At 33.2% G+C, this 72,089-nt stretch overlaps 3 protein-coding genes and 2 pseudogenes across 3 annotated transcripts; all 5 read right to left on the bottom strand.

Moving 5' to 3' along the window:
- Positions 1 to 934: 934 nt before the first annotated feature.
- LOC124938887 (auxin response factor 16-like) lies at positions 935 to 2,521 on the bottom strand. Its single transcript, XM_047479409.1, has one exon. It carries the CDS (start codon positions 2,519 to 2,521, stop codon positions 935 to 937), a length of 1,587 nt encoding a protein of 528 aa, XP_047335365.1.
- Positions 2,522 to 15,323: 12,802 nt separating this feature from the next.
- Positions 15,324 to 18,012, bottom strand: LOC124938121 (annotated as a pseudogene).
- Positions 18,013 to 21,171: 3,159 nt separating this feature from the next.
- LOC124938886 (auxin response factor 16-like) lies at positions 21,172 to 22,749 on the bottom strand. The gene has a single exon (XM_047479408.1). The coding sequence runs from the start codon at positions 22,747 to 22,749 to the stop codon at positions 21,172 to 21,174; it is 1,578 nt and encodes a 525-aa protein (XP_047335364.1).
- Positions 22,750 to 32,728: 9,979 nt separating this feature from the next.
- LOC124938163 lies at positions 32,729 to 35,416 on the bottom strand (annotated as a pseudogene).
- Positions 35,417 to 39,119: 3,703 nt separating this feature from the next.
- LOC124938885 (auxin response factor 16-like) lies at positions 39,120 to 43,684 on the bottom strand. Its single transcript, XM_047479407.1, has 2 exons — positions 43,631 to 43,684; positions 39,120 to 40,202 (listed from the first exon to the last, which is right to left on the bottom strand). The coding sequence occupies exons 1-2, from the start codon at positions 43,682 to 43,684 to the stop codon at positions 39,120 to 39,122; spliced, it is 1,137 nt and encodes a 378-aa protein (XP_047335363.1).
- Between the last annotated feature and the right edge of the window lie 28,405 nt (positions 43,685 to 72,089).

Genomic DNA, 72,089 nt, shown 5'->3' with positions numbered 1-72,089 from the left:
ACAATATATATATATATAATTATAAAATTATTTCAACAATCATAAGTGGTCTAACAGTTAAAGTGTTAACATTTCATAAGCAGAAGCGAGAATGTTGATTTGAGTAGTCAAACATTGATGAGAAAACATAAAGGTTCGTCAATGGAGAAAATGTCGGTTTGAGTAACACAAACCTTGGTGATTCTTAAGAGCTTATGCCTAAAAGTGTAATCGAATGTTTAAAAATGTACCCTCGAATTTGATTATTAAATAAATAAAATTATTATAGATATAAAAAATATAAAAACTTAAATGAATTAGTATGTTTTTTAATATTCTTATTTCTTTTAAATAAATACATAATAATAATAATAATAATAAGTAATATTAGACCCATTAGAATTTTATATTTGATTGGTAATTTGATCCAAAATTAAATGTTTAAAGATGTTTTATCGAAATTACTTTTATTTCCATATAATGAATGTTTATTTCCATATAATGAATGTTTTCAATTTATATGATTTTGGATAGGTTTAAAAAAACAACAAAACAATTTTAAATAAAAGTAAGTTTTATGATATTTTTTTTCATAATTACATAAAAAATATTAAATTAAATTATAAAATCACATTTTTACATAATTTTTTTTTTAAATTTTTATATCATTACTCAGTCTAGATAATTTTGTAACCATAATAAATAACATTTCACCGATCAATTTAGTAACACTTCTTACATTATACTAATTCAAGATATTTTATTCACTAGAATCATCTAACCATATTAAATAACATTTTGTTCAAACAACACCTTAACAACTGCAAATTCAATAAAACAAAAAGATTCCACTTAATTATAGATCCCCAAAAGTTATGAATCTCAAAAACAAAATTTAAATAAATAAAAACATTAATCTAAAAAACAAGTGTTTCTCCAAATAAAAATCAGATTTTTATTCCTCACTGCTTTCATTACCATTTCCATCTCCTTGACCATCATCATCCATGCCTTCTTCAGATGGGCTCTCATCATCTAACTTCACCTTCTCTATTCGTGTTCCGAAAATATAAATATGGCTTGAATCATTCTCATCTTTTTCCTTCCCGTCGGCAACCACCTCGCCGGCGGCGGCGATGGTCACACTACCAGGATGATTAGGTTTCAAAATCTCGTAAGAATCTGAAGTTTGAAACTGATTGTAATAATTAACCATTGATGATGATGATAATAATGACCCATTTGGATCTTGCCTGGCTCCCTGCATGCCCATAAGAGTAACATTACAATAATAATTATTAAATGGAACAACACCCTTTCGGAGGTCGCCGGAAAACATTGATGACAGGGGAGTCAACAATGAAGGCTGATGATCATATCTTGACTTCTTCTTTGGTTGTGATAATGATAGATTTATAAGTTTAGGAATGATTGGTACAACTGATTCAATCATCCACGGACTTACAATTTCTACTTTATCAAGATCATTTTCCAATTTAACCTTAATACTCTTCCATGGTGATAATTTCCAATGATCTGGATCGAATGGTTCAACTGATGTTATAGTTCCATTAAACCAACTTGTCCTTGACGAATCTTCATTTTCTAATTCTATTTTACAACTAGAACCAGCATCCCAAGGAATCTTAAGCGATTTAGTTACCTTCAACGAATCAACGCAAAACGCTGGAGCGTTTACTCGAGGATAGTAAACCACTTCAAACGCCTCACCTTTACTCGCAAGGTTTAAACTTTCAATGACTGATTCCGGGCTTATTTTTGTTTCATTCCAACGGGAACGCGGCTGCTGCGGCTGCGGCGGCTGTGGCGCCGATGATGATGATGATGATGATTCAGTCTGGTCTCCACTTGCTTCTTTGTTTATTCTACGACGGAGACCGACCCGGATTTCACCATTGTTATCCTTGACAAAAACAATTGAATCCCCGCTGACGAGTTTCTTATTATTGACAAAACCACTCCATCCCGTTGTTAAAAGGTGGCGTCTTGGCGATCCTCTGTAAATATGACGAAACGTCCAGATTCTTCCATGAACATCTTTAATTCGAAGGTTTTGAACAGGTGGGTCATCGTCAAAGTTGAGTATAGGAAACATTGTATCTGCACAATACTTAGGAACTGAAAATCCACCACCGTTATTTGCATCCGACGTCGTTAATGTTTTCGCAAATGCAACAAGTTTATGAATATCACCGTTGTCATCGTCATCGTCATCCTCGTCAAGAGAACAACTTCCGTTTACAGGAACAGGAAGCAAGTTAATCTTGAGATAAACCTCGTCAGTTTCATGATTAGCCAAATACTTAATACCCAAAACCTTACACTTTATAGAAGATTCAATTGACGAAGGAATGTTTTCAAAATCAACAATTCCATCGGCTTGTTCTTGATACCCTTGAGGGAAAAAGTGTACCTTTTTATCTTTCCTTATAGTTTTCGCCAGATTTCCAGCTAAAGCAGTCCATAGTTGAGGATCTAACTCTTCTTCAAAATTCCCGTTATTCTCTACCATATTATCCATCTCCTAAAAACAAAACATACATTAATGTAAGAATGAAACAGAGACGACGAATAAACAAATTAACACAGAAGAGAGATTAAATTAAATTACCTTTTTCTGGGTCTCTGGTCTGTAAGATGTTTGATTCTGAAATTGAAGATGAATGAATGAATGAAACAAAAATAATATATATTATGCCTATGCCTTAAATATCGTTCACGGTTCTCGGTCACAATTTGTAAAGAAATCCTTAAACCCTGTCTAATATAAATAGACTTAAACCCTGTCTAATATAAATAGAGAGAAAATAATTTGAACAAAACCTATTTTTTAGGAGTATTTGAATTTGTCACTATTTGTTTGTTTTAATATTAATTAAACAATAATAATTTATGTCTTTTATACGTGGATTAGTTAAATTAAATTTATTTTAAATAATACCAACAATTTAAGAGATTAAAATGGCAAAATTATAGGCACACCATTACCATACATGTTTTCGGATCTTTATGTACAACTAAAATTATAAATTATTAAAATTTTATAAGTGGGTTGAAAAAATAAAATAATATGAAACCAACCACATAAAATTGTTCTCATAATACATCAAATAATATAAATATTATTTTTTACACTTTTAAAATAAAATATATCAATGCTATTTATATAAAACAAAATATATATAGATAATAGGTTTATATATATATATATATATATATATATATATATATATATATATTAAATAAATAATTTTAAAAGACTTAATTTTAAAAAAATTAAAAAAACTAACAAAATTAACAAAATTAACAAAATTAAAATAATATAATTATATTAAGAAACATTTAAAGTAATATATAAATAATAATAAAAAATTCCACTTGTCATCTTATATTCTCTTAGTTAATTGAGCTATGTCTTGATCTTTTTTTAATCTTTAAAGCCTTAAATTAAATATTATTATTATTATATAAATTATCTTTATTTTAACCATCAAAACAATATTTAGTACAGATTAATTTTTTCTTTTTATAAAATTTAAATACAAAAGACATTATACATATTAATTTAACGGGAAAGATATATAAGATTATCTCCAACCAAAAATTCATTTTCAAACTCATTTTGGTGTAAATGTCATATCAAACAATAATTCTTTTTAAACAGAAAAACTCATTCTCAAACTCAAAAAAATATTCTTATAATTTTCTTCCTTAAATCAACTTTTATAACTTTTTAATATCACCCCATATATTTTACATTTTTATAAATTAAACCATAATATTTTAATATTAACCCATTATTTTAAATTTAATTATAAATTAATTATAAAAATTCAAAAATTAGAATACACATACTAAAAAATATACACCTAAAATTTAAATAAAAATTATTCATACATATAAATTTTCAAAATAAAAATTATACTTATTTTGTTTATTATTGTAATGTATTTTGTAATTTTTATAATTATATTTTGTATTTTATAACTTATAATTTTTATAATTATATTTAAATATAAAATAAAATACAATAATACACAAAATAAACATTATAAAAAAATATTGTACAAAATAATAATAAAACAAACATTATTAAAAAAAATAAACATCATTAAATATTGTTCATTATTATACTTTTTTTAAATTATTAATTTTTTTTTATATTATTATAAATTTTTAAAATTATTATAAATTTTTTTAACACTATTATAATTTTTTTAATATTATTATAATTATTTTTAAATATTATTATAAATTTATGTTATATAAAAAATATTATATAAATAAATTTATTTTATATAAGTAAATTGTATAAATAAATTAAAATAGTAAATTATATAATAAGTTTAATTATAAAATGTACCTAAATTAAGTTTAGGATTAAATTAAAAAACAAAAAAAATTTGAGATTAGCTAACGTACAAACGAACATATGAGTTTTTTGAGAGAGAAAATAGGAAAAAATTCATTTTGGGTTTGGGTATCGGGAGAAAGGAAATTTGAGTATGAGTTTGGGGTTTCGTAAACTTAAAACAATCATGTAAAAAATCACCCAAAATTTAATTCCAAAATCCAATGATCAACAAAGTAAAAATCTAAATAACCTATAATTTTTTTTTATTTATTTTTTTGAGAAATTTGATAAAATGATCATATTAATAGCCTTAATTTTAAAAAGGCCCGCCCCCGATAATGTTAAAATGTCATTCACTCATTTTCATCTAAAACGCTTGAGTTGATTAACGATGAAAATGCGTGAATGACATTTCTCTACTTTCCATTTACGGAAAATGCCATTCAGCGTTTCATCCATCTAAGACGTGTTAATCAACTCAAGCCTTTTAGAAATCCTTAAACCCTATCTAATATAAATTGAGAGAAAATAATTTGAACAAAACCTATTTTTTTTAGGAGTATTTGAATTTGTCACTATTTGTTTGCTTTAATATTAATTAAAACAATAATAAATTATGTCGTGTATTAGTTAAATTATATTCATTTTAAATAATACCAACCATTTAAGAATTTAAGAGACAAAGATGGCAAAAAAAAATTTTCAGATCTAAGTTATGTACAACTCAAATTATAAATTATTAAAATTAAATAAGTGGGTTGAAAAAATAAAATATATTAATAATATGAAACCAACCACATAAAAGATAATCGGTTTTAATATATATATATATATATATATATATATATATATATATATATATATATATATATATTAAATAAATAAATAATTTTAAAAGACTTAATTTAAAAAAAATAAAATTAACAAAATAAAATGAATATAATTATATTAAGAAATTTTTAAAATAATATATAAATAATTAAAAAAAATCCACTTATTATCTTAAATTCTTCTTCGTTAATTGAGTTATGTATGAGCTTCTTTATATCTTTTAAAGCCTTAAATTAAATATTATTATTATTATTATTATTATTATAAATTCTCTTTATTTTTATTTTAACCATCAAAACAACATTTTAATACATATTTATTTTTTCTTTTAATAAAATTTAAATACAAAAGACACTATACATATTAATTTAACTGGGAATATATATAGCAGGGATCACCTAAATTGACAATCCCTTAAAAAAATCACCTTTAATTACCGAATTCAATGATGAATTCAACCAAGTAAAAATCTAAATACCTACTTTTTCATAAAATAATTTTTTTTTCTTTTTTTTTTTACTAAAACCTCAAAATAACCCTAAAATAACCTAACATCAAATAAGCTCTTATGAAACATTTCCTATTTATTGAAATGGTCGTCTATTTTATATATTTATTGTATTTTTTTGTACCAAATATATTTCATGTTATATTTAGATGTTGTAACAATAGATAAAGTATTTATATAGATATTATAAAGCCAAATTAAGTGATGAGGTCAACATTAAATAATTGTTGGTGTAGTGCCATGGCCTATAAGTCTCATGAATGATATGCTTAAGACAACAATTACACGACCACCACCACCGTGTGCATTTGTTTTGTTTGGTTTGGCCCCATCCATTCCATCCAGCCTATGGCCAGCTGCTAAACATGATATATATACCTTACCACCTTCTTCAAGCAACTCAAAATTGAAATGTCGCGTCCATCTACACCTATGAGTACATACAATTATTGCCAACAATTGTCTTTCATTCACGAATTATAAAAAAAAAATCGATTGCTTGCTATTGTTCAAAGGTTATAGAAGTTAGGGTTCAAGAATTCCATGCCAATTCCTAAATTTTAAATACTACTTGTTGTGCATAATAAAACTCATTTCATTATGTATTTAGTATGGTAGATCGAATCATACGGTGAAATTAGGGTCAGTTTGGTTGAGATTTTTAAACAAAAACATGTATCTAACAAAATAATTTTGTTATACTAAATCCATTATTCACAATTGATCCTACATCTAATCGGATATGTTGATTTATATTTATATTCGGTAAATTGATTAATTCGGATACTTGTATAAGTTGTATATATTTTTTTCTACATAAATAATAATAATAAGTTTTGTATATTATCTTTAATGAAAATACTTGCTCACCCCTATAATACTCATCTTAAATATGCACTTGTTAAATATTAATTTATTCATTTTAAATAAATTAAGGCCGGTACAGTTTTTTTAAATAATTCTTTTAATTGGTAGTAATTTAAAAAAAATTAAGTTTTATTGGTAAAATATTTGAAATTAAAAATATTAATATATAATAATAAAATAATCTCAAATATGCTTAATTAATTACCATGCTACAAAATCATCTTTTTTTTTTTTTAGTAATAACATATATAATATTATTTTTATGTTTCATACCACTTAACTAACTTATAAAGTACTAGTCTCCATTAACAAAAACTCTATTTAAAGTTTTATTTATAAATTTAAAATAAATTAATTTCAAAATATATACTTAAATAATGTAATTTTTATATTTTTACTTTTTAGATTTTACTAGATTTTTGTTATTTTTGCTTTGATTTAAATAATATAATGATACTAAGCCGTATATAAAATGGTATGGGCCACCATAAAAGATAAAATTTATGATAAAACTGAACTCTAAGACAACAAGATGCCTCATGAGTGACGACAAACATTGGACCCATGGTTATGATCTAGTATTGTTCAAATTCAAATGGGTTCAAGCCATGGGGGACCCTAGACAGCTCATTGTTTCCCATGGGCGTGTGGATATAATTATAAATGATGGGGCATATCAGAAACCCAAAACCACATAACCTTCCAATATAAGTTTTGACAACCAAGAAAACATGATATGACGCTTGATTTGACCTCCTTACTTACAACCAACCAAATAAACATCGATTTTCCCGTGTCCATGATTGAGAGGAATTTCATGGTTTGTCACGCATTCATCTCGGTGTCATACGAGAGAATATAGTAAGAATAGAATTTTGAAGTAAAAACATATTGTACGTCTTTTGTTTTTTTTTCTCGATTCAAAAAAATCTTTTCACCCCGTCTTTAAGAGCGGTTCGTGCGATCCGAAATTGATCGGTTCCATGCCTTACATTCCTCTCAAATTTCGAGTGGGATGATGGTAAGCTCGACCTGTGCACTTTTTAGAAAATGTTTTTAGTCGATTACTATGCTAAGTCCCATGACTTACCTTCCACTCGAATCTCGAAAACTAAACAAAAGATCAACTCTAATATGACATGCTTGGTTATGTATGAGAAAAGACCTTTCGACGCTATGGCCCACATGTTCGTCCGAAGGACAATCTCTAATACGACAAATTTGGTATTTTATTTTAATCATGACAAGGTACACAAATTTTTGTTAGGATTTGGATCCCAAATATGACCTGTTTGAAACGATCTGTAAAAATGCAAGAAAAAACACAAGAAGACGCAGATTTATAGTGGTTCACTCAAAAAAACTACGTTCACTTTAAGCTGAGCAGCAACAACTGCCCTCTGTTGAGGAGAGACGTCTCATCGATCTTCTCACTATTGAGCAGCAACAGCTTCCCTAGGTCGAAGAACAGACGACTCTTTACACCATTGAGCAATAGTAGGTCTCCCCTGTAAAGGAGTTGCCTTAAGTTGCTTTCTCTACTCCTCAACAGCTCTCAACCCATGCTTCTGAGCAAAAGTCTCCTGCTTCATAGAAGAAATCTTCTGCAGATGTTGAGCAGTAGTTTTCTCATACTTCCAAGAAAGCATCACCTGCAGCTGCTAAGCAGCTCTCTTCTCCGCCTGATAAGCAGACGTCTAAGGTTGCTGTGGAGATCTTTTCAGACAAGGAGCAGACGTCTGAAGAGAGGTGATCCTCCCACAAGTCCAAACAATCAGCCTCCCTCAAATCCAAACGATCAATTCCTTCATCCTCCAAGAAATCCCTTCCGGCTAAATCCTTTCATTCTGAAGAGATGTCGGGATTTATCAAGGATATATGCATTGATATTGAAGGAGCAGACAAAGAGTCTCGAACATTGATCAGTATGTCTCGAGCCTGACCCTCCGATAAAGAACCAAAGTCGTCTTCTATTCAAGTAAGTTTTCATCCTTCTCCTCTTTGCTCCACCTCTACTGGTTCCCACATTGTCTCTTCGGGAACGATGGATCTCTACAACTTCATTATTGAAGCTCTTGCGCCTATGTAGTAGAGCATCAATACTATTTTTAGTAAGTTGGAGATTCTGGAAGAGCAGACTGCTTCGAATTCAAAGGCAACAACCAACGTTGCTACGATGAAAGTAGAGAGTTTTAAAGATACATCGAGGACTTTAATTGAAGTATCGATGACGAGGAATTAGATGACCAGGATGAAGTCATCTCTGCTCAAGAACGCATTCGATCTTCATAACGAGACAAAGTCTATAATGGATATTTTCGGCCTTTAACTGCTCGAAATATCCAAATCCCTCAAGTTAGCAGAAGTTGAGCGAATCAAAGATACTAACGCAGTCGCTAAATGCTTTAAAGCTGAAGAAGATACAACTGTTGAACCTGCTAAAGTTGTTGACCCTCATGTTGATAATATTAAAAAGGGGGAAGGAAGCAATCAAGGTAAAATAAATACTTGCGGTCGGGGCACTTGTTCCAAGAGGAAGCTAGACCAAGGAGGTGGCCGAGGTGCAGACCGTGGAGGAGGTCGAGGAAGAAAAATTCGATGGCAAAGTCTTCACTTTGGAGAAATCAAAGATGGTCAAAACGATGGTTGAAGCTTCAAAAATTAAAAGGGGGACTCTCAAACCTTGTATATCTTATGTATTTCATATTTACACAAATGTCTTATTTACTTTTAATTGCCTAATTTTAACTTAGTTTTAACATCATCAAAAAAGGGAAAATTGTTAGATTAAATTAATTAAAGAAAAAGGTAAAATTAATTAAGAGAGAAATAACTAATTAAGTTGAAATAAGAAAAATACTTTAATTCATTAAATGAACTTAGGTGAATAAAATAAGTTTAATCAATACGACATAATTTTAATGACGTGTTCGTGACAAAACTAAGTTATGCAATAGTTGTATGCGTAGGTACAACTCAAGAGACATCTGTCTTTAGCAGCAGTCTAAAAAAGTGCGCGAGCAGACGTCTCATTTTAACAGACGTTCTGGTCTAAAGAAGTGCGCGAGCATACATCTCACTTTAACAAACAATTTGGTCTGAAGAAGTGCGCGAGCAGACGTCTCACTTCAACAGATGCTCTAGTTTGAAGAAGTGCGCGAGCAAACGTCTTAATTCAACAGGATCTCTAGTCTTAAGAAGTGCACGAACAAACGTCTCACTTCAACAAACACTCTAGTCTGAAGAAGTACACGAGCAAACGCCTTATTTCAGAAGCCGTTTGAATAAGTGCGGGTAGATGTCGTGCTTCATCAGCTATTTTAAGAAGCGTCCGCTTATCTGCATGGCTCATCAACATAGAGAACAATAACGTTCGTTATCAGCCGTCTACCAAGTCAGCTTTATACGCTTAAATATCACGTACTCAATTATTCTTCTAGCCCGCAATGTACCTTTCAATACACCACGTTCTACCGAATATTTTGTAGTACAATCCTGTACGCCACGATCCAACGCATATATATTCTTATGTACGTTCCCGTACACCTATCGTATGTCTAACGGAAAGCTAACACGTATCCAAGAGAAAGATTCGACCGTTGTTACACTTCAATATAAAAGGTGATTAGAGTACAACGGTGAATCTCTCGCTTCTCCGATTTTAATCGCACGAATTATGAATTGCTTAGTGCTGTGATTACTCTCTTTAAGATTTTTCTTTAATTCACTAAGCTAAGTTGAGTTATTATTTATTGTTCTACCTAAGTGTATTTTCAGTATTGTAAGTTGAACAGAACGTTGTAACTAGGAGTTCAGAAACAGGCAACTGTTAAGTCTTGTATTTCTGACTGGGTTTGTGTAGTTGTTATACAAATTAAAACCTTATAGTGAAAATTTTTCTAGAAACAGAATAGGGGTGACGTAGAAGTTTAATCACCGAACATCCATAAAACTCATGAAATGCATTTTACAATCATTTATTTGCCGCTTCAAATTTAGCAAACATTTTTTCACTTGAATATGTTCAAGAGCTTGCGGCGGTTTATGAAGATTCAGTATTATTATGGTTATATGAAGTTAAAGAAGCTCTATTCAGTATTTATGGGAATAAAAGCCCGGATCCGGATGGTTTCAATGCGAAGTTCTTCAAAGACAAATGGTTAGTTGTGGGTAAAGATATTACTAATGGGGTTTTGGAATTTTTCAAGAACAGGATGATGATAAAGCAATGGAATACAGCGGTCCTGATCTTAATCCCCAAAACCACGATGCTTGAAAAGTACAAGATTTCAGACCAATTTCTTATTGCAATATGGTTTACAAAATAATTTCAAAAATCATTTCTAAACACTTTAAAAATGTCATAGAAAAAATAATAAATCTTAATAAATCTATATTTATCCCAGGTAGGACAATCTCTCATAATATTCTTTTCATGTAGAACCTTTTAAAAGGCTACAAAAAAAGAAAATATCCCCGAGAGTGGCTTTCAAAATAAATATCAAGAAAGCTTTCGACTCTGTTAGATGGGAAGTCATTCGGGATTTTCTAGTTGTATCTACTTTTCCTATGATTTTTATTGATTGGATTATGCAATACGTTTCTTCATCATGTTTTATTGTTAGCGTCAATGGAGTCCACAGAGGTTACTTCAAGGGTGAAAATGGGGTAAGGCAAGGGACCCCCACTCTTTTTACATTTTCGTAGTTATCATGTCGATCTTTGAGAGCATCTTCGTGATGTTCCGAAAGAATCGTACATACATCTTTCACCCTTTCTGTGGGGTAGAGGAGATAACTCATTTATGCTTTGCTAACGATTTGTTCATTTTAGCGCACGTAGACGTCGATTCCATTAAAACTATTAGGGTTGCACTAACATTTTTTTTCTAAACAGGTCTTACTATTAATGAAAGCAAAAGTGTGACATTTTATGGAAGAGTGAAGGACAAAACAAAGAAAGACATATTCAACATCATGGGCATTGCACAAGACAACTTTCCCGTAAGGTACTTGAGGATTTCGTTAACCGCAAAACAAATCGAGATCTCACACTGCAAACCGCTGATTGAAAAAGTAAAAAAACACGATATTTGGTTGGGCGACGAAGAAACTTTCACATGTAGGGAGGATCGAGCTTATCAAAACCGTAGTCATGGGCATAATTGGATATTGGGCGCAGCAGATGGTCATTCCAAAGAAGGCAATGAAGGAGTTAGACACACTAATGAAGAACTTCATCTGGGGCAGTAACGGGAGAGGAGGAAAGAAAATCAAATGGACTGCTCTCTATAAGCCGAAAGAGGAGGGAGGCATTGGTCTTAAGATCTGTGTCGAATGGAACAAGACTCTAACCTTAAAGTATCTGTGGGCATTGGAACGCAACGAGGAATCATTATGGATCAAATGGGTACACACGCAATTTATGAAACAGGAAACCAATATATGGACGTGTAAAATCAATGAAGGTATGAGTTGGTCACTAAAGAAAATTTGTAAACTGAGAAGTGATATTACAGACCTTTACGACATTCGGCTAGGGGACGGGAAATGCACTTTGTTCTTGTAAGATCCCTAGTTCGAAAACCAGCCAATCATTCACAAAGAGGAGTTCAAAAATACACGTATCAGAAGGGACTACGTAGTGGCAAAAATCAAAGACGTACAAGACGGATACTAGGACTCACTTTTGATAAGAAATCCAGAAGTAAAAGGATACTGGATCACATCAGTAACATACAACTTCGAGACAGACTCGACGTTCATGAATGAAATGCAGAAGACCATGGGAAGCTGGTCTCAAAGAGAATATGGGAGGTAATCTGAGAAAAAGTGCAGAACGTAGAATGAGATCCTCTCGTATAGTCAACATAGATCATTCATCGACACCAGTTCGTCATATGGCTTGCCTTCTAGGAAAGACTCAGCAATCGTGACCGTATCAGCAAGTATATGAGCATCCCGGACGTGAGTTGTCCTCTATGCAACGGAAGTGAAGAAACCATTGATCACCTGTTTGGGAGCTACAATATAGCATTGGAAATTTAGGACATATTTTCTAAAAGCCTTGAGTTGATCAGTTTCCCGAAGAAATAGAAAGAAATCAAAGAAGCAGCACTACTCAAAGCCAATAAAAACAGATTCGCAACAAACATATTCAAGTGCGGCTTTGGAGTAGTAGTTTATAACATCTGACAGGAACATAATGTGAGAGTCTATGACAGAACCCACAGAAGTGTTGAAGAATTATGGAGAGACGTAGTCTCTGATTGTGGCGCACTTGCGTGAACGTGGAGAAAAGTTCCAAGTACGGAGCATAATTGGAATTTACCGTTACTAAAATCATTAGAAACGAAAACATTATAATCAGATAGTTCAGTTACGTTTTTACTTTTATTCAGAATGATATGACTTCAAAATCATTCTACGGTCTAGAGTGATCTCTTAAACTCATATTTTTTTCACGTTTTTGAGAATTTTTAATGAAATGACGTTAAGTCGTTTTTTCCCAAAAAAACTAGATTATTTGTCAAATGAATGACACTATGACTATCACATCACAAAATATATTTATAGGATGAACATTGAGGAAATAAAATGTAAATAACTCTTGATTATGCTCAAACCCAAACCCAATAAACTCTAATTAACTTCTTAGAGTTTATTATAAGTGTAAGCTCCATAACTCAACAATTTTATTTAATCAATAACCCAACGTCGTTCATTTCCACACACATGCCCTAACGTAGGATCTAAAAGAGACATGCTTTTTCCAGTCCTAAAATGTATTTAGACTAAGACATTTTAGTATAGACCATTTTATTTCAGTTTAGCCTAATTACCTGCAGTGTAGATGGCAAAATATGGATCAAAGACTAATAAACGATTCGGGTAAAAAATGACTTAAACTTGTAATGTGTCCGAAAATTAAAGTTAGTACATAAAAAATTCAAGAATAATCTTGGATTTTTTCATATATTTTTCGAATACTTGTAGGACAAGCTATGAACACTTCAAGTTTGGTTAAATGAGGTAAAATGACCAAATTACCCATAAAACATAATTTCTGAGTTTCATAAAATTTGGAAAAATATTCCGAGTCATTTTCTACTTTTTTTATCAAATTTTAAAATAATGTTTAAGACTTTCTTAGATAAAGAATGAGTTAAATATTAAAACTAAAAACATATTGAGGCTTAAGGGGCTGAACGGATTCAGCTAGTTTAAGTGCGAACTTAATCACTCACACTAAATTAGTTCAGTCAATGAAAGTCAACAAATTCATCTTATTCATTCATCTTTCTTTATTATTTCTTATAATCACTTTGAATCAGCCTCAAATTTAACTGGAATATGCATCAAGATACTATATATATATGAATCCAACTAAATCAAGAACAAGTAAAACAAACATCAATTAATGGTTAAGAACAAACTAGATTTTCAGATCTTTATAAAAAATTTCTGCCAAATTCTGATGCTCATCTTATGGATTAAACCAAATTATAAAGCTACCAACAAACTCCACATTAGGTTTAGAATATGTTTAAGCAACTAGTAAACCTAAACCAAACTATATATATAACTCATGCTGGAGCTTCACCGGAACAACGAAGAAAACAACTGGCCATTGGCCAACTATTAATTCTCACAAACGTGATTACAGTAGTTGAACTCTTATTCTAATCAACCTAAAATTGTCCTAAAAAGCTAACCGTGAATTTAGGTTGACATAGAATCGCTAGATAATTCTAGGCAACACAAAAGGAAGTTTTAACCGTTCTTTACATTTTTTTTTGTGCATGAGCTCACAATAGTTATTTTATTTCACAGATCATTCCTAAATTGATCATATAATCATTCTTGATCATCTCCTTCGAGCTTGCTTGAAATAGACAACAATCCCCGAAAATTGGAGAAAATATGAATTTAGGCAAACTTTTGTTAGGATGATTCGTTCGCTTCTAATCTAGCAATTAGCTTCTAAATCATTCTGAGAACTTTATTGAGCAAACGAAAAGAAAAACAATGAAGAGACGAATAAGTTACAAATTTGAAAGGTTAAAAATAAAACACTATATATAACTTCGATTTATGAAATTGTCGCCTTACAGACACTGCAATAGATTTCCTAAATGATCTAGGTAGTTTTCCATCAACTTAGAACGAAGCTTGGAGTTTTCTTGGATAATAACATAATTTTAAACTTAATAATTAATGTATTAATTTTATTTGAATTGTGATTAGTATTTATTTGAAAAAAAATGAAGTTGTTAATAATTTACTAAAATATTTTATAGTATTAAATGAAATAATATTTAAAATTTAAATTGAAATAATTTATAAATATAAAATTAAATATTTTCGATGAAAAATAATAATTAATTCATTTTAAATAAAATATATAAATATATTATAAACTATTTAATTAGAGATTAGAGATGAAAGTTAAATTATACAATATTTCATAGTTTAAATTTTAATAGTTCATAAATATAAATGATTAAGCGTTTTTTCTTTAAATTTTTTTTAAAGTGTTATTTAAATAACTCAAATATTATAAATGTATTAAAAAAATATATAGTACTAAGCCTACAAAGAGCACAACCTAGCTATGGGGCAAAGTCACAACTGTTGGAAACTAATCATTTAATGATATTAATGACCTAAGTTTGATTAGTTAGTTTGAAAAAAAAAGATTAAAAATGTGGTGTAATTGTAATTAGTGTGTAACTTTAAACAATAACAAAGTTAAGAAATCTAGTAATCCATCAATGTGTTCAATGAACTGTCAGTATTTTGATGTTCTTATTACATCGGTATCAAGGTCTTTATATATTATAAGGACCTAAAACAATAATATGTGTTTACAGATGATATTAATTAATTACATTGCATTGTAAGAAAAATCCTCTGCTTTTGTGGGAGTTGTCTTGTCGCATACAATAGAACGGTTGTCTTCTAGCATGTTGGGAGGTCTGCCGGAGGAGGAAGAACCGATTGCTCGATTGACTTCCCATTTTCGACCACAAACGCCATCTTTAATCCCCACATGGTATGAAGTTCTAGATGGCAATGCATGAACCACACTCCTATATTGAGATATATAAATGTTAAAACAATACAATGATTGCACAAATTTAAATAAATACGTCGCGAAAACTCATAATTCAGGGGTAGAGTTCATAAACTCATTTCCACAAGTAGGTTTGTGTAGGAAAAAACAAGTTTGAATGAATACCTGGATTATCGGCCCTAAACCTAATAGCTGCCCACCCGCCGGTGGGGACCCCAATTGTGTTTCTCTCGGGAGGATCGACCAAGTTGAACTTGGCCGGATCTTTCTTGGCGTCAAAGTTTCCTATGCCAGACCCGACCACAAAGAAATTGAAACCATGAAGGTGAAAAGGGTGAGATTCGACCGTTAGAAGATTAGTGTCTTGCAAAACCAGCTCAACCGTGGAATTGAAAGCCAACTTGCTAAGCCTCGTCCCGAGTGATGTACCGAGGTTCGCTGTAAGTGGCGCACCCGTGTAGTTAAATGTGGTCTGGGGCTTGTCGGGAAAATCGGTTCTATAAACACCCGGGGTATTGAAGTAATGAGCTTGCAATAGGCCAATCTTGGGCATCACAAATGTTACGTTGTTCAACGAAGCAGTTAGTTGAGTTCCGTTTTGACAAGTCGTGCATGCGTTGATCCCCAAGCCGATAGTATAGAAGAGATGTCGATCAATGGTCAATGGAACATTTGCCGGATATTGAGGAGTGTTTAGGCTCTTGAGTTTTCCGTTATAGCTTAAAGCAAAGTCGGTATTGTTTTGAGCCGGCAATTGGGGAAAGATGGGCAAGACCGTGTTTGGCACGCCTTTGTACTGTAAAATGGCTGCGGCGGTCATGTTATCTACTATGACTGGTGCGTCCATGAAAGCCCTAGCGCCGATAAAGTAACGGTTCGGTGCCTGATCGGCTGTAACGAGAACATTTGTGGTTTGACCCGGAGCGATTAGTATGGCATTGGTTATGAAAGGCTTGGTATAAACCGCGTCTATTTCAACGACGGTCATGTTGTGGCCAGCTATGGCGAAGAATAACTCGTCATTCAGTGCAGCGTTGATAATCCTCAATAGGTAAGTTTTCCCTTGTTCAACCTCCAAGGCGTATGTGTCTATCACAAATTAATTTGTGAGGAAAAGTGTTATTGATATCACGTTTTACTTAAACCACGATAATTAATTTTAATTCGTAAACAACAAAATTATAAGTATTCTTACATTTCTCGGAACATGGAAACAGTGGACCAGGTTTCCCGTTGATCGTATGAGCATCGGAGGGTGGTGGCGGCAATCCCAACTTGTTACCTTGGTTAACAAGTGTTTCCACGTCCTGATTCCACCATTCTCCTGCACATGATTATCAAACAAAGCCAGATTTTCAATCTATTTAATCAGTTTGCATGCATGGGATAAATATATATTTAAGGTTGTGAAAATGAACTATTATTGACCTAGAATTAGGGTTTGTTCAAGATATGGTTGAGGGAAAGGAAATTGAGTTCCTTGTTTAGGCATGATAACAATAGCCCCATAAACGGTTGCCCTTAGCCACAAAATGTGTGATGCCACCATAAGGTCCCTCTTTGACCTGTAATCGTAATATTGTAAACATAGTTGTTTCCCGTCTTAATGGGACACTGAGTTATATAAGCCGGTCCGTCTGCCCAACCATTGCGGAATTGTTTCAAACCATGCCTGGCCATTCCATCAATCAAACGAGAAAATTAAAAAAGCTAGCAAAAGTCATGTTTTAAGAAAAAGGGTCGATTATAGGAAAATGCAACTTATATACCATTATATGATACTACTACCCCTTTTCTCTTAAAATGTGAACACTTCAAATATACAATTAAACTTATAAGCTAATTCATTTTTATCAATTTTAATGTTAAAAATTATATATCTCCATATTATTTGTTAGAACAAATAAAATACATTGCATAGATTCCCAAAACTATCAATACTCAACCACAGGGTCATAGGCATAATTAATGATGATGAGTTACCAATGAATGGACATATTGTATTGAGCATGATTGGTGACATTGACAAGAAGTTGATCTCCATCTCTAACATGAATAGTTGGCCCTGGAAACAACCCGTTGACTGTGACAATAGGTTTAGAATTACACAACCTGCTCACATTCTTCACTTGTATCTGCAAACCCATTTCATAATAATTATAATATGGTTTATAAAAACATGTAAAGAAAAGGAAGAAATTAACATATAAATTGCAGAGATGAACCCTAACATCAAATTGGTATGTCTTTACTGCGGCGAAAGTGGGGTGGCAGAGGAAGATGAGGAAAAGAAGGCAGGAAAAGAGATGTCCTTCTAACCATTTACAGCTCTTGGGCTCCATTAATTCTTGACTGGTGTAGAGTTGCTGGAGAGAGCTGAGAGTTGATGGTTAGAACAGGAGGTGAAATGGGTTTTATAAATGCAATTATGGTAGCTAGGTTGGGACTGAATGGTCGAAAAGGATGTAAAGGTTTGGAGAAAGCTTAGAAGCAACTGTTGATGGGGGAGTTGAGACATCAAATTAAGGTTTGTTAATGAAAAAAAGATATTTCCTTCCTTCCTTCCTATTTTGGACTGAAAAAGGAGTGCCTTAAAAGTTGACCATATTAATTTTAAAGCAATATTATTTTGTATTAAAAAGTTAGAATTTTCTGAATTAAGTCGAGAAATTAAATCTGGATACGTAAGTGTACCTCTATTCATAATAACTCATTTTTTTTTATTAAAGTTGGCAATTGATTAGTACATTAATTAACTTTTTCTTTTTTTTTTGATTCCGAATGTAGAAAGGAAATGACAATACTTTAGTTAGGAGACCATTACAGTTAAAAAAATAACCAATATTGTGTATTTAATTTTGTTTGATTATTTTTAATATAACCATCCATAAAATTAAAAATATTTTATATTAATGAAAAATACACATATAAACCATCTCGATTTCAAATGAGATCACATTATTTTAACTTATATAAAGATGATATTTGTACAATTATTTATTGTATTAGTAACTTATAAATTTCAACAATCTCACATTTGGTCATTTATGTACAAAAATAAATGTGTCAACCATAATACACCCAAATCGAACAAGGCTGTTTTTATTTAAAGTGCTCTCAGATGAAATCGAACTCGTGACATCTTGATCTCTTATGCTGATTCTTAAATTTAGCATCGAAAAAATTGTTTTGTAAAATTTTTTGAAATAAATGTAGATCTAATAATTCTATTTAATTCAAATAATACATGCCAAATAATAATATTTGAATATGTTTCTAATTGCATTGCAACATTGTGACTTTATATATATATATCCTATTTCTTTAGTTTTTGGTTATATAGATTATAGATATCAATTTGACACTAATAGATCATTTTATATCTAGCTATTAAAATCATTGATTCTACTATATATCCAATCTATTAGATATAACAAATATATGGTTAGTTTTATAACCTTTTGAAATATGATTATATACATTCATGCATTCAAATTTTATATTTGTAAATCAACTTTAAAATAATTAATTAAATAAAATTAAGTTAAAATATATCAAAAACTCAAATAAATCATCCTCTTGGTAAATATGTGTGTTAAAAGACAATTAATAAAGAATAATAAGTATTTAAGATTATTTTTTAATTATAGTAATTAATAGAAAAAACTAAAAATAAACAAAAATATTTAAGGGAAAAAATTGATAAGATTGTTTAGAGAAATAGTAGTATATAATAAATGATAAATTAAGCCTATTATATATATATATAATAATAATAATAATAATAATAATAATAATAAAATCAATTAAAAACTCTAATATTGAAAAGTTTGAATAAAAAACGCGAGTTCAGTTGGATTGAGTCGATTAATCTCTATTCCGATTATTTAATTTGAAGGTAAACTTAAGACTTAAGACGTCAATGATCATGACAATCAATACATATACTTTATCATGTTATTATTTTTGCGAGATGGGAAGTATTTTTTCTTAAGAATTTCTGATTTTGTTTGTATATTTGTTGGTGAATAAATTTTTGTTTATGTTTTTATTATTATTTTAAATAATTAATCTCGTTATATTTAAAGTATAATTTTTATCAAATTGTATTGATTTTTTTTACAAGAAAATTGAAAACCTTATTAACCAAATTTTAATCAAACACCTCTTTTTTTTAAGCCCTATAAAAATATTAAAAATCCATCATCAAAGAAGCAAAGTTTTTTGTTTTTCAAAAACCCAATAAAAATGTGAAATAACCCAACATAAACACAAGCTCCAAATATATTCACAAACCCAATTTATTTTATTTTTTTGAAAAAAAGTGGATTAACAAAATTTAATGCATGTCTTTTGGTCTACTAACTTAAAAAAAAATAAAAAAATCATGGCGAAGTAGAATTATTATTGCAATATTCTTTATCCATTTTTTTCGAGATTGTATCTCTTTTATTTCTTAACTTGGCTACCTTATCCTTTCTCCATAAATAAGTAATCATTTAATTTAGTCACACTTCAAAATACAACTATACTAATTTAAGATATTTTACTAATAAATAACGAGAAGAATGTCAATTTTATCATTGAACTATAACGAAATAATCATGTATATCACTGAACTAAATTTTGTTCGTTCATACCACTGTAGTTGAACTTAATGTTCATCTATATCACTAGTTAACAAAAACATCCAAGTCCGATAAGTTTTTCGTTAAATGATGACACGTGTGATTGACATGTCAATTTTTTTTTAAATTAATATATATTATAATTTTATTCATAATTTCTAAATAATAAAATTTTATATTTTCAGAGACATTAACTAAACAATATAAACATTTTGAGAGACAAAAATAATAATTCATTTTGTTTTAATTAATATATTTTTAACATTTATTTTTATTAACGGATTTTATTATTTAGAAAGGTTAATAAAAATAAATGTTGAAAATATATTAATTAAAAAAATTAATTATTATTAATAATTCTCAAAATGTATAATTTCTTTTGAAAATATAAATTAAGTTTTATGATTTAAAATAGTAAATAAAAATAAATATATAATATATATTAATTTTTAAAAAATAACATGTCAATCACACGTGTCATAATTTAACGGAAAACGGGTTTGGATGTTTTTGTCCAGCAGTGACATAGATGAATATTAAACTCAATTACAGTGGTATAAACGAACAAAAATTAGTTCAGTGGTATACATAAATATTTTTTTATAGTTTGATGGTAAAATTGACATTTTTCCCAATAAATAACATATCAACAATGGATTTAGTAACACTAAATACAATATACTAATTCAAGATATTTTATTCACTTGAATCATCTAACCATAATAAATAACATTTCACCTATCAATAGCTATTTGATCAAACAACACCTTAACAACTTCAAATTCAATAAAACAAAAAGATTCCACTTAATTATAGATCCCAAAATTTATAAATCTCAAAAACAAAAGTTAAATAAATAAAAACATTAATCTAAAAAACAACTCTTTCTACAAATAAAAATCAGATTTTTATTCCTCAATGCTTTCATTACCATTTCCATCTCCTTGAACATCATCATCCATGCCTTCCTCAGATGGGCTCTCATCATCTAACTTCATCTTCTCTATTCGTGTTCCGAAAATATAAATATGGCTTGAATCATTCTCATCTTCTTCCTTCCCGTCGGCAACCACTTCGCCGGCGGCGGCGATGGTCACACAACCAGGATGATAGTTAAATTTGGGAAAATTAGATTTCAAAATCTTGTAAGAACCTGCAGTTTGAAACTGATTGTAATAATTCACCATTGATGATGATGATGATAATAATGATCCATTTGGATCTTGCCCGGCTCCCTGCATGCCCACAGGAGTAACATTACAATAATAATCATTAAATGGAACAACACCCTGTTGGAGGTTGCCGGAAAACATTGACGAGGATGAAGTCAACAATGAAGGTTGATGATCATATCTTGACTTCTTCTTTGGTTGTGATAATGATAGATTTATAAGTTGAGGAATGATTGATAGAACTGATTCAATCATCCATGGACTTACAAATTTTACGTATTCAAGTAAAGTATTCTCAAGATCATTGTCCCATTTAACCTTAATACTCTTCCATGGTGATAATTTCCAATGATCTGGATCAAATGGTTCAACTGATGTTATAGTTCCATCAAACCAACTTTTCCTTGACGAATCTTCACTTTCTAGTTCTATTTTACAACTAGAACCAGCATCCCAAGGAATCTTAAGCGATTTAGTTACCTTCAACGATTCAACGCAAAACGCTGGAGCGTTTACTTGAGGATAGTAAACCACTTCAAACGCCTCACCTTTACTCGCAAGGTTTAAACTTTCAATGACTGATTCCGGGCTTATTTTTGTCTCATTCCAACGGGAACGCGGCGGCGGCGGTGGTGCTGCTGCTGATGATGATTCAGTCTGGTCTCCACTAGCTTCTCTGTTTATTCGACGACGGAGACCTACCCGGATTTCACCATTGTTATCCTTAACAAAAACAATTGAATCGCCGCTGATGAGTTTCTTATTATTTACAAAACCACTCCATCCCGTTGTAAAAAGGTGGCGTCTTGGCGATCCTCTGTAAATATGACGAAACGTCCAGATTCTTCCATGAACATCTTTAATTCGAAGGTTTTGAACAGGTGGGTCATCGTCAAAGTTGAGTTTAGGAAACATTGTATCTGCACAATACCTAGGAACTGAAAATCCACCACCGTTATTTGCATCCGACGGAGTTAATGTTTTCGCAAATGCAACAAGTTTATGAATATCACCGTCGTCTTCGTCATCCTCGTCGTCGTCATTATCATCGTCAAGAGAACAACTTCCGTTCACAGGAACAGGAAGCAAGTTAATCTTGAGATAAACCTCGTCAGTTTCATGATTAGCCAAATACTTAACACCCAAAACCTTACACTTTATAGAAGATTCAATTGATGAAGGAATGTTTTCAAAATCAACAATTCTATCGGCTTGTTCTTGATACCCTTGAGGGAAAAAGTATACCTTTTGATCTTTCCTTATAGTTTTCGCCAGATTTCCAGCTAAAGCAGTCCATAGTTGAAATTTATTCATTTTAAATAAATTAAGGCCGGTACAGTTTTTTTAAATAATTCTTTTAATTGGTAGTAATTTAAAAAAAATTAAGTTTTATTGGTAAAATATTTGAAATTAAAAATATTAATATATAATAATAAAATAATCTCAAATATGCTTAATTAATTACCATGCTACAAAATCATCTTTTTTTTTTTTTAGTAATAACATATATAATATTATTTTTATGTTTCATACCACTTAACTAACTTATAAAGTACTAGTCTCCATTAACAAAAACTCTATTTAAAGTTTTATTTATAAATTTAAAATAAATTAATTTCAAAATATATACTTAAATAATGTAATTTTTATATTTTTACTTTTTAGATTTTACTAGATTTTTGTTATTTTTGCTTTGATTTAAATAATATAATGATACTAAGCCGTATATAAAATGGTATGGGCCACCATAAAAGATAAAATTTATGATAAAACTGAACTCTAAGACAACAAGATGCCTCATGAGTGACGACAAACATTGGACCCATGGTTATGATCAGTGGCGGACCTACAAGGGGGGCCTTGGGGGGCCCGGGCCTCCCCAAACCTTAAGATAAATTATTTTTTATATATATATTTGACAAGTAAGTCTTAGTCCAGTTGGTTTGGTAACCAAACTCTGAAGATGAGGTCAGGTGATCAAACCCTGGTCTCACCTTTAATTTATTTTAACATATAATAATAGTGTTTACTATTTTAAAAATTTATAAGAAAATATAAATTAATATTAATAAACAAGTTAAAATAGTTAGGCTGAAATCTATTAAATTAGATTTTCATATTTTGCATTTGATGAAAAAATTATTGGGAATTACAAGTGAGTTGTCACTTTGCCTACAAAGAGGAGAGCAAAATATAGTTCAAGCCATGTCATTGATTTCGAGTTCGAAAAATCAATTACAAAAATTTAGAGAAGATGGATGACATGATATTTTGGACCAAGTTAACAGTTTTTGTCAATTACACTCGATCTTAATATTTGATATGAATAAACATATGATAATTGATAGCAATGATAGGCGGAGAAGAAAAGAGGAACTCATCACTAATCTTCATCATTATCGTGTGGAAATCTTTTGTCAGATATAATAAAATTGGCTGCATATCATGTCTTCCTCCCAGAAATTCATTCTCCCAATTTGATATTCGTAAACTCATTCGTCTTGCCAAACTTTATCCCAAAAATTTCACAGGTAGTGATTATTTATTTTTGGAACAACAACTTCGGGCTTACTTATTTAATTTGCGGGATGATCCTCAATTTTCTTAAATTGAAGACTTGGGAATTCTTGCTCAAAAATTGATTGCAACAGAAAAACATATAGTCTTTCCATTGGTTTATCGATTGATAGAGTTGGCTTTAGTTTTATCAGTTGCAACTGCATCCGTTGAAAGAGTTTTTTTCTGCAATGAAGACCGTGAAGACTGATTTGCGTAATCGAATGGGAGATGAATAGATGAATGATAGTTTAGTTGTATATGTTGAGAAAGATATTTTCTCAACAATTGAAAATGTGCCAAATATTGTAATATTTTCAACAAATAGAATCTCGTAAAATAAATTTGTCTTCTTCTGAACCGACTCATGAACAAGAATAATTTAGTGATTGTGTTTATTAGTATTTTGTAATTGTGTTTGTTAGTATTTTTATGTAATTATCGAGTAAAATTTTAATTAGAAGATGTATTTAATTGATCACCAAAAAATGCTATGTTACTATATATTTGGCCCCCCCGAGAAAACATTTCTGGGTCCGCCACTGGTTATGATCTAGTATTGTTCAAATTCAAATGGGTTCAAGCCATGGGGGACCCTAGACAGCTCATTGTTTCCCATGGGCGTGTGGATATAATTATAAATGATGGGGCATATCAGAAACCCAAAACCACATAACCTTCCAATATAAGTTTTGACAACCAAGAAAACATGATATGACGCTTGATTTGACCTCCTTACTTACAACCAACCAAATAAACATCGATTTTCCCGTGTCCATGATTGAGAGGAATTTCATGGTTTGTCACGCATTCATCTCGGTGTCATACGAGAGAATATAGTAAGAATAGAATTTTGAAGTAAAAACATATTGTACGTCTTTTGTTTTTTTTTCTCGATTCAAAAAAATCTTTTCACCCCGTCTTTAAGAGCGGTTCGTGCGATCCGAAATTGATCGGTTCCATGCCTTACATTCCTCTCAAATTTCGAGTGGGATGATGGTAAGCTCGACCTGTGCACTTTTTAGAAAATGTTTTTAGTCGATTACTATGCTAAGTCCCATGACTTACCTTCCACTCGAATCTCAAAAACTAAACAAAAGATCAACTCTAATATGACATGCTTGGTTATGTATGAGAAAAGACCTTTCGACGCTATGGCCCACATGTTCGTCCGAAGGACAATCTCTAATACGACAAATTTGGTATTTTATTTTAATCATGACAAGGTACACAAATTTTTGTTAGGATTTGGATCCCAAATATGACCTGTTTGAAACGATCTGTAAAAATGCAAGAAAAAACACAAGAAGACGCAGATTTATAGTGGTTCACTCAAAAAAACTACGTTCACTTTAAGCTGAGCAGCAACAACTGCCCTCTGTTGAGGAGAGACGTCTCATCGATCTTCTCACTATTGAGCAGCAACAGCTTCCCTAGGTCGAAGAACAGACGACTCTTTACACCATTGAGCAATAGTAGGTCTCCCCTGTAAAGGAGTTGCCTTAAGTTGCTTTCTCTACTCCTCAACAGCTCTCAACCCATGCTTCTGAGCAAAAGTCTCCTGCTTCATAGAAGAAATCTTCTGCAGATGTTGAGCAGTAGTTTTCTCATACTTCCAAGAAAGCATCACCTGCAGCTGCTAAGCAGCTCTCTTCTCCGCCTGATAAGCAGACGTCTAAGGTTGCTGTGGAGATCTTTTCAGACAAGGAGCAGACGTCTGAAGAGAGGTGATCCTCCCACAAGTCCAAACAATCAGCCTCCCTCAAATCCAAACGATCAATTCCTTCATCCTCCAAGAAATCCCTTCCGGCTAAATCCTTTCATTCTGAAGAGATGTCGGGATTTATCAAGGATATATGCATTGATATTGAAGGAGCAGACAAAGAGTCTCGAACATTGATCAGTATGTCTCGAGCCTGACCCTCCGATAAAGAACCAAAGTCGTCTTCTATTCAAGTAAGTTTTCATCCTTCTCCTCTTTGCTCCACCTCTACTGGTTCCCACATTGTCTCTTCGGGAACGATGGATCTCTACAACTTCATTATTGAAGCTCTTGCGCCTATGTAGTAGAGCATCAATACTATTTTTAGTAAGTTGGAGATTCTGGAAGAGCAGACTGCTTCGAATTCAAAGGCAACAACCAACGTTGCTACGATGAAAGTAGAGAGTTTTAAAGATACATCGAGGACTTTAATTGAAGTATCGATGACGAGGAATTAGATGACCAGGATGAAGTCATCTCTGCTCAAGAACGCATTCGATCTTCATAACGAGACAAAGTCTATAATGGATATTTTCGGCCTTTAACTGCTCGAAATATCCAAATCCCTCAAGTTAGCAGAAGTTGAGCGAATCAAAGATACTAACGCAGTCGCTAAATGCTTTAAAGCTGAAGAAGATACAACTGTTGAACCTGCTAAAGTTGTTGACCCTCATGTTGATAATATTAAAAAGGGGGAAGGAAGCAATCAAGGTAAAATAAATACTTGCGGTCGGGGCACTTGTTCCAAGAGGAAGCTAGACCAAGGAGGTGGCCGAGGTGCAGACCGTGGAGGAGGTCGAGGAAGAAAAATTCGATGGCAAAGTCTTCACTTTGGAGAAATCAAAGATGGTCAAAACGATGGTTGAAGCTTCAAAAATTAAAAGGGGGACTCTCAAACCTTGTATATCTTATGTATTTCATATTTACACAAATGTCTTATTTACTTTTAATTGCCTAATTTTAACTTAGTTTTAACATCATCAAAAAAGGGAAAATTGTTAGATTAAATTAATTAAAGAAAAAGGTAAAATTAATTAAGAGAGAAATAACTAATTAAGTTGAAATAAGAAAAATACTTTAATTCATTAAATGAACTTAGGTGAATAAAATAAGTTTAATCAATACGACATAATTTTAATGACGTGTTCGTGACAAAACTAAGTTATGCAATAGTTGTATGCGTAGGTACAACTCAAGAGACATCTGTCTTTAGCAGCAGTCTAAAAAAGTGCGCGAGCAGACGTCTCATTTTAACAGACGTTCTGGTCTAAAGAAGTGCGCGAGCATACATCTCACTTTAACAAACAATTTGGTCTGAAGAAGTGCGCGAGCAGACGTCTCACTTCAACAGATGCTCTAGTTTGAAGAAGTGCGCGAGCAAACGTCTTAATTCAACAGGATCTCTAGTCTTAAGAAGTGCACGAACAAACGTCTCACTTCAACAAACACTCTAGTCTGAAGAAGTACACGAGCAAACGCCTTATTTCAGAAGCCGTTTGAATAAGTGCGGGTAGATGTCGTGCTTCATCAGCTATTTTAAGAAGCGTCCGCTTATCTGCATGGCTCATCAACATAGAGAACAATAACGTTCGTTATCAGCCGTCTACCAAGTCAGCTTTATACGCTTAAATATCACGTACTCAATTATTCTTCTAGCCCGCAATGTACCTTTCAATACACCACGTTCTACCGAATATTTTGTAGTACAATCCTGTACGCCACGATCCAACGCATATATATTCTTATGTACGTTCCCGTACACCTATCGTATGTCTAACGGAAAGCTAACACGTATCCAAGAGAAAGATTCGACCGTTGTTACACTTCAATATAAAAGGTGATTAGAGTACAACGGTGAATCTCTCGCTTCTCCGATTTTAATCGCACGAATTATGAATTGCTTAGTGCTGTGATTACTCTCTTTAAGATTTTTCTTTAATTCACTAAGCTAAGTTGAGTTATTATTTATTGTTCTACCTAAGTGTATTTTCAGTATTGTAAGTTGAACAGAACGTTGTAACTAGGAGTTCAGAAACAGGCAACTGTTAAGTCTTGTATTTCTGACTGGGTTTGTGTAGTTGTTATACAAATTAAAACCTTATAGTGAAAATTTTTCTAGAAACAGAATAGGGGTGACGTAGAAGTTTAATCACCGAACATCCATAAAACTCATGAAATGCATTTTACAATCATTTATTTGCCGCTTCAAATTTAGCAAACATTTTTTCACTTGAATATGTTCAAGAGCTTGCGGCGGTTTATGAAGATTCAGTATTATTATGGTTATATGAAGTTAAAGAAGCTCTATTCAGTATTTATGGGAATAAAAGCCCGGATCCGGATGGTTTCAATGCGAAGTTCTTCAAAGACAAATGGTTAGTTGTGGGTAAAGATATTACTAATGGGGTTTTGGAATTTTTCAAGAACAGGATGATGATAAAGCAATGGAATACAGCGGTCCTGATCTTAATCCCCAAAACCACGATGCTTGAAAAGTACAAGATTTCAGACCAATTTCTTATTGCAATATGGTTTACAAAATAATTTCAAAAATCATTTCTAAACACTTTAAAAATGTCATAGAAAAAATAATAAATCTTAATAAATCTATATTTATCCCAGGTAGGACAATCTCTCATAATATTCTTTTCATGTAGAACCTTTTAAAAGGCTACAAAAAAAGAAAATATCCCCGAGAGTGGCTTTCAAAATAAATATCAAGAAAGCTTTCGACTCTGTTAGATGGGAAGTCATTCGGGATTTTCTAGTTGTATCTACTTTTCCTATGATTTTTATTGATTGGATTATGCAATACGTTTCTTCATCATGTTTTATTGTTAGCGTCAATGGAGTCCACAGAGGTTACTTCAAGGGTGAAAATGGGGTAAGGCAAGGGACCCCCACTCTTTTTACATTTTCGTAGTTATCATGTCGATCTTTGAGAGCATCTTCGTGATGTTCCGAAAGAATCGTACATACATCTTTCACCCTTTCTGTGGGGTAGAGGAGATAACTCATTTATGCTTTGCTAACGATTTGTTCATTTTAGCGCACGTAGACGTCGATTCCATTAAAACTATTAGGGTTGCACTAACATTTTTTTTCTAAACAGGTCTTACTATTAATGAAAGCAAAAGTGTGACATTTTATGGAAGAGTGAAGGACAAAACAAAGAAAGACATATTCAACATCATGGGCATTGCACAAGACAACTTTCCCGTAAGGTACTTGAGGATTTCGTTAACCGCAAAACAAATCGAGATCTCACACTGCAAACCGCTGATTGAAAAAGTAAAAAAACACGATATTTGGTTGGGCGACGAAGAAACTTTCACATGTAGGGAGGATCGAGCTTATCAAAACCGTAGTCATGGGCATAATTGGATATTGGGCGCAGCAGATGGTCATTCCAAAGAAGGTAATGAAGGAGTTAGACACACTAATGAAGAACTTCATCTGGGGCAGTAACGGGAGAGGAGGAAAGAAATCAAATGGACTGCTCTCTATAAGCCGAAAGAGGAGGGAGGCATTGGTCTTAAGATCTGTGTCGAATGGAACAAGACTCTAACCTTAAAGTATCTGTGGGCATTGGAACGCAACGAGGAATCATTATGGATCAAATGGGTACACACGCAATTTATGAAACAGGAAACCAATATATGGACGTGTAAAATCAATGAAGGTATGAGTTGGTCACTAAAGAAAATTTGTAAACTGAGAAGTGATATTACAGACCTTTACGACATTCGGCTAGGGGACGGGAAATGCACTTTGTTCTTGTAAGATCCCTAGTTCGAAAACCAGCCAATCATTCACAAAGAGGAGTTCAAAAATACACGTATCAGAAGGGACTACGTAGTGGCAAAAATCAAAGACGTACAAGACGGATACTAGGACTCACTTTTGATAAGAAATCCAGAAGTAAAAGGATACTGGATCACATCAGTAACATACAACTTCGAGACAGACTCGACGTTCATGAATGAAACGCAGAAGACCATGGGAAGCTGGTCTCAAAGAGAATATGGGAGGTAATCTGAGAAAAAGTGCAGAACGTAGAATGAGATCCTCTCGTATAGTCAACATAGATCATTCATCGACACCAGTTCGTCATATGGCTTGCCTTCTAGGAAAGACTCAGCAATCGTGACCGTATCAGCAAGTATATGAGCATCCCGGACGTGAGTTGTCCTCTATGCAACGGAAGTGAAGAAACCATTGATCACCTGTTTGGGAGCTACAATATAGCATTGGAAATTTAGGACATATTTTCTAAAAGCCTTGAGTTGATCAGTTTCCCGAAGAAATAGAAAGAAATCAAAGAAGCAGCACTACTCAAAGCCAATAAAAACAGATTCGCAACAAACATATTCAAGTGCGGCTTTGGAGTAGTAGTTTATAACATCTGACAGGAACATAATGTGAGAGTCTATGACAGAACCCACAGAAGTGTTGAAGAATTATGGAGAGACGTAGTCTCTGATTGTGGCGCACTTGCGTGAACGTGGAGAAAAGTTCCAAGTACGGAGCATAATTGGAATTTACCGTTACTAAAATCATTAGAAACGAAAACATTATAATCAGATAGTTCAGTTACGTTTTTACTTTTATTCAGAATGATATGACTTCAAAATCATTCTACGGTCTAGAGTGATCTCTTAAACTCATATTTTTTTCACGTTTTTGAGAATTTTTAATGAAATGACGTTAAGTCGTTTTTTCCCAAAAAAACTAGATTATTTGTCAAATGAATGACACTATGACTATCACATCACAAAATATATTTATAGGATGAACATTGAGGAAATAAAATGTAAATAACTCTTGATTATGCTCAAACCCAAACCCAATAAACTCTAATTAACTTCTTAGAGTTTATTATAAGTGTAAGCTCCATAACTCAACAATTTTATTTAATCAATAACCCAACGTCGTTCATTTCCACACACATGCCCTAACGTAGGATCTAAAAGAGACATGCTTTTTCCAGTCCTAAAATGTATTTAGACTAAGACATTTTAGTATAGACCATTTTATTTCAGTTTAGCCTAATTACCTGCAGTGTAGATGGCAAAATATGGATCAAAGACTAATAAACGATTCGGGTAAAAAATGACTTAAACTTGTAATGTGTCCGAAAATTAAAGTTAGTACATAAAAAATTCAAGAATAATCTTGGATTTTTTCATATATTTTTCGAATACTTGTAGGACAAGCTATGAACACTTCAAGTTTGGTTAAATGAGGTAAAATGACCAAATTACCCATAAAACATAATTTCTGAGTTTCATAAAATTTGGAAAAATATTCCGAGTCATTTTCTACTTTTTTTATCAAATTTTAAAATAATGTTTAAGACTTTCTTAGATAAAGAATGAGTTAAATATTAAAACTAAAAACATATTGAGGCTTAAGGGGCTGAACGGATTCAGCTAGTTTAAGTGCGAACTTAATCACTCACACTAAATTAGTTCAGTCAATGAAAGTCAACAAATTCATCTTATTCATTCATCTTTCTTTATTATTTCTTATAATCACTTTGAATCAGCCTCAAATTTAACTGGAATATGCATCAAGATACTATATATATATGAATCCAACTAAATCAAGAACAAGTAAAACAAACATCAATTAATGGTTAAGAACAAAACTAGATTTTCAGATCTTTATAAAAAATTTCTGCCAAATTCTGATGCTCATCTTATGGATTAAACCAAATTATAAAGCTACCAACAAACTCCACATTAGGTTTAGAATATGTTTAAGCAACTAGTAAACCTAAACCAAACTATATATATAACTCATGCTGGAGCTTCACCGGAACAACGAAGAAAACAACTGGCCATTGGCCAACTATTAATTCTCACAAACGTGATTACAGTAGTTGAACTCTTATTCTAATCAACCTAAAATTGTCCTAAAAAGCTAACCGTGAATTTAGGTTGACATAGAATCGCTAGATAATTCTAGGCAACACAAAAGGAAGTTTTAACCGTTCTTTACATTTTTTTTTGTGCATGAGCTCACAATAGTTATTTTATTTCACAGATCATTCCTAAATTGATCATATAATCATTCTTGATCATCTCCTTCGAGCTTGCTTGAAATAGACAACAATCCCCGAAAATTGGAGAAAATATGAATTTAGGCAAACTTTTGTTAGGATGATTCGTTCGCTTCTAATCTAGCAATTAGCTTCTAAATCATTCTGAGAACTTTATTGAGCAAACGAAAAGAAAAACAATGAAGAGACGAATAAGTTACAAATTTGAAAGGTTAAAAATAAAACACTATATATAACTTCGATTTATGAAATTGTCGCCTTACAGACACTGCAATAGATTTCCTAAATGATCTAGGTAGTTTTCCATCAACTTAGAACGAAGCTTGGAGTTTTCTTGGATAATAACATAATTTTAAACTTAATAATTAATGTATTAATTTTATTTGAATTGTGATTAGTATTTATTTGAAAAAAAATGAAGTTGTTAATAATTTACTAAAATATTTTATAGTATTAAATGAAATAATATTTAAAATTTAAATTGAAATAATTTATAAATATAAAATTAAATATTTTCGATGAAAAATAATAATTAATTCATTTTAAATAAAATATATAAATATATTATAAACTATTTAATTAGAGATTAGAGATGAAAGTTAAATTATACAATATTTCATAGTTTAAATTTTTAATAGTTCATAAATATAAATGATTAAGCGTTTTTTCTTTAAATTTTTTTTAAAGTGTTATTTAAATAACTCAAATATTATAAATGTATTAAAAAAATATATAGTACTAAGCCTACAAAGAGCACAACCTAGCTATGGGGCAAAGTCACAACTGTTGGAAACTAATCATTTAATGATATTAATGACCTAAGTTTGATTAGTTAGTTTGAAAAAAAAAGATTAAAATGTGGTGTAATTGTAATTAGTGTGTAACTTTAAACAATAACAAAGTTAAGAAATCTAGTAATCCATCAATGTGTTCAATGAACTGTCAGTATTTTGATGTTCTTATTACATCGGTATCAAGGTCTTTATATATTATAAGGACCTAAAACAATAATATGTGTTTACAGATGATATTAATTAATTACATTGCATTGTAAGAAAAATCCTCTGCTTTTGTGGGAGTTGTCTTGTCGCATACAATAGAACGGTTGTCTTCTAGCATGTTGGGAGGTCTGCCGGAGGAGGAAGAACCGATTGCTCGATTGACTTCCCATTTTCGACCACAAACGCCATCTTTAATCCCCACATGGTATGAAGTTCTAGATGGCAATGCATGAACCACACTCCTATATTGAGATATATAAATGTTAAAACAATACAATGATTGCACAAATTTAAATAAATACGTCGCGAAAACTCATAATTCAGGGGTAGAGTTCATAAACTCATTTCCACAAGTAGGTTTGTGTAGGAAAAAACAAGTTTGAATGAATACCTGGATTATCGGCCCTAAACCTAATAGCTGCCCACCCGCCGGTGGGGACCCCAATTGTGTTTCTCTCGGGAGGATCGACCAAGTTGAACTTGGCCGGATCTTTCTTGGCGTCAAAGTTTCCTATGCCAGACCCGACCACAAAGAAATTGAAACCATGAAGGTGAAAAGGGTGAGATTCGACCGTTAGAAGATTAGTGTCTTGCAAAACCAGCTCAACCGTGGAATTGAAAGCCAACTTGCTAAGCCTCGTCCCGAGTGATGTACCGAGGTTCGCTGTAAGTGGCGCACCCGTGTAGTTAAATGTGGTCTGGGGCTTGTCGGGAAAATCGGTTCTATAAAACACCCGGGGTATTGAAGTAATGAGCTTGCAATAGGCCAATCTTGGGCATCACAAATGTTACGTTGTTCAACGAAGCAGTTAGTTGAGTTCCGTTTTGACAAGTCGTGCATGCGTTGATCCCCAAGCCGATAGTATAGAAGAGATGTCGATCAATGGTCAATGGAACATTTGCCGGATATTGAGGAGTGTTTAGGCTCTTGAGTTTTCCGTTATAGCTTAAAGCAAAGTCGGTATTGTTTTGAGCCGGCAATTGGGGAAAGATGGGCAAGACCGTGTTTGGCACGCCTTTGTACTGTAAAATGGCTGCGGCGGTCATGTTATCTACTATGACTGGTGCGTCCATGAAAGCCCTAGCGCCGATAAAGTAACGGTTCGGTGCCTGATCGGCTGTAACGAGAACATTTGTGGTTTGACCCGGAGCGATTAGTATGGCATTGGTTATGAAAGGCTTGGTATAAACCGCGTCTATTTCAACGACGGTCATGTTGTGGCCAGCTATGGCGAAGAATAACTCGTCATTCAGTGCAGCGTTGATAATCCTCAATAGGTAAGTTTTCCCTTGTTCAACCTCCAAGGCGTATGTGTCTATCACAAATTAATTTGTGAGGAAAAGTGTTATTGATATCACGTTTTACTTAAACCACGATAATTAATTTTAATTCGTAAACAACAAAATTATAAGTATTCTTACATTTCTCGGAACATGGAAACAGTGGACCAGGTTTCCCGTTGATCGTATGAGCATCGGAGGGTGGTGGCGGCAATCCCAACTTGTTACCTTGGTTAACAAGTGTTTCCACGTCCTGATTCCACCATTCTCCTGCACATGATTATCAAACAAAGCCAGATTTTCAATCTATTTAATCAGTTTGCATGCATGGGATAAATATATATTTAAGGTTGTGAAAATGAACTATTATTGACCTAGAATTAGGGTTTGTTCAAGATATGGTTGAGGGAAAGGAAATTGAGTTCCTTGTTTAGGCATGATAACAATAGCCCCATAAACGGTTGCCCTTAGCCACAAAATGTGTGATGCCACCATAAGGTCCCTCTTTGACCTGTAATCGTAATATTGTAAACATAGTTGTTTCCCGTCTTAATGGGACACTGAGTTATATAAGCCGGTCCGTCTGCCCAACCATTGCGGAATTGTTTCAAACCATGCCTGGCCATTCCATCAATCAAACGAGAAAATTAAAAAAGCTAGCAAAAGTCATGTTTTAAGAAAAAGGGTCGATTATAGGAAAATGCAACTTATATACCATTATATGATACTACTACCCCTTTTTCTCTTAAAATGTGAACACTTCAAATATACAATTAAACTTATAAGCTAATTCATTTTATCAATTTTAATGTTAAAAATTATATATCTCCATATTATTTGTTAGAACAAATAAAATACATTGCATAGATTCCCAAAACTATCAATACTCAACCACAGGGTCATAGGCATAATTAATGATGATGAGTTACCAATGAATGGACATATTGTATTGAGCATGATTGGTGACATTGACAAGAAGTTGATCTCCATCTCTAACATGAATAGTTGGCCCTGGAAACAACCCGTTGACTGTGACAATAGGTTTAGAATTACACAACCTGCTCACATTCTTCACTTGTATCTGCAAACCCATTTCATAATAATTATAATATGGTTTATAAAAACATGTAAAGAAAAGGAAGAAATTAACATATAAATTGCAGAGATGAACCCTAACATCAAATTGGTATGTCTTTACTGCGGCGAAAGTGGGGTGGCAGAGGAAGATGAGGAAAAGAAGGCAGGAAAAGAGATGTCCTTCTAACCATTTACAGCTCTTGGGCTCCATTAATTCTTGACTGGTGTAGAGTTGCTGGAGAGAGCTGAGAGTTGATGGTTAGAACAGGAGGTGAAATGGGTTTTATAAATGCAATTATGGTAGCTAGGTTGGGACTGAATGGTCGAAAAGGATGTAAAGGTTTGGAGAAAGCTTAGAAGCAACTGTTGATGGGGGAGTTGAGACATCAAATTAAGGTTTGTTAATGAAAAAAAGATATTTCCTTCCTTCCTTCCTATTTTGGACTGAAAAAGGAGTGCCTTAAAAGTTGACCATATTAATTTTAAAGCAATATTATTTTGTATTAAAAAGTTAGAATTTTCTGAATTAAGTCGAGAAATTAAATCTGGATACGTAAGTGTACCTCTATTCATAATAACTCATTTTTTTTTATTAAAGTTGGCAATTGATTAGTACATTAATTAACTTTTTCTTTTTTTTTTGATTCCGAATGTAGAAAGGAAATGACAATACTTTAGTTAGGAGACCATTACAGTTAAAAAAAATAACCAATATTGTGTATTTAATTTTGTTTGATTATTTTTAATATAACCATCCATAAAATTAAAAATATTTTATATTAATGAAAAATACACATATAAACCATCTCGATTTCAAATGAGATCACATTATTTTAACTTATATAAAGATGATATTTGTACAATTATTTATTGTATTAGTAACTTATAAATTTCAACAATCTCACATTTGGTCATTTATGTACAAAAATAAATGTGTCAACCATAATACACCCAAATCGAACAAGGCTGTTTTTATTTAAAGTGCTCTCAGATGAAATCGAACTCGTGACATCTTGATCTCTTATGCTGATTCTTAAATTTAGCATCGAAAAAATTGTTTTGTAAAATTTTTTGAAATAAATGTAGATCTAATAATTCTATTTAATTCAAATAATACATGCCAAATAATAATATTTGAATATGTTTCTAATTGCATTGCAACATTGTGACTTTATATATATATCCTATTTCTTTAGTTTTTGGTTATATAGATTATAGATATCAATTTGACACTAATAGATCATTTTATATCTAGCTATTAAAATCATTGATTCTACTATATATCCAATCTATTAAATATAACAAATATATGGTTAGTTTTATAACCTTTTGAAATATGATTATATACATTCATGCATTCAAATTTTATATTTGTAAATCAACTTTAAAATAATTAATTAAATAAAATTAAGTTAAAATATATCAAAAACTCAAATAAATCATCCTCTTGGTAAATATGTGTGTTAAAAGACAATTAATAAAGAATAATAAGTATTTAAGATTATTTTTTAATTATAGTAATTAATAGAAAAAACTAAAAATAAACAAAAATATTTAAGGGAAAAAATTGATAAGATTGTTTAGAGAAATAGTAGTATATAATAAATGATAAATTAAGCCTATTATATATATATATAATAATAATAATAATAATAATAATAATAATAATAATAAAATCAATTAAAAACTCTAATATTGAAAAGTTTGAATAAAAAACGCGAGTTCAGTTGGATTGAGTCGATTAATCTCTATTCCGATTATTTAATTTGAAGGTAAACTTAAGACTTAAGACGTCAATGATCATGACAATCAATACATATACTTTATCATGTTATTATTATTGCGAGATGGGAAGTATTTTTTCTTAAGAATTTCTGATTTTGTTTGTATATTTGTTGGTGAATAAATTTTTGTTTATGTTTTTATTATTATTTTAAATAATTAATCTCGTTATATTTAAAGTATAATTTTTATCAAATTGTATTGATTTTTTTTACAAGAAAATTGAAAACCTTATTAACCAAATTTTAATCAAACACCTCTTTTTTTTAAGCCCTATAAAAATATTAAAAATCCATCATCAAAGAAGCAAAGTTTTTTGTTTTTCAAAAACCCAATAAAAATGTGAAATAACCCAACATAAACACAAGCTCCAAATATATTCACAAACCCAATTTATTTTATTTTTTTGAAAAAAGTGGATTAACAAAATTTAATGCATGTCTTTTGGTCTACTAACTTAAAAAAAAATAAAAAAATCATGGCGAAGTAGAATTATTATTGCAATATTCTTTATCCATTTTTTTCGAGATTGTATCTCTTTTATTTCTTAACTTGGCTACCTTATCCTTTCTCCATAAATAAGTAATCATTTAATTTAGTCACACTTCAAAATACAACTATACTAATTTAAGATATTTTACTAATAAATAACGAGAAGAATGTCAATTTTATCATTGAACTATAACGAAATAATCATGTATATCACTGAACTAAATTTTGTTCGTTCATACCACTGTAGTTGAACTTAATGTTCATCTATATCACTAGTTAACAAAAACATCCAAGTCCGATAAGTTTTTCGTTAAATGATGACACGTGTGATTGACATGTCAATTTTTTTTAAATTAATATATATTATAATTTTATTCATAATTTCTAAATAATAAAATTTTATATTTTCAGAGACATTAACTAAACAATATAAACATTTTGAGAGACAAAAATAATAATTCATTTTGTTTTAATTAATATATTTTTAACATTTATTTTTATTAACGGATTTTATTATTTAGAAAGGTTAATAAAAATAAATGTTGAAAATATATTAATTAAAAAAATTAATTATTATTAATAATTCTCAAAATGTATAATTTCTTTTGAAAATATAAATTAAGTTTTATGATTTAAAATAGTAAATAAAAATAAATATATAATATATATTAATTTTTAAAAAATAACATGTCAATCACACGTGTCATAATTTAACGGAAAACGGGTTTGGATGTTTTTGTCCAGCAGTGACATAGATGAATATTAAACTCAATTACAGTGGTATAAACGAACAAAAATTAGTTCAGTGGTATACATAAATATTTTTTTATAGTTTGATGATAAAATTGACATTTTTCCCAATAAATAACATATCAACAATGGATTTAGTAACACTAAATACAATATACTAATTCAAGATATTTTATTCACTTGAATCATCTAACCATAATAAATAACATTTCACCTATCAATAGCTATTTGATCAAACAACACCTTAACAACTTCAAATTCAATAAAACAAAAGATTCCACTTAATTATAGATCCCAAAATTTATAAATCTCAAAAACAAAAGTTAAATAAATAAAAACATTAATCTAAAAAACAACTCTTTCTACAAATAAAAATCAGATTTTTATTCCTCAATGCTTTCATTACCATTTCCATCTCCTTGAACATCATCATCCATGCCTTCCTCAGATGGGCTCTCATCATCTAACTTCATCTTCTCTATTCGTGTTCCGAAAATATAAATATGGCTTGAATCATTCTCATCTTCTTCCTTCCCGTCGGCAACCACTTCGCCGGCGGCGGCGATGGTCACACAACCAGGATGATAGTTAAATTTGGGAAAATTAGATTTCAAAATCTTGTAAGAACCTGCAGTTTGAAACTGATTGTAATAATTCACCATTGATGATGATGATGATAATAATGATCCATTTGGATCTTGCCCGGCTCCCTGCATGCCCACAGGAGTAACATTACAATAATAATCATTAAATGGAACAACACCCTGTTGGAGGTTGCCGGAAAACATTGACGAGGATGAAGTCAACAATGAAGGTTGATGATCATATCTTGACTTCTTCTTTGGTTGTGATAATGATAGATTTATAAGTTGAGGAATGATTGATAGAACTGATTCAATCATCCATGGACTTACAAATTTTACGTATTCAAGTAAGTATTCTCAAGATCATTGTCCCATTTAACCTTAATACTCTTCCATGGTGATAATTTCCAATGATCTGGATCAAATGGTTCAACTGATGTTATAGTTCCATCAAACCAACTTTTCCTTGACGAATCTTCACTTTCTAGTTCTATTTTACAACTAGAACCAGCATCCCAAGGAATCTTAAGCGATTTAGTTACCTTCAACGATTCAACGCAAAACGCTGGAGCGTTTACTTGAGGATAGTAAACCACTTCAAACGCCTCACCTTTACTCGCAAGGTTTAAACTTTCAATGACTGATTCCGGGCTTATTTTTGTCTCATTCCAACGGGAACGCGGCGGCGGCGGTGGTGCTGCTGCTGATGATGATTCAGTCTGGTCTCCACTAGCTTCTCTGTTTATTCGACGACGGAGACCTACCCGGATTTCACCATTGTTATCCTTAACAAAAACAATTGAATCGCCGCTGATGAGTTTCTTATTATTTACAAAACCACTCCATCCCGTTGTAAAAAGGTGGCGTCTTGGCGATCCTCTGTAAATATGACGAAACGTCCAGATTCTTCCATGAACATCTTTAATTCGAAGGTTTTGAACAGGTGGGTCATCGTCAAAGTTGAGTTTAGGAAACATTGTATCTGCACAATACCTAGGAACTGAAAATCCACCACCGTTATTTGCATCCGACGGAGTTAATGTTTTCGCAAATGCAACAAGTTTATGAATATCACCGTCGTCTTCGTCATCCTCGTCGTCGTCATTATCATCGTCAAGAGAACAACTTCCGTTCACAGGAACAGGAAGCAAGTTAATCTTGAGATAAACCTCGTCAGTTTCATGATTAGCCAAATACTTAACACCCAAAACCTTACACTTTATAGAAGATTCAATTGATGAAGGAATGTTTTCAAAATCAACAATTCTATCGGCTTGTTCTTGATACCCTTGAGGGAAAAAGTATACCTTTTGATCTTTCCTTATAGTTTTCGCCAGATTTCCAGCTAAAGCAGTCCATAGTTGAGGATCTAACTCTTCTTCCAAATTCCCGTTATTCTCTACCATATTATCCATCTCCTAAAAACAAAACATACATTAATGTAAGAAAGAAACAGAGACGAATAAACAAATTAACACAGAAGAGAGATTAAATTAAATTACCTTTTGGGTCTCTGGTCTGTAAGATGTTTGATTCTGAAATTGAAGATGAATGAAACAAAACTAATATATATATTATGCCTATGCCTTAAATATCGTTAACAGTTGCGCTAGGGTCTCGGTCACAATTTGTAAAGAAATCCTTAAACCCTGTCTAATATAAATAGAGAGAAAATATTTTGAACAAAACCTATTTTTTAGGAGTATTTGAATTTGTCACTATATTTGTTGGTTTTAATATTAATTAAACAATAACAAATTATGTCTTTTATACGTGGATTAATTAAATTATATTCATTTTAAATAATACCAACCGTTTAAGAGACAAAGATGGAAAAATTATAGACACACCATTACTATACATGTTTTCGGATCTAAGTTATGTAAAACTAAAATTATTAATTATTAAAATTATATAAATGGGTTGAAAAAATAAAATATATTAATAATATGAAACCAACCGCATATAGTTCTCATAATACATCAAATAATATAAATATTGTCTTTTAACTTTTAAAATAAAATATATCAATGCTATTTTAATAAAATATATATAGATAATAGGTTTTAATATATATATTTATATATATTAAATAAATAATTTTAAAAGACTTAATTTAAAAATAAAATAAAATTAACAAAATAAAATTAACATAATTATATATTAGAAAATATTAAGAAACATTTAAAGTAATATATACATAATTAAAAAAAAATTACACTTGTCATCTTATATTTCCTTAGTTAACACATCTATGTGAGCTTTTTTTAATGTCTTTCGTTCATTATATATATATATAAAATGATATTTAATTTTTAAAGTATTCGGATTGACGGATCGAGAACTGTGGTGAATTTGAATATATATGTGAGAGTAAATGGATACTTGGGTCGGATTGTGGGTTGACCCGCCCATAAACTTAAAACGGTTAAAAATAAAATTAAAAATACTTTAAGTATGGGTTGAACTTGCAACCTAACAAAATAAATACAGCCCTTTAACCAACTAAGCTAATAACACTTTATATTTTAAATTCAACACAAAATTTGATGAACGCGGAACATTTTAATATAAGTTCAACTTTTTAACTAACTAATATATATATAATGCTTAATTTTTAAAGTGTTCGGATTGTCGGGTCTAAACTGTGGTTAATTTGAATATATGTGAGAATAAATAGATATTTGAGTTGAATTGTAGGTTAACCCGCCCATTCTCGTAATATTTTTTTATATATATAGTAGTGATCACTTAAACTTTAGACAATTCAGTAAAAAATCACCCAAACATTAATTCCAATAATAAATTCAACCAACTAAAGATCTAAATAACCTACTTAATTTTTCATCAAATTATTTTTTGTTTTTCTATATAAAACCCTAAAAAATCCTAAAATAACCAAACATCAAATTAATAAGCTCTTATGAAACATTTTCTATTTATTGAAATGGTCGTATTTTTTTTGTACCAAATAAATTTCATTTTATATTTAAATGTTGTTTTTACTAATAGTATATATTTGATATTAAGAATAGATAAAGACAAATTAAGTGATGAGGTCAACATATCAAATAATTGTTGGTGGACGAATGGGTTTTGTCGTGCCATGGCCTATAAGTCTCATGGATGATATGCTTAAGACAACAATTACACGACCACCACGTACCGTGTGCATTTGTTTTGTTTGGTTTGGCCCCATCCATTCCATCCAGCCTACGGCCAGCTGCTAAACACGATATATATACCTTACCACCTTCTTCAAGCAACTCAAACATTGAAATGTCGCGTCCATCTACACCTATGAGTACATACAATTATTGCCAACAATCATCTTTCATTCACGAATTATAAAAAAAAAATTGATTGCTTGCTATTGTTCCAAGGTTATAGAAGTTGGGGTTCAAGAATTCCATGCCAATTCCTAAATTTTAAATACTACTTGTTGTGCATAATAAAACTCATTTCATTATGTATTTAGTATGGTAGATCGAATCATATGGTGAAATTAGGGTCACTTTGGTTGAGATTTTTAAACAAAAACATGTATCTAACCAAATGTTATACTGAATCCATTATTCACAATTGATCCTACATCTAATCGGATAGGTTGATTTATATTTATATTCATATTCGGTAAATTCATTAATTCGGGTACTTGTATAAGTTGTATATACTTTTTTCTACATAAATAATAATAATAATAATAATAATAATAAGTTTTGTATATTATCTTCATTGAAAATACTTGCTCACCCCTATAATACTCATCTTAAATATGCACTTGTTAAATATTAATTTATTCATTTTAAATAAATTAAGGCCATGTTTGGTACAGTTTTTTTAAATAAAATTTTTAATTGGTGGTAATTTTAAGAAAAATAAGTTTCTTTTGGTTAAAATTTTGAAATTTAAAATATTAATATATAATAATAAAATAATCTCAAATATACTTAATTGTTGCATTGCTACAAAATCATCCTTTTTAGTAATGACATCTATAATATTTTCTTATTTTTCATACCACTTAACTAACTTGTATAAAGTACTAGTCTTCATTACCTAAAACTCTATTTAAAGATTTATTTATAAATTTAAAATAAAATTAATTTCAAAATATATACTTAGATAATGTAATTTTTATATTTTTACTTTTTGAATTTCACTAGATTTTTGTTATTTTTACTTTGATTTAAATAATATAATGATACTAAACAGTATATAAAATGGTATGGGCCATAAAAGATAAAACTGAACTCTAAGACAGCAAGATACCTCACGAATGACGACAAACATTGGGCCCATGGTTATGACCTAGAACTGTTCAAATTCAGATGGGTTAAGGCCATGGGGGACTCTAGACAGCTAATTGTCGCCCATGGGCGTGTGGTTATAATTGTAAATGATGGGGCATATCAGAAACCACAAAACCACATAACCTTCCATTATAAGTTTTGACAACCAAGAAAACATGATATGAGGTTTGATTTGACCTCCTTAATTACAACCAACCAAATAAACATCGAGACGATTTTTCCTGAGTCCATGGTTGGGAGGAATTTCATGGTCGGTCAAACATTCATTTGGGTCTCCTACAAGAATTTAACTTCATAAGAATAATTAAGAAAACAATTTTGAAATAAAAACATGTTTTATGTTTTTTTTGTTTTTCTTTTCTATATTAGAAACCATTTTACCCATTTTTAAAAGCGGTTCGTGCGATCCAAAATTGATCGGACCAATGCCTTACATTTCCTCGAATCTCGAGTGGGCTGATGAACCAAAATGATAACCTCGACATGTGCACTTTTTAGAAAATGTTTGTAGTCGATTAAGTCTCGTAGCTTACCTTTCTCTCGAATCTTGTAAAACTAAACAAAAGATCGACTCTCTCAGAAGCCATCTCGTCTTTATAAATCTGTTGGGTTATGTCCTTCTAGTTGGAGAGACCCAATTTTATGTGAGCTTTATTTAGGCGCAGCGTATATAATGTGAAGTGATCACATTATATTTCATTTAGGTTAACTGGGTTTTTAGAATAACAAGAGAGAGATCAGAGCAAAAGTTTTGAGGTAGCACCTGAAGAAGATTTTTTATTGCTGGAGCTTGCACCGTTTGATCGGCTAGAAACATTGATAGCTTGTTGGTTATTTTTGGGGCTATATTCTAAACGGTAAAAATCTATTTTCTAGGTCTTCTAAGTTAGTTGAAGTAAAACCAGAATTGCAGAATTGATAAGGTTGATTAACCTTACTTTGTCTTCTCTTTGTTGTTATTTACTAAGATTGTTGTGTGACCTTGATGCAATTGATTAGTGAATCTGGTTTTTGTCTAGAGTGAACCCCTGCTTGTAACATTGTTGATGATAGTGGATTGTTAAGTGTCCTGACTGGTATTGTAGTTTTTACTCTCAATTTGAAGAAATATTTTCCACGCTAAAATTTGTCTTGCATTTTCGTTTTCATTTCCATTATGTTTTGCTCATCTCTTATACTCAGTTAATTGGGAAAACGTTATATTTTTGAAGAATACATTTCCCATCAAAGTGGTATAAGAGTTTGGTTTTATTTGAGTATAAGGATGGAGACTAACACATCTAGAATGGTGAGTTTGAATAGTTCCAATTATAATATTTGGAAGGCTAAAATGGAAGATTTACTGTGTGCGAAATTTTTTCATTTGTTAGTGTTCTCTTCAGCTAAGCCTGTAGAAAAATGTGTGGATGTTTTGAAATTTTTGCACAGACGAGTATGTGGTTATATTCGTCAATAGGTTGATGATAATATTTTGAACCATGTGATTTCTATTACTGATGCTCGTACTCTTTGGACTAAACTTGAAAAATTATATGAGAGAAAAACAAGTAATAACAAACTGTTTTTGATAAAGAAATTGATGTCCTCAAAGTATCATGTTGGTTCTCCAATGACTGACCACTTGAATACTTTTGTGGGAATTATTAATCAATTCGAAGCGATGAAACTCAAATTTGATGACGAGATACATGGCTTATGTTTACTTGGTAATTTTCCTAGTTCATGGAAGACTTTTAGAACAACTCTGTCTAATTCTGCTCTATATGGTGTTCTCTCAATTGATTTAGTAAAACGTAGTGTGTTGAATGAAGAGATGAGACGAAATACACAAGACTGTTCTTTACAATCAAAGGTCTTGGTTACAAAATCTAGAGAGAGAAGTAAATGGCAAGGAAGTAATCGTAGCAAATCTCATGGGGCTTCTAATAGGTGGGCAAATGTTGAGTGTCATCATTGTGGCATGAAGGGCTATATTAAGATTTTTTTAAATTGAAGGAGAACAAGAAAAAAACTCAGAGCATACCTACTACTTCCAACCATAGAGAATGTAAAAATCATGATGATGTTGCTATTGTTGATGATTTCCTTACTGTTTGTTATAGTGATGATGAGAATGTTAATGTTTTTATGATGAGATGAATTAATTATGGACAGTGGTGCAGTTGGTGCTTCTACTCATGCTACATCACAATAAGATTTTTTCTCAACATATAATGCTAGTGATTTTAGTATTGCTCATATAGGCAATACTAGTCAAGCTCAAGTGGTTGGAATTGGTAATATTTGTGTTGAGATAGCCAATGACACCACTCTTGTTCTAAAACAGGTTAAACATATTCCTAATATTCACTTCAATCTTTTATCGGTTGGAAGATTGGATGATGAAGGCTTCTGTAATTCTTTTTATAGTGGTGAATGGGATCTTAAAAAGGGATTAATGGGTGTTGCTAAATAAGACTTTCGTATATGTATATTGTTCGTTCTGGAATATCTAAATGTTACATCAACACTTGTGAAGTTGATTCTTTTTCTGAGTTGTGGCACAAACGTTTGATTCATATTAGCGAGAAAGGCTTAGTTATGTTGGATAAGAAGAATGTGCTATGTAGGGTTTCAAATGTGCACTTGAAAAGATGTGTAGACTAGATGGCTGGAAAACAAAGACAAGTGTTATTTAGATCATCTAAATCGAAGAGAAAGTTATAATTATTAGACTTGGTGCATTCTAATTCTAATGTATGTGGGCCAAAATGAAGTCAAGATCACTTGGTGGTGCATACTACTTTGTAACCTTCATTGATGACTATTCCTAAAATGTTCGGGCATATACATTAAAGATGAAAGATCAAGTGCTAGACACATTTAAAGTGTTTCAAGCCTCAATTGAGAGGGAAACTAGAAAAAAAATGTGAATTTTATTCAAACAAATAATGGGGGAGAGTACATTGGACCTTTTGATGAGTATTGTCGACAACAGGGTATTCGTTACCAAAAATCACCCCCAAAAACACCATAGTTAAATGAGTTGACTTAAAGAATGAATAAGACACTGGTGGAAATGGTGAGATGTGTGCTTTCACAAGCAAAGTTACCAAAATACTTTTGGGGTGAATCATTGAGTACAATGATATATGTGTTAAATCTCACACCATGTGTTTCTTTGAACTTTGATATGCCAAACCATATTTGGAGTGGTAAAAATATCTCTTATGATCATCTTAAAGTATTTGAGTGTATGGCTTATGTGTATGTTCCCAAAGATGAAAGGTCAAAGCTGGAAGACAAAACCAAAAAGTGTGTGTTTGTCAACTATGAACTAGATGAGTTTTGATATCGTTTTTGACCCGATTAATAAGAAGATTATTCGTAATCATGATGTTGTATTTATGGAGGATTATACCATTGAAGATATCGACATGGTAGACGAGGTTGTTCTCACTCAAGTAAATGAGGAGATGGTTGAAATGAATTCAATTCCAGTTGCTCCTAACTTGATAAGCACCAACAATGTCAAACTAAAAATCAAATTATGGGTTTACATTATGGTAATCCTTTAAATACTAATGATTTAATAGTGAATCTAATGCTGAAAATGAAAATGAGCAAGAGAATGAAAATGTTGAGAAGTCCATATATTCCAATGAACCAAGACCGTCTACTCGACAAAGATGTCCTTCAGTAGATACTCAGCAAATGAGTATGTATTGGTCACTAATGCTGAAGAACCTGAGAGTTTTCAAGAAACATTGAAAAGTGAAAATAAAAAAGAAGGAATGGATGTCATGGAGGATGAGATTTAGTCTCTTCGTGTGAATAACACTTTTGAGCTAACAAAGCTGCCTAAGGGCAATAAGGCTTTTGAAAAAATTGATGGTTTTATTGGTTGAAGAAAGATGAACATACTTCACAGCCTATATATAAGGCTCGGCTGGTCATAAAAGGTTGCTCGCAAAAAAAATGTATTGACATTGGTGAGATATTTTCTCCTATGGTGAAAATGCAATATGTTCGCGTAGTTCTTGGTTTAGACGTTAACCTTAATCTAGAGGTTGAACAAATAGATGTGAAAACAACATTTCTTTATGGAAATTTATAAGAAGGGATATATATGGAGAAACTAGAGAGTTTTCAAGACAAACTAAAAGAAGGCTATGTTTGTAAGTTAGTGAATAGTCTTTACAGTTTGAAACAAGCACCACGTCAATAGTATCGGAAGTTCAGTTCAGTTATGATAGAACATGGATACCAGATGAACAAAACCGATCATTGCGTTTTTGTGTGAAAATTCTCTACTGATGATTTTATTATTATTCTACTCTATGTAGATGATATGCTGATTGATGGGAGAAATATTTCTAAAATTAGTGAGATAAAATAGACTTTGAGTAAGTCGGTTTCCACGAAATATTTGGGACCAATACGTCAAATTTTTGGGATTCGAATTATCCGTGATCGGGATAACAGAAAGTTGCATTTGTCACAAGAGATGTACATTGGGAAAGTTCTTCGACGCTTCAATATGGAAAAAACTAAAGTGGTGAGTATTCCTTTATCTTCTCACTTTAAGCTTAGTCATACTAGTTCTTCTTCTACTGATGATGAGAAGTTTTGTACGAATAACATTCCATATTCTTCAGCACTTGGTAGCCTTATGTACGTTATGGTTTGTACAAGACCTGATATAGCGCACGTTGTTGGTTTGATGAGTAAATATTTATTTAATCCGGGAAGACATCACTAGGAAGTCGTGAAGTGGATTGTGAGATATCTCTAAGGAACGACAAATCTTCAAATAACTTTAGGATGTGATAAGCCTATGTTAATTGGATATACTTATTTGGATATAACCAGAAACTTGGATAACTAAAAATCTACTTCAGGATATTTGGTGACTTTTGCCGGGGGAGTTGTGGCTTGACAATCTAAATTGAAAAAGTGTACAGAAGTCGAGCTTATAATTACTTTGGAGGTAACAAAAGAGTTATTGTGGTTGGAAAAATTCACAATGGAACTTGAATTGAAACAAGAAAGATACGTCTTATGTTTTGATAATCAAAGTGCAATTCTTTTAGGATCGGTGACACCAATAGAGACGGGGTCTGGCTATTGATGACAACTTCTGGAAAACGAATTGATAGAAATCCTGTTAGGAATTAATATCTCTTTCTATTCTTCGCAAATCCTTCAAACTCTTGAAACAGATTTAAGTGCAGAAATGTTCGTCGGATTTGAAGCTTTGAACTAGTGAAAAATGAATGGCAGAAAGTAAATAACACAGCGAGTTGTTTATGGATGTTCGGAGCAAACTCTCTTACGTCACCCTCCTTCCAACAACCGGAAGGATTTCACTAACTTCCTTAGATGAAATATAGATTATTGAGCTAATAATCTCTCTGTTGAACAAAACAACATTTATTCAACTTACAACATTGAAGTTTTCTTTCAGAAAAGACAGTATGTAATTACAATGTATTCATAGCTAAATAGAGAGTGAGATATTTGATTTCAGAAAGTTTTTTTAATCGAATGAATGAAACTACTCTCTCTCTTGACCGTTGTCATTTGGCTTCCATATATACTAAAATACACCAACGGTCTAATTCTTCTTTTGGACACATGTCCTCTTTCCGTTGGATGTACTATTCATGAGGTACGGGGTAGTACAGTAGGAAAAGATTCTAAAGATCGTGGTAGTACAATGTAGTACATGCAATTTGAATAATGGCAAACATGGCAGTTGTTCATTTGATGAGCTCTGCTGTCAGTTGTCTGTAGAACTCTACTGCCCAGTTGTCTAGAAGCCCATCTGCCTTCAGACGTCTATCAGACTAGCTTAGACGTCATTTTCTCATCTAAGACGTCCATCTTCTTAGACGCCTCATATTGGTCGTTCATCTCATCTTAGATCTTAGACGTCTATCTGTGCCTAGACGCCCCATCTTCTTAGACGCCTCATCTTGGTCGTTCATCTGCTTAGACGCCTCATCTAATCATCTTAGCCGTCCATCTAACAACCCTTAGACGCATTAGACGTCCCAGTCTAACAGCCCTTAGACGGATTAGACGCCATTAACTTTGAGCTGTGCCTGCAAATTAACAAAAATCCAATTATTAATTATGCATCTGGTGAGATTTAAACCCAGGTCACCCACATGACAGATATATGTACTTACCACTAAAACACAGATGATGTTGATATCTAAATATATATTTGATATGACTAACAATTATTGAACTTAGTTTATCCATTTATTATCAAAAACCATTTCATCAATCATTAAATCAAAATTGTTAAGTTATTTTAAATCAATTAAAAATTTTAACCCAACAATTTCTCCCTTTTTGATTATTTAAGTTAAATTATCAAAACCAGTTTAAACATTATAAATCTTAACCCAGCAAATTCATCTTGCCAAGAATTTTTCATTTTATTTAAAGTCGAAACACATTGAAGTTCGTTGTCACTAGATTCGTGATGCTTTGGATGAAAAGATGTTAGAACTTGAAAAGATTCCATATAGATGATATTTGACTAGATATGATGACAAAGATGTTGTCACGAAACAAGTTCGAGTTCTATCGCTCAGTTATCGGGTTTACATTACCCTCTAACTAGTCGGTCGCAAGAGTTTGTTGGGTTTTATCCTCCTAGTTGGAGAGACCATATTTTATGTGGGATTTATTTAGGCACATAGTATATAATGTGAAGTGACATTATATTTTATTTAGGTTAACTGAGTTTTTAAAGTAACAAGAGAGAGATTAGAGCAAAGGGTTTAAGGAGCAGCTGAAGAAGATTTCTAATTGTTGGAGTTTGTACCGTTTGATCAGCTAGAAACCTTTACAACTTGTTGGTTATTTCTGGAACTATATTCTAAACGGTGAAGATCTATTTTTGGGTCTTCTAAGTCAATTGAAGTGAAACCAGAATTAAAAAATTAATAAGGTTGGTTGATCTTACTATTTTTGCTCTTTGTTATTATTTGCCAAGATTGTTGTATAATCTTGATGTAATTAATTAGTGACTCTAGTTTATATCTAGAGTGAACCCCTATTTGTAACCTTGTTGATGATAGTGGATTGTTAAGTGACCTGATTGACTAGTGATTTTTACTCTCAATTTGAAAGAAGTTTTTCACGCTAAAATTTGGCTTGCATTGTCGTTTTCATTTATATTCTGTTTTTCTCATCTCTTATACTCAATTAATTGGGAAAGTGTTATGTTTTAAAGAATACGTTTTCCCATCAAAATTGAGACAAGGAACTGAATATAACTTATTAATAGTTATACTTCAAAAGAAATTAAGAAATAATTTTTTTAGAAATTCTTTTGGGCTCGGTGCTTGGTTAAATATGGGAAAAGACCTTTCGACGCTATGGTCTACATGCCCGTCCGAAAGGACAGTCTCTAATACAAAACAAATTTGGCATTTTTATTTTATTCATGACAATTTTCACATATTTTTGTTAGGATTTGGATTCCCCAAATCTGACCCATATTGAAACGATCTATAAAAATGCAAGAAAAGAAGAACACAAGAAGACACAAATTTATAGTGTTTAGTCAAAAGAGCTATGTCCGCTTTAGCCGCCACTAGATTTCATTAGGAAGAATAAGGAATACAAAGTTTTGTCTCACAATGTTTATCTCTTTTGTATTATTTTCACTTCATATAAACTCTTAACCATAACATATTTATAGGGTAAACATTCAGGTAATAAAAGCTAAATAACTTTTGGTCAATCCCAAGCCCAAACCTAAACCCAATAAACTTTAATCAAATTCTTAGAGTTTATTATAAGTGTGGGCTCCATAACTAAACAATTACCCACTTGAAGACTAACTTCATCTTCTCTCAATCGGTAGCGGCTCTTCATCTGGTGTCTTAACAAAAGAAGACCAACTGAAATTGTGCACAACTTCACTTTCTCATTTGTCACAACTTTCGTCAGTATAATACCTAGATTCTTACTCTTGTGAATCTTCTCAAGAGTTATCACTCAATCTTCTAAAGCTAATCAAATGAAATGATAACTAACCTGTATATGCTTCGTCCTACCATGATAAACTATATTATTTGCTAAATGAATGACACTTTGACTATCGCATCACAAAACATTTATATAAGGTAAACATTCAGGAACGTAAATAACTCTTGGTCAAGCCCAAGTCCAAATCCAAACCCAAACACAAATCTAATAAACTTTAATTAACTTCTTAGAATTTATTATAAGTGTATACTTCATAACTCAACAATTTTATTTAATATAAATCAATAACCTAATCAATGATTTTAACTTGTAATGTGTCCAAAAATTAAAGTTAGTACATAAAATATTCAGAAATAATTCAAGAATAATCCTGGAAATTTTCCTCATATTTTTCGGACACTTGTAGCACAAGTTATGAACACTACAAGTTAGGTTAAATGAGGTAAAATGGCCAAATTATCCATAAACGAAATTTTCGAGTTCCATAAAACCTGGAAAATTATTCTAAGTCATTTTTTTCTTTTTTTTCAGATTAAAAAAAATGTTTTATGGTTTTCTTATATAAACAATGAGTTAAATGTTAAAACTAAAAACATACCGAGCCTTAAGGGTTGAACCGGTTCAGCTAGTTTAAGTGTGACCCAAACTGCTCACACTAAACTGGTTCAGTTAATGAAAGTCAATAAAACCAAATGAACCAACATTCATCTTCTTCCTTCATCTTTTTTTTTTTACAATCACTTTGAATCAGCCTCAAATTCAACTAGAATATGCATCAAGATACTCCATGAATCCAACCAAATCAAGAACAAGTAAAATAATCATCAATTAATAGCCAAGAACTGAACTAGATTTTCATACTTTAATAAAAAACTTTACACCGAATTCAGATGCTCATCTCGATGGTTAAACCAAATTCTAAAGCTACTAAAAAACTACACATTAGATTTAGAACATGCACTAGTAAAAAGAGGGGCCTATACCTATCGGTAAACTGATTGGTACTACCCTAATTTCCAATCGGTATAAGCCAATATTGATTGATTGTAAACCAATTGGCCTCAATCGACAAAAGCTTTCTTGGTGTTACCTTCTCAAGTAACGCCGATTGGTTAGTGCTTCTCCATAAGCCTATACCGATTGGTTGAGTAACTAATCGATACAGACTTATGGAGAAGAACCAATTGGTTACTTAACCAATCATTACTTCTACATAAGCCTGTACTGATTGGTTACTTAACCAATCGATACTTCTCCATAAGCATGTACAGATTGGTTACTCAACCAATCGGTGCTTCTCCATAAGTATGTACCGGTTGGTCACTCAATCAATCAATGCTTCTCTATAAGCCTATATATAAATTGCAGAGACGAATTGAGGTAACGGCTTTGGTGGGCTTAAGACCACTCCTGATTTTCTTAATTTCTTTTATATTATATATATAAAATCAAATAAATTCAAAAATATGTTGACTATGTCAAAAAGAGGCCATCCTGCCAATTTAAATTCATATTTCCTAATTCTTAATTCTTCTATAGTTAATTTATACCCTAATACCATACCTATATTATTTTATTTCACTAATTCCATATTCTACTAATTATTTCCATCTAAATTAATAATACTTATTTTTTTAATTTTTTACTTAGGTAAAATCTATTCCTTTCTTAACATTTTTTTTTAATTTTCTTTCTTAGTTTAATATTTTTAATTAGTATTATCATTAATTTAATTTTGTATATAATATTTATAATTGTTTTTATGTATATTTGAATTTATGTTGAAGTATACGCTCGAAAATTTATAAGTTAACATTAATTAATTTTTATTATATTTTTTAATTATTGGCGCCCTTTAATTATTTGATAAAAATATTTACTTTGTTTTTTTCCTTTAGTTTGGTAATTCTTACATAATTGTTCAATAAAATACTCAATTAATTTTAATAGTGAATTTATCTTAAAATTTAATACAATATGCTTGAAAAAAAACATTGATGTCTTTATTTTAAAAAATCATCAAACTAGTGAAAACTCCGTCCACATGCTCTAAAATTCAAAATCAATTAAGTGAAAGTCTTTCAATTTTTTTTTGAGTTGCGTAAACAATTTATCAAAAGTGAAAAATCAAAAATTTATATTAGGTTAACTAAATTGATTAATATTTTTTAACATTACATGTTTTTACCGTTACAATTGAGCGAACATTTCAACACTAAAGAAGAGAATACGAAATTTTACAATAAAATAGAGGATGATTTTATTATCAACTACTTGACTCTCTATATTTAACGAGATTTAGCTAATGCTATAGATATAGATTTTATTTTAGATGAGTTTTATATTTTAAAATCTCGATCACCTCAACTTAATTATTTAAACATTATAATATAGCAACTTTTATATATATATATATATATATATATATATATATATATATATATAAATAATTTATTATTTAAATTCAAGCCCACCCCAACACGAATTTCTAGATCCGTCCCTAATTGATTGGTTACTCATCCAATTGGTATATGCTTATGGAGAAGTACTGATTAGTTGAGTAACTAATCGGTAACACCTATATTATTAATAATATAAATTTAAATAATATTACAATACCAAATATAGAACCGAAAATTAAACCTTAATCAAAATTAAACCATAAACCAAACCCTAAATGAAATTGAACCAAAATCATAACAAATGTTCTTAAACAAACACATAGTCAAAGCAATACACCAACATTTTAAATTGAACCAAAATCATACCAATAGTTATGAAACAAACACATAATCAAAGTACTACCCCAACATTAGAAATTGAACCAAAATTATAACACCAAAATATGGAAATCGTGACTTTTTAATCCTGAAATCTTTAAATCTCTGACATTTATACATCCTTTAATGTTCGAGCAATACCTTCTGGCATTTTAAAGTCTTTTAAAAATTGACACATCTTTATTTTTTTCTAGAGACAATGTATGAGACCGAATGGATATTGAAGAACACCCCTCACATCAACTACATGTAAATGATGACGAATATTCATGAGCTCCAAATCTTGACGTGCTTTTAAATTATCTTTGGTCTTTCCTTATAGATCCATTATGGTTCCAAGAACTCTATCACATATATTTTTTTCAACATGCATCACGTCTAAATAATATCTCAACAATAAATCTTCCGAATAAGGTAAAATTCAAAGAAAATACTCAGCTTATTTCAATTGTCACCCTAACTTCGATGATTCACATTTTACCTTTTAGTGGGATCTCGAGCAAGAATTCTACATTTCAAATCGCGTACTTGTCTAAAAATCTCATGTTTCGATAATAATTGAGTCGCACTTCTCGATTCGATAATGTCCTCGAACAATTCCTTTTGTCTACGAAATAAAATCGTCGATGACACATGTAACACTCTTTCTTACCATTTGTCAATCTTATTGAGTAAGTGTTCTTATTACAAGATTGGCATGCAATTTTCCCTTTGTACTCCATTCAGACAAATTTGCATAAGAAGGAAAGTCGTTTATTGTCATTATTAAACTAACACGCATTCTAATGTTCTGAGAAGTTGAGACGTCATAAGTTTCTACGCTGGTACTCTATAACTCACTTAATTTGTCAATTAACGGCTGTAAAAATACATCAATTGCATCGCTTGGACTCTCTAGACCCGAAATTAACATGGATAGTATAAAATTAGAAGAGTTCATGCACAATATAGGAGGAACGTTATAAGGAATGAGGATTATATGTCAAATGTTATACGATGTTTTTCCATTTGCAAACGTTTGAAATCCATCACTTGCGAAACCAAGTCTTACATTATGAGGCTCAATTGCAAAATCAAGTTAATCTTCATCGAATGATTTCCATGCCAAAGAATCAGCGAGATTTCACAAAACATCATCATCAATCATTGTATCTTTGTGTCACGTCATTAATGGAGCAGTTTTAGAATAGATATATAATCTTTGCAATCTCGATATTAGTGGGAAGTAACATAGCACCTTATTGGGGATAGTTTTTCCATTTACTTTCTTCTTAGGTTTTTCACTCGATTCTTCACTTTTCCACCGAGAAACTCCACACACTTTACAAGAACTCAAAAACTTGTCATATTTTCAATAAATCATACAATTATTTTTACAAGAATCTATCTTTTCATAAGAAAGACCAACATCGGTAAGAAACTTCTACAATGATAATATGAATCGAGAAAATTGGAATTTACCGGTAATATTTATTCCTTTAACAATTTTAACATGTTAAATGAAAATTTGGTCCATTGCCCAGTATTTTTGAGGTGGAATAATTTTAATAATGTTGATGTCTTTGAAACTTGGAGCCTTCATATAACGCTTCATTAGATTAATCTAAGAGTTTATAGAATTATTTAGCATCCTCATTTTCCCCATCCACATACGAATCAATATTACTCGTAAGACCTACATTTGATGCATCAACACCATGTGGATAGAAAATCATTTATGATATTTCGTATACAAACATCCCCATCAAAATCATTACGTTCCGAGTTCACATCCACTATAGCATCAGTATGAAGTTGTCTCAAACTATCTTCTTTAGTTTTTACATCAGTACTACTATCAATCGGTAAACAATACTATCACTACGTCGTCATTTTCCCCCATGACAATTCCAAAATGTATATCTCTTCCTTATTCCATACAAAATTAAATGTTTTTTTACGCATTGTTTTTCAAAATATTCGCTGTTACCACATTTAACGCATGTACATGCAATGTTGGTAATTCGGCCAAAACTCACAGCAAAACTAAGAAAAGAATCGACTCCTTGAATGTATTTCATAAGATGTCGATCTTTTTCCGTATACATCATCCATTATTTTATCAAGGATATCCATATCTAAACCTAAATCCATATCAAAAAGTCATATCTATCAAAAAGTCACATCATAACCTAAATTAATGTCAAACCCTAAATCAATATATATATCAAAAAGGCACATCTATCAAAAAGCCATATCATAACCTAAATCAATGTCAAAACCTAAATCAATATCTATCAAAAAGTCATATCATAACTTAAATCAATGTCAAACCAAACTTTATATCTATTAAAAATCTATATATATCAAATTGTTATATCAATGAAATATGAAGATCTTACTTGGAGGAAGATCACCAGAGTGCCTCGAGAGGTGAAGTAGGAAGAATAATCGATATTTGTGGCGAAGAAGATAACTTAGAAGACAATGAATGTTAATCTTTTAGTATTTTCTCTCCTTATATTTCCTAGAAGCATCAATATATAAAATTGGGAGACTAATATTTAGTGAAAGTAAATACACACAAGTTTCAATTAATCAAGTAGGAGAAATCACATTTAATGGAAGTAACTTGTTAAATTAAGACGATGATAACATTTAATGGAAAAAAAATATGATGGTCATAACATGTTAATCAATCATCAAATAAATAATTTTGTCAAAGAACCAATCTCAAGTATATTCACAATCCCCACCACCCTCCACTCACTCACCCTTTTCCTTATGCCTTCACTTTACTAACTTTATTTCTATGAATATGCATGATCCCCTTCCCTCCTTCACTTTACAAGATTGAGCTCTTTGACTTGCTAGTCGATCTGTAGGCCTATGAGTTTGAGATAAACTCTAGGAATGAAGAGAAACTTTACATATCTATTATTGCAATCAAGGCATTGGTGACTGTTGAGGTGCCACCTTCTGCCACTGATGTGAAAACTGCTGTCGAGTAGATCAACATCGACGTCATGGCTCTCTTTATGAAGAAATTCGGTAAATTCATGAAGAAGAGCAATCCTAACTCAAGCTCTTCAAATAATAATAATGATGATAAAAATAACTATAAGACTAACTTAAAGTGTTTTAACTGTGATAAACTAGGACACTTCAAGTCGGAGTGCAGGATGCCAAAGTTAGATGAGAAGAAGAAGGTCAACAAGAAAGAGTTGAAGGCTCTCATGGCGGCTGATAGCAAAGCCAAGTGGGCCCAAAGCGACTCGGACTATACATCATCCAGCAATAGTGATGATGAAGAGGTCACTTGCTTCATATAAGAAGAAAAAGATTTTGAGGTATTTGACTTCTCCTCTGAAGAATTTACAAGAGATGACTTAACTGCTGCACTTAATGACATGGTCATCGTGTACAAGAAGTTGTCAGACTCTTTCAATGAAATGATATTGAAATATGAAATTGATAACTCTTCTTCATCTCAAACTTCTGAACCAAAAGATTTTGAAAACAAAGTGGTTGAGCTCTCATCTGAGAATGAGAAGCTCGAGGAAAAGGTTCAAACACTATTTTTTTAAAACCAACGTTTGACATATATGGTAAGTTCCTAGACGAGGTCTGAAGATGCATTCAGATAGCAAATAAGTGTATTGAGGCTTGTCGAATGCAAATCCGGTTTAGGATTTGACAATGTCAGCTTAGACCAATCGTCAAAGAAGTTAAACCCGGAGAAAGACAAGTTTAAGACCAAAAGCTTTGTCAAGGGTAGTTTAACTAATAAAAGAACTGATCCAAGCTGTGAAGACTTAAACTTAAAGGATGAGATTATTTATGTTAAGCCAACTGTAATCTGGATGAAACCTAGGAAGGAAGCAGCCAGCAAGTCTGGCAAAACAAAACCTGACAGTAAGTCAAGGAGTTTTAAACAAAAATCATCCTCTAAGGTTAACAGAACAACTTTTAGCAGAAAAAATTCTACTAAGCCTAAATCATACACACTAATCACAACACAACATGGGAAATTCATCAAGATAACTCAAATATGGATTCCTAAGGGACTAATTGACCGAGGACCCAAGTGAATGTGGGTACCAAGTTGTAAATATGTATTTTTATAGGTACAACAGATAAGCTACTTGGAATCAGTATGGTATTTGGAAAATGGATGTCCAGACACATGACTAGAGATAGAAGGCTTCTAACCGAAGTTATGAATTTCTCAAGGCTTAAGATCATGTTTGGTAATAACAACAAGGGTAAGACCATGGGTAAGGGTAAGATTATCCATAGTAATCTAACCATTAATAACACACTACTTGTTGAAAACCTGTGTTATAATCTGATTAGTATAAGCCAATTATGTGATACTGGATTTAATATTGATTTTCAAACGCATGCATGTATGGTTAAGGATCAGTAAAGTAACACTCTACTAACCGAAAGTAGACTAGGAATTCTTACAAAATGAACTGGAAAATAAGATATCTAATCTCTTATGTATGATAGCCAAAAATGATCAAAACTGGCTATGGGATAAGAGATTAAATCATCTTAATTTTAAAACCATTAACAACATTTGTGTGCATGATTTAGTTTCTGGCTTACCTAATTTGAAGTTTTCAAAGGACAAATTTTGTCTTGCTTGCCAGTTAGGCAAGAAATTCAATTCAATGTTCAAGAGTAAAGGGAAATCGCAGTCCAATCGATACTTGAAACTTCTACACATGGACCTATTCGGTCCAATTTCAGTAAAAAGCTTGGATGGAATGAGATTCACTCTAGTCATAATTGATTATTTTTCAAGATTTATATGGGTTATTTTTATACAATCTAAGGTTCAGACGGTTGAAAATCTGATTAAGATCCTTATAAAACTTCAAAATGAAAAATCTTTAAGCATCATCAAGATTAGAAGTGACCGGAGAACCGAGTTCACCAACAGACGCTTAACTTCTTATCTCGAGGAGTCTAGTATTAGACACGAGTTTTCTAGTTCCAGAACTCCACAACAAAATGATATTGCTGAGAGAATAGTTAGAACACTAAAGGAAGCAGCGAAATCTATGCTTATTGACTCAGGTGTTCCTCAGATGTTTTGGGCAGAAGCCATAAACATAGCATGCTATACACAAAACCGGTTAATAATTAATAAACGCTTTGACAAAATACCCTATGAACTCTTTTATGGAAGAATTTCTACAGTTTTATACTTACGAATTTTCGAGTGTAAGTGTATCATTCATAAAATGGGAAAAACTATTTGACCGTTTTTTATGCTAAAGAAGATACTGGAATCATGATTGGCTACTCTTCAGTTAGTAAAGCTCTTAGAGTATATAATAATCGAACACAAAGTGTTGAGGAATCCTATCATGTTGTTTGTGATGAATATGTTGAAAATAATTCTGAAGAATTCATTGATATTGCTAACAGATTAGAAGCCACAAGTCTTGAATCTGATAGTGATGATGAAGCTCTAATCAATAGGACACATTCGTCTGATCAGATGGCGGATCCGGTTGAGAGTCAACCAGACATCCAAACTTCAAATCAGCTAACAACTGACAATTCGGACGTCGTGGGGCCTTCTAACCAGATGTTTGATCCTCTTAGACCAAACTTCAAATGGAACAGAAATCATCCACCTGAATTGATAATTGGAAATCTTAATGCTCCTCTTAGGACAAGACACTAATTATTGGATGAGATGAAAAACTCCGTCTTTATTTCTTAAATTGAGCCAAAGAAGATTAATGAAGCATTTCTTGATCTAGATTGGATTAATTTAATACAAGAGGAGTTAAATCAATTTGAAAGAAATAGAGTGTGGCATCTAACTCCAAGGCCGGATGATCAATCGGTCATTGGAAGAAGATGGGTTTTTCGAAACAAGCTTAGTGAAGATGGCTTAGTTGTGAGAAACAAAACCTTATTGGTAGCTCAAGGATATTGACAGGAGGAAGGAATTGACTTTGAGGAGTCATTTGCACATGTGGCTAGACTTGAAGAAATCAGAATCGTCTTAGCTTATGCATCTTTTAAAAACTGTAAAGTGTATCAAATGGATGTAAAAAGTGCTTTTTTAAATGGAACTTTAAATGAGGATGTGTATGTTGAACAACCTTCTGGCTTTCAAAATCACTCCTTGCCAAATCATGTTTTTAAACTTGACAAAGCTTTATATGGTCTAAAACAAGCTCCTAGAGCTTGGTATGACACCTTAACAAAAAATTTGTTCGATCATGATTTTGTCGTTGGTATAGTAGAAAAAACTTTGTTTAGATTTATTAAAGACTCTCATATTTTGCTTGTTCAAGTCTATGTTGATGATATCATATTAAGGTCAACTAACCCCAAACTATGTGAGAAATTTGCCAAGTTGATACAGGCCAAATTCGAAATGAGTATGATGGGAGAATTAACTTTCTTCCTCGGTCTTCAAGTTCGTCAACTTGAAAAAGGTACATTCATCAATCAGGCCAAATACACTAGAGAAATGTTAAAGAAGTTTGGAATGGAAAGTTGCTCGGATATAGATACTCCAATGAGCTCCTCCAATAAGCTCGACAAGGAATAAAATGGCTAGAGTATCGATATCATTGCCTATAGAGGAATCGTCGGTTTTTTGCTCTATCTTACTATCAGCCGGCCATATATCATATTTGTTGTCGACATCTACAGAAGATTTCAGGTTAATCCTAAACAATCTCATGATGTTGTTGTTAAGAGAATTTTGAAATACTTAAAGGGAACCCAAAATGTGGGACTGTGGTATCCAAAGGATTCTAGTTTCAATCTAACTAGTTATTAAGATGTAGATTATGCAGGGTGTAAGACTGATCGGAAAAGCACTAGTGGAACTTGCCAGTTCATTGGTGATCGTCTGATCTCTTGGTTCATCAAGAAGCAGACGTCTGTCGCCACGTCTACAGTTGAAGCCGAGAATCTTGATGTAGGAAGTTGCTGCTCTCAGCTCTTGTTGGTTCAACAACAGTTGAGGGACTACGACATTGAGGCAGAAGAGTCACATATATTTTGCGACAACGTTAGTGCTATTGTAATAACATTCAACCCGGTGTTGCACTCTCGGACAAAGCATATTGAAATCAGACATCATTTCATCCGGGAGCATGTTAGTCAAAAGCATATTCGCCTTGAATATGTCCCAACAAATCAGCAAGTGGAAGACGTGTTTACGAAGCCACTCTCTGAGACTATGTTTTCTCACTTTAGAAATATTTTAGGGTTTGTAGATCTCAATTAATTTACCTTAATTGAACATGCATAAATTGAATGGGATATTGTTATTTTTAAGTGACTGGACAGACGTGTGTAGACGGAGGTCTCAATCGGTCTAATTAGATTAGTCGTCTAAAGAAAATCACGTACTTATATGTGTCTTTGCTTAAGCAACTTGCGCTTTAGAATTGGTTAGACGTCTATGTGTAAGACAGATGTCTGAAGCATCTATAGATGAGCGCAGTTAGACGTCGTCTGAATAGACGCATGTTAGTGTCTATAGACGCACGTAGTTAGACGCCGTATAAACTAGACGACTACCCAACTTAGACGCAAGGTATGCGGATAGCTTGTTAGACGTCTAACTACATGTTACTATAGACATCACATCTTCAGATGAGTGGGACAGTTGTCCATAGTCTCATAGGTTGTTCATGTACGCTTCCTGCCCAAAAATTAAACAATCATATCTCTTGAAGACACGTGTCTCTCAATGTTAAAAATATGACTAAAATATTTGACGATCTTCTACTTCACGCTTTTGCATTTATGATGAATTTATATGATTACCTTTAAATGACGTACTTCCTTTTTAAATGATGATTTTCTTGGGAATACGTTTTTAAATTTATGATGGTTAATCTTTTAAATGACTTTTATAGCCATGTGTCTATCTCGATCTATATGAGTAACTCACATATTCGAAAAGATTCATTGTCCTCCTTGTGATTCTCTCTACTCGTTCTTTCACTAAGAAAAACCCTTGTGATTCTTAGGTGTCTAAATCCTTTAGCACTCCTAATAGTTGTTCTTAAGTCAAGAAATGGGTTTTATCGCTCCAAATACACTTCAAGTGAACTTCGAATCTGTCTCCTCTTTGGTGATTCCAGAAATGGTCACGATGTTTGAAACTCTTAATACTTCGGACTTGAAGAAGTATCTTGGGGCTCCAGTCATCATTCATGAACCCGAGGTTCGTGAATTCTTTAAGTCTGCAAGGATAATTGACAATAAACTTATCCTAGCAAATATTGATAGAGAAAATGTTTGCTTCAGTGAAGAAACTTTCGCTCTATTTTTTAGGCTCCCATCGGAGGGGTTATCTAAGTTCTCCACCTTTTCTGATGAGGTCTTATCTGAGATGAAGCTTGTCTTCTCAGATACATCTTTTAAGGGACATCTCTTCCCTGTCGATACTCAAGGAAAGAAGTCTTCTCTAAAAGATGAGTTCTCCATTCTCAACGATGTAATCTCTAAGTCTCTGTTGGCTAAGGGTTCCTCTAATACCTTCTCCAAAAAGGTATTTGAGATAATAGTTTCCATAACCAGGGGAATAACAGTCAACTGGTCAAAACTCCTCTTCGAAAACTTGGTGAAGATGATCTCTTCTCCAAGGAAGTCATCTGGGTATGATGCTCCGCTCAGCATACTACTGGTATTTCTCCTAGCAAATGTTGGACATGGGGTCCTCATTAAGTCTTTTAGAGTTTTGGACTATCAAAGAATCCTTGACTATGTTCTTATAGTAGGAAGACTAAAGATTAAGAGAAGAAATATAGCACTTCGAAGAGCTCAAAGTGCATTTTAGGATTCTGTCCCTCCCGATGATGTCAAAAATGGGGAAAGAAGTGGCCTGATGTCCAGGGAGAAGATCAGGCAAAAAGAGCTTTCATCAAGGGTAGAGGTGGATAGGAAAGACCTAGTCTAGGAAAGACCCAACTTTATTGTTTATGGGCAATCTTTGCTAAAATATAAAATCAAATCTTTCCTAATTTTTGTTAATATATAACTTTTGTTGTTTATGGATATGTTCTTTTTCCTCATCTTTCAACTAAGTTTTAACATTATCAAAAAGGGGAAAATTGTTGAGTTAAATCAAATTGACTAAAATAAACTAAAGAAATAAGTTTATTCAATTCTGACATTATTTTGATGATTTATGTTAAACTTAGTTATGATCAAGCAAAACTAAATAGCTTAATGTCTTATTGAAAATAAATGTGACTAAGCTGTCTATTTGTTTTGTGTAGGCAGAAGTAGCGGTCTAAAGCAGGCAGGCATAGACGTCTTACGTAGTTAAACGAGGAAGTTTAACTCCTTTAGACGCGGTCTAAAGGGTAACGTGGTTAGACGAAGAAGTCTAACTCTTTTAGACGCAGACTAAAGGGAAACGTAGTTAGACAAGGAAGTCTAACTCCTTTAGATGCGGTCTAAAAGGAAACGTAGACGAGAAAGTCTAACTCCTTTAGAGGCGGTCTAAAGGGTAACATAGTTAGACGAGGAAGTCTAACTCCTTTAGATGCGGTCTAAAGAAAAACATAGTTAGACGAGGATGTCTAACTCTTTTAGACGCGGTCTAAATAGAAAACATAGTTAGAAGAGGTTGTGTAACTCCTTTAGACGCGGTCTAAAGGGTAACGTAGTTAGACGAGCAAGTCTAACTCCTTTAGATGTAGTCTAAAGAAGAACGTTTGATTCCTTGCTTTAGCAGTCGTCTGAAAGAAGCATCCGTCTAACCACGTTCACTTAGTTATCTGTTGTTCCTGCCTTCAACAGTCTGACAGGTCAGCTGATTCTAACAAATGAATGAATGCCACGTACGCGGATATCTCTCAATTGAATTCCCGGTACAAGACAAGATTATAGGATATTCGGCGCACTACCTGTTTGGTACGGCCTCGATCCAAATACTTAGAGTCTACTATACTCTCGTACTATAGGCGGTCGTCCAACAGACACACGCCACATGTCCACAAAGAAAATTCGACCATTGGTGCACTTCAACCAAAATTAGAAGCCCAAGGACAATGGTCGAACCGCTTCACATATTCGCTTCAAGAAAGTCTCTCAAGCTAAAGCAAAAATCTCTTACTATCTAGCTGTGATCATATTGTAATTGCATACTGTCTTTTATGTGAGAAACCTCAGTATTGTAAGTTGAATAGAGGGTGTTTTATCAACAGAGAGTTAGTTAGTTCAGTGAGTTGTATCTGAATTAAAGTCTTAGTGGATATCCTTTTAGTTATGGAAGAATGGGTGACGTAGGAGTTTTATCTCCGAACATCCATAAAACTCCTTGTGTTCTTTACTTTATACCATTTGCATTCATTTGACTAAAGCTTCAAATCCAACAAACAGTTTCGCACTTGAATCTGTTTCAAGAGTTTGTGAAGATTTACGAAGAATAAAAATATATATTAATCCCCACAGGATTATTATTAAATCGTTTATCGTAAGCTATTCACAATAGTCAGACCCCTGTCTCTATTGTCGACACCAATCCCAACACATTATTCAAACTTTTATTTATCTATTTCTTACCAACAAACAAGACATTTAAACTAAGTAGAAGAAGATAAATAAAACAACACTAGTAGTGTGTGTGTTACAACACCAAAATATTCATTCAACATCATAAGTTAGAACATTAAAGCATTGCATACCAACAACAATTCTTCTACTAAACTAATAATACACAAAAGATTAATAAATAGGGTAAAAACTTGAAAACCATATAGCTTAATCAATTAGAAGCATTTTCTTCAACATTCATCTAACCAAAAAAATAATCTAAATGCAAGAAAGAAGAAAGGTCACCTGAATGGGAACGAAAGCATCAATGATTTTGGATCAGAGGCAGCAAAAGAAATTTTGAAAACCTAAACATAAACAAAGAAGATCTAACCGATCAGAATCTTACCTAGACCTAAACGAAGAAGTTTTAATAGATTAGAATCTTACCTAGACGAACGATAGTAAGGGAAAGGGAGAAACAGCGTGTGACAATCGGCATGGCGAAACGGAAAAATGGAAAGGGAGAGTGAATCGGGAGCAGGGGAAGCTCTCATATTATTTTGAAAATTTTATAGAAAATACTAATTGAGTTATCTACCAATCGGTACTATAACTTAAGGCATCACCGATCGGTATTAAGGGGGCTTTCACCGATTGGTGGATCAACCAATCGGTAATACTCCTTCATAAACACACCAAAAGATAACGCCATTTTTTTGCATGGTTTTATTGAGGGTATACCGATATATTTTGAAACCAATCGGTGTTGTATAGTGTTAAGATCTAGGACGCCGCTGGAGGACCGGGGTTGGACTTCAACTTTAGCACTTAGGCTTTCTCTAGAGATAGAACACACAATTTTTCACTTGTAAATTAAATGCTCTTAGAATCTCTCTTATTGTCCCGCATTTACTCTTCTTCAACTGCCCCTTTTATAGATGAAATATTTCAACGGTCATATTTTACTTCCTTAAATCTGATTGGCTGAGCAGAGGTTCAGAGGTTCAGTGATTCAGACCCTGCGGTCATCTTTTCAGACCTGGCGGTCAATCTCAGACCTGGCGGTCAATCTCACAGACTTGGCAGTCTGTTCTTCCGGTGTGTAAGACAAACCTGCTAGGTTTGTCTTTTACTCAATGTGGACACTGTCTGTTAAGCAGTTGTCTGTACTTGGAAGATCTTCTTTCTGACTTATCCCGAAGTGGAAAGATCCTGTAGGACTGTCTTCTGCAGCCTGCAGACTTTCCTCAGACTTGTATAGATATGGAAGTGTTTAGTCTGTTCCTTTGGTATCATACTCAACAGGTACCCGAATTGTCTTCTTGTACTGGTTGGTCATTCGACTTAACCGGATGGCTTCCGGTGTGAATGGTTTAACCGGACATCTTCCGGTTATTCCTCTGTCTTGTGGCTGATCGGCTGTCTGATGTTTCTGGTTTTTAGGCTTTGGCCGATCCTTTCTTTGTGCGGTGATGTACCGAGTGTTCCTGGTCGGTTTAGTAGCTTGACCGGCTAGTCTTCTTAGCCGGTTCTTTTGTTTGACCAATCCGGTTCCTTGTTCATGCATGGAAGGTTTATTTGTGTTAAGTTCTGTGAACCGGTCTAATTTTATCTAACAATTTCTCCCTTTTTATTATTTTATTTAAAATTATCAAAACAATGTAAGTTTGCAAACGTAGGTCGGTTCTTTATTTGACCGGATTTTTGAAATTGACTTGGGAGAATTTTTCGAAAATTTTGGAAAAATTTTGAAAAAAAAATTTTTTTGGAAAAGTCTTATCTTTTATCTTATCAATTTCTCCTTTTTTGATTATTTTATTTAAAATTATCAAAACCATGTAGAAATGCAAGTGTAGACCGGTTTCAAAAATAACTTAATATATATAGATAGATAACCGAAAATAGAGAATGTTGTATAGAAATACTAAGATAAGCATAGTTAAAAGAAAGGGAGCCCCTATTCTGAGTCGGAGAAGTCGTAGCTGGCCATCAAATCCTTGTTCCGTTTTCTCTTAGCCGGTTGCGGTTGTCTGGCCGATTCGGAGACTCGTTGTCTTGTAGACCGCTGCTCTAGGTGCTCCTCATCTTCATCTTCGGTGTGAGTAGCCTGATCCGGTTGACTTTCAATAACCGTGTCAGTGACCTCATTTAGCAGCCCGGCTACTTGGTCCTTCTTAGATGGTTTTCTTTTCCGCTTTGCCGGTATCGAAGAGGAAGGGGCCGCCGTTTTCTTCTTCTTGTGAGCGGTCGCAAATTCCTCGAGCCCTTGTTTTTGTGCATTTAGCCGCTCTGCATCTTCTCGTTGCTGAGCGGCCACGGACTCTTCAAGTCCCGGATACTTAGCCCTTGTCCTTCGTTCGCGCTCGGCTCTTTCTTCTTCGGTGAGTTGCGGAGGCTCCTTCTCTCTTCTAGCTTCGTCGTCCAGCGCATCCTGGACTTCCTAAGCCGCTCGGGCATTTGCCTCCACAACCGCTGCATCCGCACTCATCTTTGCCTTGAGTAATTCATCTACTTGTGCGGTCAGCGCCTTGAGGTCGGCCTCGAGTTTGTCGTTGCGGTCTTCAAGACTCGCATTTTTCTTTTCCAGTTCTGATACCTTGCTGAGTGTCGTGCCGACTAGATCCTCAGTGACCTCTTTTAATCTTTGTTCGGTCTCTCTTTTAAGCCGATCGAAGTCATTCTTTATTCCTGAGTTGTCTTCTTCCAAGGCCTCAGTTCGCTTAAGATGGTTGTCGCGCAAAACCGCCTCTTCCCGGTAGTCAGCGTCGATTTGTGAGAACCGGTCATCTGTCATTACGAGCTTATTCCTCGTATTGTTGGCGAACCGGAGTGCCATGCTCACGGTTCTCTGCATCTTCTCCTCTAACGGGTGAACCGTTGAGTCTGCAAATTCTTGGAGAAGGCTCTTGACCCATTCTTTTGTAATGCCCGGTTCGGAGACTCCCGGTTGTTCATGTTGAAACTGCCCGGTGAGAAGAGGCTCCGCCCTTTCATCGGTTTCGTTTATCACCGGGTTCCCCCGAGGAGGTGTAGCACCATGAGTTTGACCCTTATCGGTCCGAGGAGCTGGAGAGTGCGGTATTTCGCGTTGTCTGCACATCACCTCCAGCCGCTCTATTTCTTCATCGAGTTCTCCTCTCGCTTTCTCAAGTCTTTCTAACACCAAGGGCGTTAAGTTATCCTCCGGTGTTCCCTCTTCGTACCTTTCCTTAATCTTCCGGATCCGTACGGTTAGCTTCTGTAGCCGGGCTCGCGATCTTATGATGGCGGTTCGGCCCAAGGCTTCGTGAATGGTTTCCGCGTTTGTGAGGCTCATGACTGCGTCCTCTATCTCCTTCATTCTTTTGAAGCATTCTTCGTCGGTGAAGCCCGGTAAAATGTGTTTAAAAAGTTTGCTGAACCGGTACTCGTGCCATTCCCAGTATATCGCCAACCTTTTTAGCTCGCAGTGCAATGACCTCCAGGATTCGGCGCGCTATAGTATCGGCCTTCGTCTGGTCGTCCTCCTCCTCCTCTTCACTGTCTTCTTCATTGGCCTCGTCGTTTTCAGGATTTGCGCCCGTACTGGTATTATCGGAACTTGGGCCCGAATGCTCTTCATCATTCGGTCTTTCATCATCGGTCTTCTCTGATTCGGTTCGTTTAGATGTGGAAGCCGACTCTTCCTCTTCTGTTTGTGGTGGCAGTTCTGAGAATACTATCTTCTCTTTGCCCTTGCTTCCGGTCTTTTCTTTCGTCGGGGCCGATTTCTTGGCGGTTGTCTTCTTTCGGCCACCTGTGGAACCGGGGGGCGCTGCTTCCTCTCTAGGAAGTGTTTGGATCTTATCAACCTTCTTGATGGGATGATGACACCGGGACCGATGTTGAGGTTATGGTGAATCAAGATTTTACCAAAAGGGACGGCGTATCCCCATGACCGGGTTGAATCCGGTTTCACCATATCCTTCAAGTTGTTGAATACTTCCTTTGCTCAGTTCACTTTTGTGCCTTCTATCAGGCCGACTAGCATCCCGATATTGGCCTTGGTGAGGCTGTTGTAATTTCCTCCTCTTGCTTGAACCGCCTTTGTGAAGATATCACAAATCGGTATGTACTCCGGTCGTAGGGTCGCTTTGTTACCGGATACTTTAACCGGTTCCTTAGTTGCTGAGAGTATCTGGCAAGCTGCTTCGAACGTTGTTAGTTCTGTATCCGAAGATGCATCTTGGCCGTCTGATGGAAGGCGTAAGCTCTTTGCAATCGATTCCTCGGTTAGCTCAAATTCAGTACCGCTTACAGTCGCGGTGATCTTGTCGCCAGAGAGAGTTGCGGTGTTGAAGAATTCTTCAACCGCATCTTTATATAAAACATGGGGACCTCCGAGAAAGTACTCAAGGACGGCCTCAGTTACCCGGTTAATAACTCCTTTTGCTGCAGGCGTGCCTTTCTGTCGGATTTCCTCGAAATCCACCTGAGTCATTTGCTTGAATAAAACCGAATTGCGCCACATCTTAGAAGTTTGAGAGAGTTTGAAGAATACAAGAGAAGATAACCGCTTGAGAGAGTTTGAAAGCTTAGAGAGAGAAAGTTGTTTCGCGTGAGAGTGAAATGAAGTGGCCGAGAGCCCCTTTTATAGGTGCGGTTTGGAAACTCAACCGTCCCATCTACATTTGGCGGGAGTTTTCCCTCCAAACCGAATAGGCGGCAAATAGTGGGCGGGAAACCAAAGGCGGTAATCGAATAGGCGCCAATTTGTGGGCGGTAAACCAGGAGGTGGGAATTTTGAGCGGGAGATTTTGGGCGGGAAATTTCCCTCCAAAATTTTCGCTTTCGACTTTGATGACGCAATCTCCTTTTGAAACCGATTGATGTTGCGGTTTCCGAAAGTTTATCCGGTTATTTTGAGTAAGCAGAATTTTGCAATCTTTTGAGTTTAAACGGTTTTCTTTGAGACCGGATAAGAGCGCGGTTATTTTGACAATGTTAACTGGTTACTTAGATATTCAAAATATTCAGATGACCCGGTCATTTAAACTTAAATAGAATTGTTTTGAAGAAACATTACAGAATAAAAACCGAAGGATATATCGGTGTGAAGACCGACATACATAAGATGGAAAGATACAACTTATGTAATAACCATTTTAGAAAACCTTTCTTCCACCGCATCCATGTCAGGGATGTTTGAAGGGGATGCCGGTGTGCCCGGTCCAAACTCTGGCCGGTACTTGAGAATCAGCTTACTTATGTGAGGGGCATAACCGAGACCTTTCTTGGTTATCACCATGTTTTTCAGGTTTTGAAAAATGACTATTGACCAGTTGATGGTTGATTTGCCAACAATATGGGTCATGATGTTGTATGTGTTCTTAGAGTACCGCTGATTTGGAGATTGACAAAGGATAGACCGGGTCACAATCTCAAGAATGAGTTGAAAGTGATGAGCGAGGCGGGTTTTTAACCCATGGTTTTCTACCGGAACAACGGTTCCAGAGAAGAGTAGTGCGTGATAATATGCCTCACTTCCCTCCAGAGTTGGAAAGTCAGAGAACCCTTCTGTGGGCAGGTTGAGCATGGAGGCAAATTCGGCTTCATCAAGCCAGAAAGTGTGGTCTCTCACCGTAGAGACGATGTAGTTTCCCCTAATGCAAGCGCTTCTGAAGAATGTCTTGACATCTTCAATCAGTATGGGACCGGATTCTTCGAGAAAAGTTCGAAGGCCGGTGTCGATGAGAGATTCAAACATGATCTCCTTTCCATGATTTCCGTCCCACTCTTCCATACATGATTCGAAATCAACGCTCAAAAAATTTCCTAAGGTTCGGCTCGGCATGATTATGGCTTTGCTGAGAGATAGAGTTCAAGAGATTTCAAGAGTGTTTTGTGTTCTAGGAAGTGTTGAGTTACTTAGAGGATGGCCCATTATATAGGATCGGTTTTGGAGGGAAAATATTACCATTGAATGTCAGTTTTGTCTCATTAGGGAAGAGAATATTTATGTTTCCAAAACGCATTGGGAAGGAGTTACTTTTAATTTAATGCGGAGCTCGAGGTGGGATTTGGTTTTAAAGTAACCAAGTTGGTTGGATAGTAATTATTCAGGTGGTTGGGGGTTACCTCATTAATTAAATATTACCTTTTTCATTAATGCACCAACATAATGAAAAGTAGTCAAAAGAGACCGGGAAATCATAGATAAAACCGAGGGAAACATAAGAAAAACCGAAATGATCACAATGATGTTGGATAAAGATACACCCGGTACGTGAAGCAAAATGACCGGGTGCAGGAAGGAGTAACTTAGTGTTCGTGGGAGTTGACGACACCGTTAGGGTTGTTGCGACGGTTCCTTCTCCTCCAAGCCCTTTCGAACCGCTCATAGAAGGAGTCGGTTATCTCTTTGGTCAGCACTTGAGTCTAGTTTAGACCTTCGCCCGGACAGGTCGAAACCCCAAGTTCAACTAGTAGGCAGCTTAGTTGTGGAACGAGGCCGACTGTTCGCACCCCAATCATCCAGATCAGGACGTCGAACAGGACCCTTGACCAGTTCACCGGTGTACCGGTGGTGATGGCTGTCATCATATTGAAGGTTGCTGTGCAGTAAGTATTTGTCACATCTCTTCCCAGGATGCTTCTACCTATCACATCGTTGAGGAGCTGATATTCAGCTCTTAATAGTGATTTAGTGCCATGATCATCGACCGGTAGGTTGGACCGTGGAAAGGTTAGGGAAATCTCGGCATTGAGGTCGGTCGTAACATTCAGATCTGTTAACCCTTGCTTCGGTAAGCTGAAGCACCTAACAAAGTCATTCTCGGTGAAGTCAAAAACTATACCTCCCACCTTCGATTGAATGTGGGTATCGAAGTGGGGAGTTCCTCTGAACACCCTGGCATTATACAGGAATTCCAGGACTGATTCAGAGTATATAGTCTGCTTGTCATCCAGGAAGTTCCGAAGACCAGTATCTTCCAGGGATTTGATCACTTTGTACACCTCATAATGCTCTGTGCTTAAGGTAGATTGGAAATCAACTTGAAAGATGTTAAGAAACTAAGACATTTTTGCCTTAGTGAGAGAGTGATCTTTTGTCTTGTGAGTGTTTTGGTTAATGTTTGCTTCTCTTAAATACTAGTTGAGGGAGTATCCTAATGTCCAGGTATTACATGTGATGATATCTATTAACTGCAAGATAAAGTGTATTGCATAAAATAGGCATGTTTGCAGTCTAGGGTGTTGGTCATAGACCTAGACTATGAAAGATATCATCAGATCTTCACGTCTTTTTAGGTGCGACCATTTTACTTTGAAAAGGCAATGTTTCACAACAGATATCTTTAAACACTGATAGTTATTCCACTTTTGTTTGAATTTCAAATAATCTAAGATAACCTATTTCCAAACCGGTCAGCTATCAGTTGTTCATCCTGATGCGGTTATTTGGTGCATGCACTAAGTAGCCGGTCGGTTTACTCTATCTGATAAGTTGGGCGGTTCTTCCATAGATACCAAGAAAATTTTGAAGTCCAACAGGTTAGGAGGAACTACCGGTTTTCCTTTTTAAGCGTCCTTAGGAAGGATTTGACTAATATCGGTTAAACCGAGAGTAAGTCTGAATTGAGAGAACTTAGCTTCCTGTATAGGCTTGGTGAAAATATCGGCTACTTGTTGATCTGTCGGTACGTATTCTAGCCGGATATGCTTCAGCATGACATGTTCC

The sequence above is a fragment of the Impatiens glandulifera genome, chromosome 5 (genome assembly GCF_907164915.1).
Source record: "Impatiens glandulifera chromosome 5, dImpGla2.1, whole genome shotgun sequence".
NCBI lineage: Eukaryota > Viridiplantae > Streptophyta > Magnoliopsida > Ericales > Balsaminaceae > Impatiens > Impatiens glandulifera.
Note: the sequence above shows the minus strand (reverse complement) of the source record. Positions and strands in the feature narration are given on the sequence as shown.

Bases quoted from the DNA above. Each gene is read 5' to 3' on its own strand.
- LOC124938887 (XM_047479409.1), bottom strand. From the start codon at position 2,521: ATGGATAATATGGTAGAGAATAACGGGAATTTTGAAGAAGAGTTAGAT.
- LOC124938886 (XM_047479408.1), bottom strand. From the start codon at position 22,749: ATGAATAAATTTCAACTATGGACTGCTTTAGCTGGAAATCTGGCGAAA.
- LOC124938885 (XM_047479407.1), bottom strand. From the start codon at position 43,684: ATGGCTTCTGAGAGAGTCGATCTTTTGTTTAGTTTTACAAGATTCGAG. The intron at 40,203-43,630 runs GTAAGCTACGAG...TTTTGTTTTTAG, and splicing joins TTACAAGATTCGAGAGAAAG to GAGATGGATAATATGGTAGA.